Here is a 70615-nt window from a genome sequence, read left to right as displayed (position 1 = left end):
ATCATTTAACAGCTTGTGCTGGTGAATTACCAAAATCTACTTGCTGACTTTGCTCACAATCATAGGAGCCAACTTATCAAAATTGGAGGGGGGGGGTGAAAAAGCTATAGGAAATTACCCCCCTGTAGACCCGGTCAAAGTGTTGCTTAATATTGGGGATATTCAAGCACCCATAGCTCCTAGCCTATGTCCCTAATTGTAGCTTTTACTGTCCAGCTGTCACTGCATCAAAACAGTATTAGTCTTGAAGAGTCTGAATCTTGAAGGATATCTCAGTAGAGCTGTTGTCTTTGACAGCCATCTTGTAACATGTTCTCTAGTGCCCCCCTGCCCCCCCTACCAAGAATGCCTCTTTTAGTTAAAGGAAAGTAGACTGATGGGTCATAGGATGAGGTTGAAAAAGGGAAGACTCAAATAACCGAGGAATTTTTCACAAAGGGTGATTAATGCATCTAATAGCTTCCAACGTGGAGGTATCAGAGATGAGAACAATGTCTGTATTCAAGAAAGCTTGGGAAGAAGCAAGAGGATCTCTAAGGGAGAGAAATTGATTGTAGTTGGTTTGTATGTCCTTTGCACCAGAGGGTGTAATTCCAATCTAACACTTACTAGTGAAGGACTGGCAAGAAGAAGGAAGTGTGGAGTTTTCTTAAGAGCTGGACTGTTTTGTTACCCAAACCTATGTAACTTTTTAAATGTACACCGCTTAGAAACTTTGTTTAAGGCGGTCAATCAAGCCTAATAAACTTGAAACTTGAAACTATGGGCAGACCGATTACACTATGTGGTCTTTCTGCCATCATTCTCTAAGCCTCCGTGGTCTAAAATTAATGATGTGAGATCACGGCCCTGATTTACTGGGGCTGTTTTCCCATTCCATGTCTGTGGGATAAATTCTTCCTGAATCAAGCTCTCTAGATCTGAAGCAGCTCTTAAGAAAACTCAACACTTCCTTCTTCTTGCCAGTCCTTCACTAGTAAGTGTTAGATTGGAATTACACCCTCTGGTGCAAAGGACATCAAAATCCTGTCTCTCTTATGGCTTCTAGAAGGGATTTCCTGACACAATCTTACATTCTTTGGTTCTTCTGACTGCTATGAAAGTACCAGGAACTCAGGAGCTAGGGGTGGAGGGTAATCACTGCACACCGGGCAGGGGGGAGAGTGGTTAAAGCTACAGGCTCAGCACCCTGAAGTTGTGGGATCAAATCCACGCTGCTCCTTGTGACCCTGGGCATGCCACTTAATCCCTCCCCTTGCCCCATTGCCCCCATTAGATAGATTATGAGCCCACCGGGACAGACAGGGGGAAAAATGCTTGAATACCTGAATAAATTAATGTAAACTGTTCTGAACTCCCCAAGGAGAGCAGTATAGAAAATTGAATTACAAAATACAGATTCAGATTGACATAAAAAGGCAGCATGGTGACCCCTCCCTGATACCCAGGGTGGCTGCCCATTTTGCACACTTATTGTGATGGCCCTGGGCATGAAATCCTGGCATCTTCAGCTGTCAGGCTCATCACTGACTTGATGCACTGCTTTTTCCATGAGTGGGTCAATGCGGAGAATTACAATTTTAAAAAATTGAACAAATATGAAGAGAACACCATTAAATCAGATAGGAAAGAGTCCCATTCGTTTGAATCAGACAGGAGAATACAATAAATCGTTGTGGCTCCTGTGTCCCCACAGGTCCAGGTACAATGGAGGTACCTCCGGTGTAGTCTTGAAAAGCTACACGGAAGACACGAGCTTTTAGTAGAGACTTGAATGTCAGAAAAGTCAATTCGAGACGTAGGGAAGGAAGAAGGTCGTTTCAGAGTTTTGGGGCAATGAAGTAGAAAGCTGAAGTTCTGGTGGATTCAACTAACCTCAGATATTAGCAGAACTGACCAGTTAATTCTGATAATGAACCCAATGCCAGTGTGCCAGGAGGGGGAGATAGACGGATCCCTTTAATCATTACAGAAATCTCTCTTCGATACCATAGGCTTAGCTCTTCTCGCAAACCTTTAATGCATGTGGTAACTCCACTTGTCCAACTCCCGCTCTCGCTTGCTGCTCACCCCATAACCCATCTTATTTAACCGTGTCTATAATTTTCCTTCAGCTTAGCCACCCATCTATTTATTCCAATATCTTTCTACCACTCATCTGTATATCTCAGCTTCCTATTAGGATGTTTCTTTATGTTATAGAAACAGCATTGACAATATATCTAAGTTACTTGCTTGATCTGATATGTGCCTATTAAGGTGTTTAATTTGTATTGTGCTGGCATTGATTTATGAATATCATATCTATGTTATTTGAATGTTTTCCCATGCTCTGTTATGGGATCACTAGTATTTCACTGACGTTTATCCATAGTTCTGTTAGTTGTTTGTTCTATTGTGCTGTTAGATGTGTATATTTCTGATACTGTTTATGTTACTAGGTTTCAATTTGCCTTTTTGTAGTTTAGCTCAGTGATTGTACAGAATTTGTGCTGTTATTTGGTCACTGTACTATTGTTACACTGTTTGCAAAATTGTAAGTTTTATGCTAAACTTCATACTGCCTTGGGTGAATCTCTTCATAAGGGTGATTAATAAAACCCAATAAATAAATTAAATATCTAACCCGCTGAATTCACTATGTGATAAGATGTGCTAAATCTGACACTAATAATATAAAAAATAATTTATTTTGATTTTCCATGAAAAGATTTCATAACAATATCGGAACAAAATATTTTTTGACCAGAGGTGAGATCCAAGATGGCCGCTCCCTGCTAATCTCCATCGGTATCTCTCAGGATTTGACTTATTTGGATTATTACAATGCAAAAATGGAAGGGTGGCCAGAAGTACAGCACCTGTTGGTCCTCTGCATTGGAACTCATCAATTTCTTTTTCCAGAGATCCAGAACTTTGACTGTTGGTCTGACGCAGACTCTGTTGGAGGAAGCCCGAGCAACTGGAGGCTTAGACTGCTCCCTGGAGCTTGGAGAGATCACCTTGATCCTGGACAAAAGGCCACCACACCCTCTCCTAGCCATTGGCAACAAGCCTTCTGGTACATTGTGCACTCCTCCTATAATTTGAGCTTTGAGGAGATGTTGAAGAAAGAAGTATCGTTCCCAATCCTGGCCACCTAGTTGAAGTCATTGAGGGAGATCATACTGGTGGGGTAGGGGGAGATTGCGGGGATTCCAGTTTCAGCAGGCCTACCCATGATCAAAGAAAATGTAGGCAATGGAGATGTTACAGACTCTTCATGAAGTGCGATTGTTGCCTAAGTCATTAATTCTTAAACCTCAGGATTTGACACAGGAGTCAAGATAGATTTCTATTTCTGACCTTGCAAAAACTATTACCCTGGTGATACAGAGTTTAATTCCACAATAAATTCCCATTGAGAACAAAATTTCTACATGAGATTCTTTGCTGAGTTGAGATCTGGGAGATAGCTGCAGAGTTTCATGAAGAGCCAAGAACAAAGATTTAGCAAATAAACATGAGGATCCCTTTTCTCAGCCCCCTGCTCTTTGAACCCCACACAGTTCCTCTCCCAGCCCTCAACTCCATTTTTCTTTCTTCAGCTCATCCTAGGATTAAGGACATGTGGCTCCATCCCGTTCTGTCCCTATCCCTGCCTTGTTCTGCCTCTAGCTCCACCCCATTCTGCCCCCAGCTCGCCCCCACAAAGCCTCGCCTCTTCTTCCCTGACCTCCAGGCTGCTTCTGGAGGGCCTTGAGCATGCGTGGATGTGTGTGATGTCATCTATACATTCTCAGAGGCCCTCCAGATGTGGCCGGAGCGAATCAGGGCTTTCCAAAACCTGGAGAAACTGCCAAGTTTAGCTCATCCCTCATGCGCTTATCTTTGTATCATAGCCCATGCTCCCCCCTCCCCACCCCCACCAGCTTGTTATGTTATGGCTTTACAGATTTGATCTTAAGCATCTTGCCATATACCAGAAGAAGCTGTAGCACAGATCTGAGAGATTTTTCCAGGCTATGTCTGAGCCAGGACTGGTGTGAAATGGGGCGCAGCCTGCCAGCAGGTTTTGGGACCCCTCCCAAGGTTCATCCCTGGAGCCCATCAGCCCTAGTCCAAGCACCTATAGAGACATACCATTGACTGCTTTTACACAAATCTTCTGTTATACTGCCCCCTAGTGTAAAGGTCCTCGAGAGCTCCAGTAAAGCTTTATGTTAACACTGTTCTTTAATCTTTCTGCATCCTTGCTTTCCATCTTTCGAAGATTTCCTGCTTCGTTGTCACTGTGTCCTGGGCTGCCGCTAGGCATGGCATATGACTGATCAAGTGAGAGAGTTGGCAGAGCATGTTAGTAACAGCCGCGGAGGCCTGAAAAGCAAACAGAATGCTATGAACAAATGGAACAAAGCTGAGAATATCATTATACCCCTTTACAGGTCCCTGTTGAAGAAACACCTTGAATATTGTATACAGTTTAGGCTGTCCCTTCTCAGAAAGGATTAGCGTAACTAAAAGAGGGACAGAGAAGGGTGACAAAAATGATTAAGAGAATGCAACACCTCCTTTAAAAGAAGCTAAACAGGTTAGAGTTCTTCAGCATGGAAAGGGCAATGGATTTAGCAGAAGCTCATAAAATCAGGAGTGGGGTGGAACGGTTGTTTAACCCAGTGCTTCTCACTCCGCACGGCACACCCAGCCTTCTGGGTTTTCAGGATTAGCACAATGATTATGCATGATAGATTTGGATACAGGAGGCCTCTGTTTCAGGGCCCTGGAATTGGCACAACAAACCTTCCAATCCAACTCTTCTATTTTCCTAATGTGTGACTCTACTGTCTGACTCCTACTAAGAATAGTAAATCTAAGAGAAGTCTGATTAATTGCAAAAACACAGGATATTTAATTATGTACAAAATTAGGACTAATTGACCACAAAATATATATTTTTAAAATAAATCTTTGAAGACTTTGTTTTCATAAATACGAATTGCCTCCGTCAGATCTCCCTACGTGGATGCCCTCTAATCTGATCCAATAATTCTCAGAGCAGAGAACAACCTTTAAACACTAACCTGTGTTGGTAGCAAAGCAGTTACCACCAGGGCTTAGCCGTTAGGCAAGACTAGACAGTTGCCTAGGGTGACTACTTTTGGGAGAAGCTACAGTCAAAGCAAAACAATTCCTCCTGACAGCCACACAAGCAAGAAGATTCATCTTCATGTACTTTTACCCTCAGGGAGAGAGAGCAAATGTCAAACTGGCCATTGACATGGATAAATGGATTTTGTAACTTACCCTTTGTTGTATAAACAGAGTTGCAAAGGATGAATTATCCCAAAAAGTGAGATTTACCACACCAAGGAGTGAGATTGAATGCCAAAGAGTGAGATTTTTAGATAGTACATCCAGGATATATCTAGAATGATTTAAGTGTAGTATTGCTCTGCAATCAAGGCATCATTAAATGACAGTGGCATACCGGGGTGCGGGGGTCCACTCTCAGAGGGGTTGCCCATCTGACACATCAAAACCCCCTTCCCTACTCTGCTGCTGTTGTTTTCCTGTGCCTGCAGCAGCAGCAGTAAACTTTAAACGCAGCTATCATGAGACCTTTGTGCACCGTTTCGCGGCTGCCAGTCCACCCCCCTCTGACATCACTTCCTTGTTCCAGAACAGAGCTGGCAACTGTGGGAAGGTTCACAAAAGTCCTGTAGTGTAGTGATTGCTGCATTTTGTTTTACTGTCACTGCTGCTGGTTCAACAGCAACAGGTGATTGCTGCATTTTGTTTTACTGTCACTGCTGCTGGTTCAACAGCAACAGTGGGAGGTGAAGGCGAGAGAGGGGCAGATGTTGATGGAAGGGGTTGGATGGAGAGAAAGGGCAGACATTGCATGTTAGTGGGGAGGGGAAGAGAAAGGGGGAGCAAATGCTGGATAGAAGTGTGGAGGGGAAAGAGAGAGGGGAGCAGATGCTGAATGGAAGTGAAGAGAGAGGGGGCAGATGCTGGATGGAAATGGGGAGGCAAAAGAGAGAGAGAGGAGCAGATGCTGAATGGAAGTGAAGAGAGAGAGAGGGAGCATTTACTGGATGGAAGTGGAGAGGAGAAAGGGGACACATACTGGATGAAAGGAGGGTATAAAGAAAAAAGGGCACATGCTGGATGGGGAGAGAGGATAGAGTTAGTGAGATACTGGAAGGGGTGAGGGAAAGAGGTGACAAGCTGTAGGTAGATATAGTGAAAAGAGGGAAATTGAGAACTGGATAATAAGAAAGATTTTAATCTAGACAAAAAATGGAAGGGAGAAGAGAGAGAGATGCCAGATCATGGGGGGAAGGGAAGGAGGGGAGGGAAGGAAAGGAGAGAGATGTCAGACCATGAGGGGAGGGGGAAGTAGACAGATGTACCAGATCTGGGGAGAGGAAAGGGGGAAGAAGACAGAGATACATGCTGCAAAACTCGAACCTTCCATCACCAGATTGTTAACCACAACATCAGACCTCAAGACATTCCGTAAAGAAATCAAAACACTGCTGTTCAAAAAGCATATACAATCTACCTAACCTCCCTCACCCCATCCCCCAAGAAACCAAAACACTGCCGTCCAAAACATCTTCCGATGTTATTAAGTCTTTACTATCATTCTGTTATTAAGTCTCTATCCTCAAACTGTATTCTCTATTGTCATGTACCATCCTGGAAATGTCCAGTTCTCTTCTTATGTAATCCGCTTTGAACCGCAAGGTACAAGCGGAATAAAAATCACTAATGTAATGTAATGTAATACAAGATCTGGGGAAGGAAAGGAGAAGAGAAAGATGGGAGGGAGAGAGAGATGGAAGGGAAGGGAAGGAGACAGAGATGCCAGACTATGTGAGGAGCAGAGGGAAGAAGATGAATGCCAGACCAATGGGGGGGGGGGAGGGAGAGATGGAAAGGGGAGGCAAACAGTTTCTGGAAGAGGCATATAAAGAGAGCAGATGTCATATGGAAGTGGCAGACAGTCAATGGGCAGACAGTCAGTGGAAGAGAGTGATGAGAAGATGAGGAAAGCAGAAATGACAAAGGTAGAAAAAAAATGTCTTTATTTCTTTTTTTAGCTTTAGGCTAAAGTAGTATTGTAATTATGTTGATAAATGTTTATAAATAGAAATTGAAATAAGGTGATCCTTTTATTGGACTAATTTTTAATACATTTTTTACTAACTTTCAGAGACCAAAACCCTCCTTCAGATCAGGACAGGATACTGTAACAGAAGTATACTTTATTAATCTGAGGAAATAGTTTTTGGCCTCTGAAAGCTTACTGACAAATATATTAGTCCAATAAAATGGTATTATCTTATTTTCCATTTTTTTGCTGTATTTTTATTTGTTAATTGTAAAATGATTATTTCTCTTTTTTTTTTTTTCAAATTTACATTTGCTATTTTTATATTTTGCACAATATTAGGGGATACACATCACTGTTTAGGGTTCCGTGGTTTTGCATTGTATGCAGAGTCTGGCTTCTTGGTGGTTCCGTTTTTTGTCTACATTTCTATTTTTAGTTTGTGATTACTTATTCCATACTGGGCGAGGGTTTTTCTGTGTTCTGTGTGTATGAAAGACATGTTTTTTGGTTAGAATTGTCTGTGCAGAATCGATCTGTACTAATCTGGTTTTTTAGTTTCACATTAGGTGTATTGATGTTCTAGTGTAGGGTTACCAGGCCCACCCTGTTCCATCCACGTCACCCCCAGCCCCACCACCTCAACCTATTCTAGTGTTCGCTGGAGTATGTAAGATGCTGCCTTTTCCTAGATACACTCTTGTTGTGTGACTTGTGGATTATTACTAAAAATAATGTTTTTCATATAGAGGAAGGGGTGTAAAAAAATAATCACCACTGTTAAATGTTAATGGCTTTTATTTGGATCTTCTGAAAGAATACAAAGTGGGGAACAATTATTTTTTGGGGGGATTAAAATTGTTTTGTTTTCCATTACACAGAAGTTAAAACTATGGGTTCAAGCACATGTATTTGCAGTAAAAGGAAAGGGAACAGGGTAAGGAAAAGCAGCAGGCAGGAAGGTGTGCTGATTTCTTCCTACTGGTTGGTTGTATTTCATGAAAGCAGTGATCAAGAGATCATTGAACTGGTCTGAAGCTCTGATGAGAGAGAAATAGGGCTCAAAGAGCGTGAGAGTGAGAAGGTTTTCAAATGCTGATGAGTGAGACTCGGGTTCCTCTAGGAAGGCTATCATGCTTGTGGAGTTTTATTATCCAAAACTCAGGTAGAGAAGCCATAGATAGGGAAACGCTGAAGGTTTACTTTGGGCTTCTGAAACCCTTGTTAGTCTCGAGTTAATGTTGCCGCCTTGTCTACCTCCCTTCCCCAGACAGCGCCCCCCACTGGCACGATTCACGCCAAGGCAGGCTCTTTGCTCTCGATCCGGGCTTGGCACAGAGTGTCGGTTGAGCAGACCAATGAGAAGACAAACTTCAGTCTGTAGGCGGGTTCGGCTGTGACTCGTTTGGGGTGCGTCAGAGGGCTAGAAGGGGAAGAGTTAAGTTAGGTGGGCCGGAAGCGCTGGAACCTGCCCAGGCTCGAAAACTCGTCTTCTGCCCTGGGTGGCGGAGATCGGAGAGAAGCTTCGGCACGAGCCTGTCGGAGAGGTTTGGGAATTTTCTTTGCAAGGCTGAGGAGTTCCTTAGTGTTTGCATCTGCGATCTGTTGCAATAGTTGTGTGAGTTTCCATGTGGTTTCCTGTGTGATCCTGTGGATGGACTGGAGTTTTGAGGTGACAATCGCCATCTGGATTCTTTGCTACTTTCCAGTGTTGCTTACTAGAAAGAGAGGGAGGTGGGGGAGGGGGAGAGGCAGAGGACCGGTATCATTTGCGCCCCCTCCCCATTCCAAACTCTCTGCCTGGGCGTTGTGTCAACAGTTCACAGCAGTGTGGCTCTGGCTGGGAGGAATCCCGTTTCCTTCAAGGATGATAAAGCTTTGGGGGCCCACAGGAGGAGGTGGAATAATTGAATCTCTGGATTAGGATTGTTTTGGGACTGGCTTTATTGGTTTTGTAGGTTCCTATTTCCAGTCTCTGCCACTTCCCTCCGCTGTTCAGCATCTGTGTAATAGTTAAGCCAGAGGTTGTGGTTAAAGCGGATAGCGTAGCTGGTTTTAAGAAAGGTTTGGACAAGTTCCTGGAGGAAAAGTCCATCGTCTGTTATTGAGAAAGACATGGGGGAAGCCACTGCTTGTCCTGGATCGCTAGCATGGAATGTTGCTTCTCTCTGGGATTCTAGAATCTTGCTACTCTTTTTGGGGATTCTGTATGGAATGTTGCTACTATTTGGGGTTCCGGAATCTTCCTTACTCTGAGATGAGTTGCTATTCCTTGGATTTTTCCCAGGTACTAGTGAGGTGGATTGGCCATCGTGAGAACGGGCTCCTGGGCTTGATGGACCATTGGTCCGACCCAGTAAGACTATTCTGTATATTCTTTACCCTCCCTCTGTCCAAGACCAACAAAAGAAAACCCTTTGTGGAGTGAGGGTCTCAGGATACAGCGGGCTTTAATTGTGCATAGGTAAAGGCCCACCAGCATATATCAACAGCACTATTTAAGTGCCAGCTGCTGTTATCTTGCCAGTCATGCTGCTACTGTACCATCCCCTCCCAATTTTGCCACCCTAGACAGATGGCTAGTCTGCCTAGCAACAGGTCCAGCTTTGCCTGTTTTGTTTTTTTGCCCCACGCTTGAATACATGTTTTCAGGTACTCATGAGTGTAGGCTACTAGAACTCAGAACTGGGCTCTTGAGAGATCTCGACCTACAGAACATGAGGGGTGTAAAGTTTTCACATTTGGCTCTATTTATGAAAGACCCAACTTTCCATTGATCTGAGATCTAGCAAATATGCTGTCTCCATTTGTTCTGGGAGAAAGGAATATGCCACCGAGAAATGTATGTCTTGAGAGGTTTGGTTTCTTAAAATACCTTACGCAAATAAAAGGCAAGGCAAACATTTCTTGATTCGCTTTCAGGAGTTATACATAAACTAGTCTTATAGCCCGTTACATTAACGGGTGCTAGAATATGTGTGTGTCTGTATTTCTTTCTTTCTCTCTCTCTCTCTCTCCTTAGCCTGTTTCTGTATTTCTTTCTTTCTCTCTCTCCTTAGCCTGTTTCTGTATTTCTTTCTCTCTCTCTCTCCTTAGCCTGTTTCTGTATTTCTTTCTTTCTCTCTCTCTCCTTAGCCTGTTTCTGTATTTCTTTCTTTCTTTCTCTCTCTCTCCTTAGCCTGTTTCTGTATTTCTTTCTTTCTCTCTCTCTCTCTCTCCTTAGCCTGTTTCTGTATTTCTTTCTCTCTCTCTCTCCTTAGCCTGTTTCTGTATTTCTTTCTTTCTCTCTCTCTCCTTAGCCTGTTTCTGTATTTCTTTCTTTCTTTCTCTCTCTCTCCTTAGCCTGTTTCTGTATTTCTTTCTTTCTCTCTCTCTCTCTCTCCTTAGCCTGTTTCTGTATTTCTTTCTTTCTCTCTCTCCTTAGCCTGTTTCTGTATTTCTTTCTCTCTCTCTCTCCTTAGCCTGTTTCTGTATTTCTTTCTTTCTCTCTCTCTCCTTAGCCTGTTTCTGTATTTCTTTCTTTCTTTCTCTCTCTCTCCTTAGCCTGTTTCTGTATTTCTTTCTTTCTCTCTCTCTCTCTCTCCTTAGCCTGTTTTTGTATTTCTTTCTTTCTTTCTCTCTCTCTCCTTAGCCTGTTTCTGTATTTCTTTCTTTCTCTCTCTCTCTCTCCTTAGCCTGTTTCTGTATTTCTTTCTTTCTCTCTCTTTCCTTAGCCTGTTTCTGTATTTCTTTCTTTCTTTCTTTCTCTCTCTTTCCTTAGCCTGTTTCTGTATTTCTTTCTTTCTCTCTCTCTCCTTAGCCTGTTTCTGTATTTCTTTCTTTCTCTCTCTCTCTCTCCTTAGCCTGTTTCTGTATTTCTTTCTTTCTTTCTCTCTCTCTCCTTAGCCTGTTTCTGTATTTCTTTCTTTCTTTCTTTCCCTCTCTCCTTAGCCTGTTTCTGTATTTCTTTCTTTCTCTCTCTCTCCTTAGCCTGTTTCTGTATTTCTTTCTTTCTCTCTCTCTCCTTAGCCTGTTTCTGTATTTCTTTCTTTCTCTCTCTCTCCTTAGCCTGTTTCTGTATTTCTTTCTTTCTGTCTTTCTTTTTCCTCCCAAACTTGAAACATCTGTATCCTGCTACCTGTCACCTTTTTTTTTTTCTCTCTCTCTCTCTCTCTATGCATGCAGTTTTTGCCCATTTTTCATTTGTGGGCTTGGCTTTTCCCTGTCCATCATTATACCCCTTTCCCTTCCAAAATCTTATTTTGCAGAGCCAATAGGCAGTCCTACCTTCCAGGGTCACTTCTTTTAACAATGTTCTGCCGGTTAACATTGATTGAAAGATGTTACAAATTGAATGGATTTAACAAAGTTGAAAGCTAGTCTGATTGGGGGGGGGAGGGGCGGAGCAAAGTTGGGAAACCTGAGAATAGCTGGAGTACAAACCACTTCAAAGGGAAGTCACAGGGACCAGGAAGAAAAATCCACCTCTTCACTTCTTTTCCTTTCCTGCTGGGGGGGGGGGGGAAGACATTCTTTCACTGGCTCTGTAGAAGCTTGCGCACCCCCCCCCCTTCTCCGCGTGGCAAGGTGTTAGGTTCCTGCCGGGACAGACTTGGCAGAGGAGCTCCGTCCCCTTCTCCCAAACCGGCTGCGGGCCTCAGCCGCCTGTGAGCGCCGGCACGATTTCCTTCAAGCCGAGAGTGTGGGGCCAAAGTTAAATTTTCCGAGCCACGAGTGTGGGGCCGAAGTTAAATTTTGAATGTGCCCCGGCGGCTCCCCTCACCATCGCCGCCTACCTCGGAATCCTTTCAGCGGCGCGAGGTGGAGAGCAGGGAAGCTTGTCTGGCGCGTATGCGCACTCCTACCAGCCACATCCCGACAGATCAGATCTCAGGGAACACGCGGTGAGAGTGCGCATGCGCGCTTAGCATTTTATTATTATAGATGGTGGTTATTTTTGCCTTTGAATACAATTTATTTTTCTAACCCACAGCACAAGTAGAGTAACGCCAGAAGAAGAGTTCCACCTGTGCGAGATTGGCTGAGCGACCCCTGCTGGGTGCTACCATGGTTGTAGCAACGGAGCCCCCGATGTCGGCCAAAGTCCTGCAGCTGTTGTGTCTTTCCACTTTCTGGGGCATGCAGATGTGGGTCACATTTATTTCAGGTAGGATGCTGGTGTGTCCTGCCGTTCATGTGTACAGCCAACTGCTCTCACATATACTATGCTTAAAATAAAAACCCTCTGGGTCCTTTTATTAAGGCTTGCTAACTGATTTAGCGTGCACTAAGTGCATGCACTAAGCGCTAAGTGCTAAGGCATCCATTATATTAGATGGGAGTCTTAGCACTTAGCGAGCGCTAATCTTTAGGGCACGCTAAATCGGTTAACGTACCTTAATAAAAGGATCCCTTATTCAACAGATGTTTTTCTTGAGTAACTGGGTTGTATTAAATGTCATTTAGGCAATTCAGTTTTTGGATATGATGTAGGCTAATATTTGTAAAGTAACTTTTAGTATGTGGTGTTTCTGATTCAGTCTTTTTTTTATGTTCAATAATTTTTTATTGAGTTTGTTGTTTTTTGTTTTAAATTTTACCTCACACAGAATTGTTGCATATCTGTGAGTAATGCATTTTTAAATAAATATACTATAACACTCTGAGGGCACAACATCATCATAACAATGTACTCAGGCAAGTTTATAAACAGTTTAAAAATTAATTGAAAGTTGTTTTGAATAGAGAATGATAAGGGGACAAATTTGTTCCTGTCCCCGCAGAAACTCAATTTCCGTCCTTGTCCCCGCAGAAACTCAATTTTCCGTCCCGTCCCCATGAATTTTGTCGCTCTCCCTGTGCCTGCCCCATTCCTGTAAGCTCTACCTTAACCACACAAACCTTGAAGTCTTATGATTTGAAAGTACAGTGGTACCTCGGTTTACGAGTGCACCAGTTTGCGAGTGTTTTGCAAGATGAGCAAAACATTCGCAAATTTGGTGCCTCGTAAACCGAGCTTGCCTCGCTGTACGAGCGCCCCCCCCCCCCCTGAGAACCGGCACCCTCCCCCGCCGCGATCCGGCACCCCCCCGCCGCCATCCGTCACCCCCCCGCCACCATCGGGCACCCCCCGCCGCCACCTGAGATCCCCCAACCCACCCGAACCCTCTTCTTACTTCCCTTCGCATCGGCATCGCCGGCATCAGCATGTCCTGTGCCCGAAAATCTGCTTCCTGTGCCGTGAACTCAGGCCTTGAGCATGCGTGCATGCTCAAGGCCCGGCACAGGAAGCAGATTTTCGGGCACAGGACATGCTGATGCCGGCGATGCCGATGCGGAGGGAAGTAAGAAGAGGGTTCGGGTGGGTTGGGGGATCTCAGGTGGCGGCGGGGGGTGCCCGATGGCGGCGGGGGGGGGGGTGCATGATGGGGGCAGGGGTGGGGGTGCCGGATCGCGGGCATAAAGGAACACATAAAGGTTTGTTCAAATCTACCACCATCTTAGTACACTTTCATATATGTACAAAGCCATAATGTCAACGCTCAAACAAACTTTATTAACATTGTGTTGTCAATGAGGAATGACGTCAGCAGATCAGTTGAGCACAGCAAGTTCACGGATGATTTCCTCAATTAAAAAAAAATCAATTAATTTTTAAACCATTTAAAAACTTTCCTGAGTATATTGTTATGGGGACATTGTGCCCTCCGTGGGTTACAGATGTAGTATAAGAGGGAACAGTTTCTTTCTTTATTTTATGTTTGTTGTCAGACTTCGCATATTAACAGATCTACCGGTTCACAGTCGCGCGCGAGACACCAGCGCACCGACAATCGAGCGCTGACAATTCGGCGCAAAAAAGAAGCGCGCTGTGTGAAAACTTAGTTTAAAAGGGCTCCGAAGCCCCCCCCCCCCACTTTACTGTATAGTGTTTGCGCTGCTGTTGGGGGGAGAGGGGGTTGGAACCTCCATTATAGAGAAAACGGATCTTTTTCCGATTTTGGGGGGGGAAAAATTCCATTTTCTCTATAATGTGGGGGGTTACACCCCCAACGGCAGCATGAACACTATGCAGTAAAGTGTGGGGGGGTTCCCCCCACACCCCCTGTCGGAGCTCTATAAAACTAAGTTTTCCCACGGCGCGCTTCTTTCTTGCGCCGAATTGTCGGCGCGCTGGTGTCTGGTGCGCGATTATCCCATCACCAATCTACCCAGGTTGTCTTTTTGAACGTTTTTGCAGCTTCATTGTACGCAGTGAAATACAAATAGGCAATTAACACAGCAAAGCCCAGTGTAAGCTAAAGGTGTGTACAGGGACATAATCTGCTCTCGATCCCCATTCTTTTCCATCCCTATCATATTGGTATTCTTCCCTCTCCATCACCGGTTTTCTTTTTCCATTCGCATAACCAACCTGAATTAAAAAGATCTTGTAAATTCATTTTATTTTAGGCAACCTTTTTAGAAAGCTGCGGTAGAGATTCCCACCACAGGCCGTCAAGGTAAGTTCTCCAACACTCATAGGAATTCTATGAGTGTCGGAGCATTTACCTCGCTGGCCCGTGGTAAAAAAAAAAACAAAAAAAAAACAAACCTCTACTGTGGCTTTATAAAAGTCAGCATTAGTCAGAAGTCCTTTTATTAAGGTGCGCTAAGATGCCCATAGGATATAATGGATGCCTTAGCATTTAGCGTGCATTAAGGGCTCCTTTTACAAAGGATATAGCGCGCGCTAGCCGCTACCGCCTCCGATTGAGCGGGCGGTAGATTTTCGTCTAGCGCGTGCTAATCCGGTGCGTGCGCTAAAACGCTTAGCGTACCTTCGTATAAGGAGCTCTAAATGGGTTAGCGCACCTTAATGAAAGAACCCCTTAGTTCAAATTTATAACCCACCCTTAACCACAGCGCGAGCCGAGGAACAAATTCACCTACAGAATTGTTACTATAGAAACCATGCAATGCAAAATAATAAAAACAAATATAAAAATATGTTTCCATCAACACAGTATTATTATCATTACAGATACACTTTCACAAGAAAGATACAAAAATGTCATATACGGTGGAACCTCGGTTTGCGAGTGTTTTGCAAGATGAGCAAAACACTTAGCAAACTTTTGTCTCACAAACTGAGCATGTTCCGCTACACGAGCACCTCCCCCCCGTTCTAACCGGCATCGCACCCCCCCGAACCGGCATCGCACTCCCCCCCCCCCCCCGAGAATGCCCCCCCTCCCCCCAAGAACCGCATTGTATCCCGGTGCTGAAAGCGGCATCCATCCGCCCTTCCTCCCAAACATGCTCCTTACCCCCATCTGCCGGTTGTGCGACTGAAAGAAATCTCCCGCCTCTTGCCTGGGCTGGGCCTTGAGCATCTGCGCATGCTCAAGGCCTTCTGGCTCTCGTTCTCTCCAAGATCTCGGAGAGAACGAGAGCCAGAAGGCCTTGAGCGTGCAAAAATGCTCAAGGCCCAGCCCAGGCAAGAGGCGGGAGATTTCTTTCAGTCGCACAACCGGCAGATGGGGTAAGGAGCATGTTTGGAAGGAAGGGCGGGCAGATGCCGCTTTCAGCACGGAGGTGCGATGCGGTTCTCGAGGGGGGGGGCATTCGTGGGGGGGGGGTGATGCCGGTTAGAGCGGGATGAACGGGGTGATGGAGCAGCGCCGTTAGCCTCGGGGGGGGAGGAGGTAGAACGAATCAAAGCGAGTTTCCATTCATTCCTATGGGGAAACTCGCTTTGATATACGAGTAACTTGATTTACGAGCATGCTTCTGGAACGAATTATGCTCGTAAACCAAGGTTCCACTGTATAATGTAGACAGTGCTGCTTTAGTTTAAAGGGATGTGTTTCAAAAAAAAATGGAGGAAAAGCCTCAGACAGAAGCCCTCCCACCGCCACAAAGGTGGATTAAGGTGGTTGGGCGATAACCTCACTGGCAAAAAAACCTCCATTTCACTCCCAAGTATAAAAACTTTAGCAGGGCTGTCTATGCAAGGTGATAGAAGAAAAGCTTTCAACTTATGTTCAGTACAACAGAATATTTCACAGTTTGTAACAAATGTGGCTCACTTTATTCTTATCGATGTAGAATCTTTATCCTCTTCTGTTCTGTTCAGAAGTGTAAGATGTAAAAATTTTTTGGAAAAAAAACAAAAACAATATATCCCAGTTGCACATCCTTATAAATAATCATTTAATGAATGGTAATGCCACCCTTCAGGTCACACCTCTGGGTGTTCAGGGCTAGACGGTGGCATCCAGCCACCAGGGAGCAGTGAAACTTGCTGGGACACCCTGAACCGCAGTATGTGTTATTACACTAATTAGATGCATTCACAGACTCCGCCTTCCTTGTTAGGCTTCTTTCCTCAAAACATTGTACTTGACCCTTTTCCAGCTGTCCAGTACGTCTGTTATTGTCCTTTGCTCTTTTTTTTTTTTGACTACCATGTATTCCCCTTAATTTAATTGTACATCGCTTAGAATTCATGATAAACGATTAATCAAATTTTAATAAGCTTGAAGGCTAAGAAGCAAATAATTTTCCTTTATCGTGATGTGTGTTGCTTTTTCTCCTTTTTGCATTTTGAATCTCCTTCCCTCTTAACCTGTTTGCACTGCTAGATGAGCGGCTGTACGGTCACAAGAACATAAGAATAGCCTTACTGGGTCAGACCAATAGTCCATCAAGCCCTGTAGCCCGTTCTCACGGTGGCCAATCCAGGTCACTAGTACCGGGCCAAAACCCAAAGAGTAGCAACATTCCATTTTCTCAAGAGTAAGTAAGATTCCGGAACCCCCAAATAGTAGCAAGGTTCTAGAAACCCAGAGAGTAGCAGCATTCCGTGCTACCGATCCAGGGCAAGCAGTGGCTTCCCCCATGTCTGTCTCGATAACAGACTGTGGACTTTTCCTCCAGGAAATTGTCCAAACCCTTCTTCAAACTAGCTAGGCTATCCGCTCGTGATGTTGCCTTCTAGCCAAGACAATTTAAATTTAAATTTCTCCAGAATTCTACTGTTCAATGGCTCCCCCTTCTGCTTCTATTCCTTTCTCTCCTCTCTTCTACCTTCCAAAGTATTTAGATCAATGCTGTCTTGTTAAAATGTTTATTTTATTTTTATTTTTCCTCTAACTCTACTTTTCATTTCTCTATTACCCTCCAGGTACTTTAGTTAGATTGTGAGCCTTCGGGACAGTAAGGGAATTTTTCAAGTACCTTTCTTATTTCTAATCTTAATGTATATTTTCTGTAAACCGCTTAGAACCTAACGGATGTAGCGGTATATAAGAAATAAATTACATTACATTACATTACAATGCCAGGGACAGGAAAGTATCTACTTTATCCGAATGTATCTCGCCTTGAGCTGCAACTGAAGAAAAAAAAAAAAAAAAGCATGAGCAAAATCCCTTCCCTTCCCTGACGGTAGTGATGCTCTTGCGTATGGAAGCTGTAGTTCATTGCAATATAATCATGACGGAGAAAATGGAATTTATGGGCTCAAATGAGAAGGAAACTTTGGAGCCTCAAACCAGAGGAAGCAAATTCAAGGACACAGACATCTAATTTTGTATTTGGAGACCTTCAGATCAAGTCATTTAAGGAGGCTAATATGGCATGACCCCCTAATAAAGGTCGAAACACGAATCATATCGAATCCTTGAATAAACTGTTTCCTCTGGCTTGAGGCCTTTTCATTTTCATCCGAGCCCACTAGACTCCATTTCCCCCCTGTCATTTAGCTTGTGTTAACTGTTTTCCCTCTGGTTTTGTTGACTCCACAATGCAAAGGTCATCTTTTGTGTGTCAGGTCTTGTGATGGGCAGCAACCTCACACGGCACACGTACGGATTCATCCAGAGCCGCCTTTTCCCCTACTATTTCCACCTGGGTTCAGCATGTGCCTTCTTTAACCTGGTCGTATTTGCAATGTATCATCCCCGTGATGAGCTGACCGAGGATGAAACCACACAGGTAAATTTTTTTTTTCTTTGATTTTAGAGCTATCGGGACTCCCATTATCTCCTGTAAATGCCAACATCACTGGTCAATGATTGCCCAATTCCATTTCACAGGAGGGCATCATGTTTTTTTGGGAAAATAATCCCAACTTCTCATGTTCTTTGTTAGGGGCATAAGTCCTGCAGTACAGTTAATGGTGAAGTACCTTATTCTTTAGTGCTGAGAGGTTTTAAACGGCCTCTTCTAATAAATAAAGGTTTACCTATTTTTTGTAGGTAGCAATAAGGATCCACAAACCAGCTGTAGTTGATACCTTTTTATTAGACTGACTTAATGTATCTTTGATAAGCATTTAGGAGTTATCCTGTTTTCCTCAGGTTTAAAAAGTACAAACTCTTTCTAGGTCTTAGGCTGTCTGCATAAGTTATTACAGCTCAGGGAGAGGGGAGGGGATAGACAGAAGTGATAAGACCTAGCCCCAGATGTACTAAAAATGGTCGCTCATGTAGAGTGGGTCGCTGTGGGCCAATTCATTGTCCAATTTTAAAACAGCATGCAAATTAGTTTCACTGATGTTTGCCATAATCCCACCTCATCAGTCATTGGAACCAACTTTGACACACGTGCAGGGCTGGTAGGGGAAGCCCTGAAGTGGCCTTCTGCTGCTCAGCCGTCCCCATTAAATTAAAAAAAATTGTGCCCTCCCCCCCCCCCCCCCGATGGCACTTCCAAACAAAAAAAAAGAGGCAGGAGGGATGCCTGCTCTCTCCTGCGTCAGCCACCTGGACCGCCCCACACTCCCAACCCTCCCCAACTGACAAAAGTGCCCCCACCCCAGCCTCCCTGCAACCCCTTACCCCAGAAATAATTTCAAGTTGTTTCTACTCCACTGTATCACCAGTCAGAGAAGATACAAAGTAGAGAATGACACGGAGACAAATGTGTCCCCATCCTCGCGGGAACTCATTTTCCCGTCCCATCCTGGCGAGTTTTTTTTCCTGTTCCTACCCCATTCCTGCAAGCTCTGTCATCATTTGCACAATCCTCAAACACTTTAAAATCATAAGTGTTTGAGGCTTACAGGAATGGGACAGTGACAAAACTCGTGTGGACAGGGAAAAATTGTGCCTGTGTCATTCTCTAATACAGGGGGGGGGGGGGGGAGGGCATCAGCAGCAGTGATAAGTGATTTTTGCTTTGCACGTGCTCAGATGTTGGCAGAGAGGGGTTTCCAAGGCCAGATAGAAAAGCCACCCAGGCATGAGGGTGGATAACAAGTGGCCAAAGAAATTGTCAGGCCTACAGCTTAGTTGTATTTGTCCAGTTCTGAAACAGCGTCTTTTACTCAGCATTTTATTTTATGCGGCTTCTGGAAGGATACAGACTTTCTCAGAACAAGCTGTGTAGGCTAAACCTGCAAGCAGGAAGCAAGGCATTGATGCTCTGTCTTTAACTGTAGCCCGGTGGGGTAAATATCCCATAATACTGTATGTGGAAAGTTTTGCTTGTGTGATTTAATCTTTTTCTCGCTGGAATGGTTTTGCTTTTCTTTTATACTATTTAGCCCAGGGCTGGGCAATTCCGGTCCTCGAGAGCCACAACCCAGTTGGGTTTTCAAGATTCCCACCATGAATATTGCACGAGATGAATTTGCATGGACTGTTTCCATTGTACGCAATTCAATCTCGTGCATATTCATGGTGGGAATCTTGAAAACCCGACTGGGTTGAGGCTCTCGAGGACCGGAATTGCCTACCCCTGATTTAGCCTATCTTTAGAAACCAAGTTTTCAGCCACACTGTTCCCTCTCCTTTTCATGTTTTCCCATCTCTTCTTTCCAGCTTCTGGTTCTTTTCATCTGCGTCACGGTAGCAGCTTTAAATGCTCAGTGGTTTGGGCAGCTGACCTCCGAGATCATGGCCGAAATGCACTTAATGGAGCAGAGCTACGGCCTGGGCCAGGACATTGGCCTGTGTTCTCGAAAGGTCTACGTGCGTCTACGAGACTCTGATCCCAAGTATAAGAAGCTGACGAGCCAGCTGCGGTTCTATAGCACCTTGTCCTCCCTTTGCAACCTGTGCTGCATCGCCTGCAACAGCCTCAGTCTGTACTACACTGCCGGCAACCTCGTTGCCCTATAACTCAACCGCGGTGGCTCACCACCTTCTGTACATTATAGATGCTGAAGACCAAAGCTGTAGCCGGGGTAGCATGTAAATCTATTTTTAAGGCAACGGTTGTGGAAATGCTGCCCATGGCCTTTTTTGTAAAGCCTAGAACGTGTTTCTGTAGAGGTGAAACATTTCTATAAATTATGTATACTTTGCTTTTTACTGTTTGGATGGCGTGGCCTCTTCTGTGATTGATTCCACATCAGTGGAGCAAAGGTTGTGCACGGGTGTGGTATGTGTAAGTCAGGGGTCTCAAAGTCCCTCCTCGAGGGCCGCAATCCAGTCGGGTTTTCAGGATTTCCCCAATGACTATGCATGAGATCTATGTGCATGCGCTGCTTTCAATGCATATTCATTGGGGAAATCCTGAAAACCCAATTGGATTGCGGCCCTCAAGGAGGGACTTTGGAGATAGGTTATAGAGCTAGTCAGGGACCACTGCTCAGGCAATGGGCCTGATGGGCCGCCGCAGGAGCGGACCGCTGGGCGAGATGGACCTCTGGTCTGCCTCAGTGGAGACAACTTCTTATGTTCTTATCCCTGGTGTAAGTGTATTTTGTTGCAAAGGGACACGGAAGTCCTAATTAGTCTAGATAGAGAACTGTTTTTCCCTTTAGTCGTTTTCTGCCCCAGCAGGTCTAACAGCATATTCTCAATCCTGCACTTGTAGGATTTAAGATGCAGGAATAAGCAGCCCCCAGAACTGTTCACCTGTGGAGATAAGAGTCAATATGCTCAGCTTTGTACACAAGCTACTAGGGTGTCAGGTCAAAAGCGCGCCGGGACAAAGGCGCGTGCAGACAACTGAGCGCAACACAGCCGCGCACCGAAGAAAATGACTGTTTTAAAGGGCTCCAACGGGGGGTGTGGGGGGAACCCCCCACTTTACTTTATACAGATCGCGCCGTGTTGTGGGGGCGTTGTGGGGGGTTTGTAACCCCCCACATTTTACTGAAAACTTCACTTTCTCCTAAAAACAGGGAAACAGTTAAGTTTCCAGTATAATGAGGGGGGTTATAAGCCCCCCACAACGCCGCCGCGATCTGTATTAAGTAAAGTGTGGGGGGGGGTCCCCAACAAAACCCCCCGTCGGAGCCCCTAAAAACACCCTTTTTCTTCGGCGCACGCTTCCGTCTTGCACTCAGTTGTCGGCGCGCGCCTTTGTCTTCGGCGGTTTTGTCTATGAACCAGCTACTAGGGACAAATTGGATCAGAAATCTGCTGCGAGTATTCTTGACTGCTGAAACTCAAGTGGGGCCGGAGGAGGAAGGGTTTAGGATTAGAGGGATGTCAAACTGCAGTCCTGGAGGTTTAGTTAGATTCTCAGGCTATTCCTAATGAATATTGAGTAAAATTTTGCAATCAATATCTCCATTGTGTGCAAATGTCCATGCATAGGAGTTAGGGTGAGCCTGAAAACCTGACCCCCAGTTTAACCCCCTACCCCCATCCCCTGGATTAGATCCTCTGTACTTAGGCTTCAAGCTATGGTTGCCAGAAAGAGCAGGCTCAACCAGCCTTAGATTTTCCATGCAGGACGCATGGACTTATAAATGTCCATGGTCCTGCATGCAAGGAAGTCAAAGCAGGATAGAACAGATCTGTCTCTCATAACCCAAAACTCCTGGTTGCCCTAGAGAAATAACTTATTGCCAAGGTTTTGGGTGTGTATCGCCTACATAATAATCCTGTTCACACCAAAAGATAAGCCGCACACAGCTGCAGTTCTGAGCTTTCCTTCCATCTGAACCTTCACCACCCTTTCACAGCAGAAAGCAAGGATTTTTTTTTTTCCCCCAAAAAAACTGGCTCTTATCTCTCAAAGAGTAAAATGGGGCTGAATTAAGGCCTAAGTATAAGAAGTCAGGGCTGCTGCCTCCTGACCAGTTCTGCCAACTGTCGTGCAGAATTCTTGCATTTTCCAACGATTCTAACCCTCCTGAGTTCTGAGCACAACTTTCTAAATTGCCTGCCTTGACGTCGGAAGGATGACTAAAGTATGGACATGTTCCGCAGTTTTGCCCTCTACCTGTCCAATGCTCCCTCCCTCTAGTCCAGAGACGGTGGTAGGATCGAGGCAGTAGGAAGACAGGGCTGAGCTGGAGAGAGTTCTGTGGCCGCCACTATAAAACCAAAGTTAAAATCTAAGCGGTTTACAATAAAAGAAAACGGGGGTGAGGGGGCATTAAAAGAATCAGACATAGTAACATAATAGATGACGGCAGATAACGACCCGAATGGTCCATCCAGCCTGCCCAACCTGATTCAATTTTAATTTTTTCTTCTTAGCTATTTCTGGGCAAGAATCCAAAGCTCTACCCGGTACTGTGCTTGGGTTCCTACTGCCGAAATCTCCGTTAAAACCTACTCCAGCCCATCTACACCCTCCCAGCCATTGAAGCCCTCCCCAGCCCATCCTCCACCAAATGGCCATATACAGACACAGACCATGCAAGTCTGCCCAGTACTGGCCTTAGTTCAATATTTAATCTTATTTTCCAATTCTAGATCCTGTGTTCATCCCACGCTGTAACAAATATGACAAAATTGCAATAAAGTCTTAAGGCAAAGAAGGGAAAGACAAGGAAATATAAATTTTAAAAATTCCTAAAAATGTATGAGGAAAATGCCTGAGAGGAGTAGTGAGCCTTTTGCTGGGCTTTAAATGTCAGAAATGATCTTTCTGTACAAAGACAGAATGAATGCAAATTCCAAAGCGTAAGAATTGCTGTGGAAATCCGGAAATAGCTGCCTGAAAGGAACAGACAGCAAATGTGTGTATGTATATATAAGAATGAGAGTGGATGTGTGTGGCTGAGCAAGCCAGGGCTTGCATGTGGATATCTTTCTGTCACTGGAGGAACAGTTCAGAGACGGCTCATAACGAAGAAATGCTTTTAGCCTGAAGGACTTGCGCAACCACTTGCTGAGTTACATCTGAAAGGAATTGGCCCAGATATCAAAGTTAAATATCATTGTGTTTTGCTTCCGTCTGTGACACGTCAATGTATACTTTAGATCAGTGGTCTCAAACTCGTGGCCCGGGGGCCACATGCGGCCCGCCAGGTACTATTTTGAGGCCCTCGGTATGTTTATCAAAATCACTAAAGTAAAATAAAACAGTTTTTTGATCATATGTCTCTTTAGCTATAAATGACAATATTATTATTAAGACTTAGCCAAAAGGAAAGATTTAGAAACTACAAAGAGTTTTACCTCATGCAAAACTGTCATTTCTTTAATAAGACGTTAACTATTTTTTTTTTCTAAGGCCCTCTAAGTACCTACAAATCCCAAATGTGGCCCTGCAAAGGGTTTGAGTTTGAGACCACTGCTTTAGATAAATCTCGCTCCTTTTGGGCAGTCTACCCTTGGCATTTCGGGTTTACCCCAGAAGTAATGGATGGTGAAAATGACTTCTCAACTTTCCTGGTTCTCAGCCCTCTGCTCCAAAGCTGCCAAATTATTCAGTTCCAGAAGGGAGACCTTTTGCTTAGTCGTGTTTTTAAACTTATATCCTAATTGGTAAGCTAGTTGTACTTCCCAATTCTACCCATTGAAATCAGAACATTAGGTCCCATAGTGCAATAGGCTAGGGTTGTCAGAAATCCAGAACTGGCCCAAATGGGGTAACTTGGTTGGCAGCTTGTCAGCTCTAACTTGTCAAACCTTGGATAGCGAGTAACGTGGTTTGTCTTGCAGTACAAGCACATATCACGCGTCACGTCATCAGAACCCACAGTTGAAGTGCGCACATCTTACGCTGAGCGCGGCTTAACGTAATAGAAGTGTCACGCCCAATTTACCCACAGTTCAAGCACTGTATACACGCGGCTGACCGTAATGGAAGTGTCATATCCAATTTAGAGAGTTGCGTGGGGACAGAAATCCCACCAATCCCCGCCCATACCCACCAGGATCCTCTCTGTCCCCACCCGTCCCTGTCAGGATCCTCTCTGTCCACGCCAGGATCTTCTCCGTCCCCACCCATCCCCGCCAGGATCCTCTCCGTCCACGCCAGGATCCTCTCCGTCCCCACCCATCCCCGTCAGGATCCTCTCCGTCCCCACCCGTCCCCGCCACGATTCTCTCCATACCCACCCATCCCCGCCAGGATCCTCTCCGTCCCCACCCATCCCCGTCAGGATCCTCTCTGTCCACGCCAGGATCTTCTCCGTCCCCACCCATCCCCGCCAGGATCCTCTCCGTCCCCGCCAGGATCCTCTCTGTCCCCACCCGTCCCTGTCAGGATCCTCTCCGTTCCCACCCATCCCCGCAAGGAATTACCTCCATCCCCGCCCGTCCCCATAAAAAGCAGCAATTACTTCTGACAGGATCATCAATTCCACAGTTTCTTTTGTGTTTGTGCTGCTGTTTTCCTTGTGGAATCTCTTTGGTGGAACCCTTTTTTTGTTTTCTGTTCAGGTAATTAACTTATAAAGCCCCTCTTTTACTAAGACTGACGTGTCCATTATATTATATGGACGAACCCTGCTTCCAAAGCCTTCCATCGCCGTGGGAGTCCCGTGGGCCAGAGGGGGGTCCCCGTGGGAGTCCCGTGGGTTAGGCGGGATTCCCACGATCCCCATTCCCGTGCAGACCTCTAATCCAATTTACCCATAGCTCAAGTGCTCACAGCATACAGTATTTTCTATTGAAGTTTTTGGGTTGTGGAACGAATCGTCTTTTGAGTTTCCATTATTTCCTATGGGGAAATTCGCTTTGATATACAAGTGCTCTGGATTACGAGCATGCTTCCGGAACGAATTATGCTCGCAAACCAAGGTTTTACTGTACTCTGTTGCATGTGATTCCCTGGTTTTCATCCTCACTTACAAACCATTAGCTACCACCACACCCACAACTGCTGCTGCATTTTCCCCTACCACTGCTGTAGAGAACATGAATGAAGACGAGACAGAAAAGTAGCAAATGAGATCCCACAAATGTATGTTGGCCCAAGAATCTGGTAATCTGTCCCTGGGTACAACATCCCCTCCCCTGTATTAGCAGAGGGCTGCCTAGCCAATCTCCAGCAGCAGTAAGTAAACTTTTCTTGGGGGTCATGTACCAAAGCGATTAAAAAAAAAATAAAAAGAAAGTAAGCTTCAAAGCCTGTTTTTCTGCTTTTGGGGCCCTTCTCAAGCCTGAAAAGGGCAGTACCGCTTCAGATTACTGACACACTGGGAATATGCTCTGCCCCTCTCCTTCTGGGGAGTGACAGAAACAAGTTCATCTGAGGATGAACCTGTTACTCGTGTCATGGTTGCTTTCTTACCACGTAAGAAATACTTAAAACTGCTGTACTGAGGCCATACGCTCGACTTTAATATATAATGCGTAAATAAAACAAGTAGACAAAAGATTTTTAATTCTTACAGTACCACTTGTTAGCGTTGTAAAAGGTGGCTGCAGTTGAATGGTTTCTGCTAAGAAGGAGTCAGACTTGTGATGGAATTGGGCAAAAGCAAAATGCATACTTTGAATTGTTTATTACAATCCAAGCAATAACCCTACAAGTTAAAACAAACAAGGCCGGCCCGCTGGCTTGCAGGGAGATCTACGCTGAGCCTGCCTTCCTTTCCTCGAATAGTCCCAGAGAGTGGAGGTGATGCCCACTGCTCCCCACTCCTGTTGCCACTCGTCAATCTTCCTGTGGCCACAAGCCCCTGCTCACAGTCAAAGTTGTACGACAGGGCTGCCTAAGTCCAGTCCTCGAGATCTACTAGTAGGCCAGGTTTTCTGGATATCCACAATGAACATGCATGAGAGAGATTTGCATACCAAGAAGACAGTGCAGACAAATCTCTCTCAAGCATATTCATTGTGGATATCCAGAAAACCTGGCCTGCCAGTAGATCTCGAGGACTGAACTTGGGCAGCCCTGTTGTATGACACTCCAGTGGTGCAGAATAATGATGCATCTATGGAGAGTCCATCCCAGTCATGACCCCATTTGAGAAACTCTGTTTTGGAGGGAGCAAGGCTTAGTACCTTGCCACTTAAGGCCTATTGCTTGATGGCTGATCTAGACAAGTCACCTTAGGATGCTGCCGCCCCAGTGACAACTGTTACCTCATCAGAAAAGGAAGAAAAACTGATAACTAGAAAAGGGAAAGACAGGTACATTATTGTCCCTTTAAGTAATTCATCAGACCGTGGATGTTTATAATTAGCAGAACTTCATACCAACATGTGGAACAGGATGATACCAAATGGGAGACCTGAAGAGCAGAGCCAGTGATGAGGTTTAACCCTTTATTTGGTATTGTTGCTCAGCTCTTATGGGAGATTTGTGTCTCCAAATGCCTGCTCTCTTTCAACATCAAGTTACGTAAAAGCAGCCATTTTCACCATCTGCCAATTAAAGAGTTAAACAAGCAGAATCTGATCAGAATGAAAAGGTGCTTGCATTTTACAAAAAATAAAAACCCCAAACCAACAATTTGAGAAATAAAATCCTTTATAGCAGCAAAGCAGCTAGGGGACCTAAAAATAACTGTAGATGGGGAGCAACCAGAGGCACGATGCAGGCCTCCTGCTGCTGTGAAGACTTCCACCAGTGCGGTCGCAAGTGTATGTGAGTTCATGTACGCCTTGGTCTCAGCCTGTCCGATGCACTTTTTTGTCAGCCAAATATTGTACGCAGAAGGGCGAGTTCTTTACAAGAACTAAAAATGCAGGGATCCCAGCTTTCACAAAATACCTGTGGAGGACAAAAATATACTCGGTAGATCCAGTGGACAACAAGTAACATGGCACAGCACTGAAGTAGTATTTAAACAGCACTGTGGCTGTTCTGACTCTACCGTGGAGGGCCATTTTTGAAAAGGACGTCTAAGTTCGACTCCAAGACATCCAAATATATTTGGGGGGTAAATTACCTAGCTGGCCGACAGGATGTCCAACCCTTACGATGCCTAACTTTATATCCCATTTTCGACCACAGAAATGTCCAAGTTGAAAATGTCCAAATCCAGACCATTTGGACGTGGAAGTGGCTATCACTCAAGTTTATTGATTTTTAATATATCGACCATCAACGGGTATCTAGCCGGTTTACATTATGCTTATAGATAATGATGGACTGGCCACAGAGACATGCCAACAGAGCAGTAGGGCAACCCTTTAAATCAGGGGTGTCCAATGTCGGTCCTCGAGGGCCGCAATCCAGTCGGGTTTTCAGGATTTCCCTAATGAATATGCATTGAAAGCAGTGCATGCAAATAGATCTCATGCATATTCATTGGGGAAATCCTGAAAACCCGACTGGATTGCGGCCCTCGAGGACCGACATTGGACACCCCTGCTTTAAATTTAAGGTGAAACACCTCAATAGCCCTCATGGCTACAGGTGGCACCTATAGAGTAGGGTTTTGATGACCTTACACTTTCCACCATAAATGTGGGTAAAGTGGCTTATGGGTCTGCTTCTCCTCTCTATGGTTCACTAGCCCACCCACCCGGTTACTTAAAACACCACTGTGATGCTCTACTAGTGTTGCTGTTCTAGAGACAGGCAAGTACTGTTTCGTTGAGATCTTTGAGGAGTGGAAGAGGCTTAGTGACCACTGGGGGATTGTGGGAGGTCATTACTTAATCCCTCCAGTGGTCATCTGGCACTTATGACACATCTAGCCCCAAACTCCTAAGCTCCATCTAGAACATCCTGCTAAAGGTTTGATTATCACTGCAAGACATCCAAGTCTAACCCACCCAAAGCCTGCCCATAACATGCCCCCTGGAATTCTGGACACACAGCGGGCAAAATGCCTCACAAGATGACCAGAAAGTTGGCTTTAAAAATTTATTGGACATCCGAGTGCTGACTTATGACGGTTTTTGGACATCTTTAGTTTTTGGTTAAACGTTTAGGCATGGCAGCTGTATGCTACCCTGTTTCCCCGATGGTAAGACACTGTCTTATTTTTTTTGGAAGGCCAAAATATGCTCTAGGGCTTATTTTCGGGGGGATGCCTTATTTACATTTTTTTCTAAAAAGGGGGGGCTGTCTTATTTGACGGCTGAAGAATCGGTCGGCCGAAAAATCGTACCGTGTATGGCCAGCTTTATCCATCATACCATATATTGTACCATTTAATGTCCCCAATGTTCTCCATCAGGGAAACACAGTAAAGAGATTATTCTGTAGTGCAGCATCAGAGGGGACTTGACAATGTGAAACTATTGTTTATATACCGTATGCATTTTAAAACAGGCTTTATATACAGTAAGTGGTATTGCTCACAGCAAAAGAAACCTGTCTGCGTGTCTCACTTTTGGATGTTCTGGCCATGAACAAACTCCTGCAGTCTCCGTTAGGGAGGGATGAGGGAAGCTGCCTGTGTTTCCTTGCGCGCGCTGCAGTCCTGTCACTTCCTCCTCTTCACTTCATGACGAGGCGCGGCACGCAGCCATGGAGGCAAATACGGTAGACGGAGGGACCACACGGAGTCAACCACCGTACCACCCGATTCGGGTAAGCGCAGGTATCGGTGGGTGGCTTATTTGCGGGGGGGTGCCTTATTTTACATTTTTTTCTAAAAAGGGGGGGCTGTCTTATTTGATGGCCCTGCCTTATCATCGGGGAAACAGGGTATATAGAGATTTAGTAAACTTCAAACTTCACTTTTCTTTCTTCAAACATTCTGGCCACAACCCCCCACAATAATTAATTTTGGTTTCATCTGTCTAAGAAACCAAAGAAGTTTCAGGTATATCAAAGTTTTCTTTTCATACTGTAACCAACCTTTCAAAATGATTGGGAGTGCTAAATCTAATAATCACCCCTCTCTGGCCACACAGAATTTGCTCAAGCACCCGCAGCACTGACTCCTATAGGTCAGTGGTCTTCAGACCCAACTTTGATGGCCACAAACAGGTCAGAGAGATTTTCATACAATGGAGGGTAGGTATGCAAATCCCTCTCCTGCATATGCATTAGGGATATCCTGAAAATGTGACCTGTTGTTAGCTCTTGAGGACTGGACTTGGGCCGAGGTCACAGAGCAGGTTTTCTGCCAACTCTGGCGTGAAGATCACTGTACTGTGAACAACTAATCCAATTAGCTACATTTTTCAGCAAGTTAGTTGTAATACACTGTAACTCCTGCTTTGCAGATCCAGCCAGTTCTATCACTCCCCTGACTGCTGTAATTCCATGAAACTTCTTAATGTTGGACAGTTGATTAGGGTGGCCAAAGTTGTGCAAATTTTACTCCTGGGGGAATTCCATGCAAAAAAATTTAAAATTTTATGCACAAATTAGCAAATTCTGCAAGTCTGTCAAAATTTAAACAACATTTTTGCTAATTATTATCCCTACTAGTTTTTTAGCCCGTTACATTAACGGGTGCTAGAATTGATGTGTAGACTTAGGCATTTCTGTGTCTTTCTTTCTTTCTTTCTCTCTCCCTCCCTGCCCCGTCTTTCTTTCTCTCTCTCCCCCCTGTCTGTCTTTCTTTCTCTCTCCCTGCCCCCTGTCTGTCTTTCTTTCTGTCTCTCCCCCCTGTCCAGCTGCACCCCTTCCTTGCTCACCCTGTCCAGCATTAGCCCTTCTCCCTTCCTTTTACCTCCCCCCATCCAGGTTTTAGTTCATCTGAAGTCTCCCGGTTTTCTTGGTGGTCTGCAATGGTTCCAGGCTCGCAGCATCGCAGACTCTGAGAAGTGTTGCGGAGGGAAACCAATGTTTATACCGCCGCAGGCTCCTTCTCGAGATGAGGAAACTACAGGCTCGTTCTCGAGATGAGGAAACCACTGCTCAAAACCGCCGAACTCTCCTTCTTCTGCACATGCGGTGGCACAAAACACGGAAGCATGGAGTTTGAAGTGCATAAGCACACCAAGGGTTTTATTATAGCAGATTCCATTTCAAATAAAATGTGTTTCTTCTACCTTTGCTGTCTGGATGTTTTATTTTTCCATCATGTTGATTCCAGTTTCTTTTTTCTGCTTTCCTGTCATCTGCTAATTCTCCTTTAAGCACGTGTTATCCATTTGTCTTTTCTCCTATCTACTATCTTATTCCCTCACTACACCTGCCTCAGACATATTGATTATTCCTTTTTAGCTCTTTTCTGCCTCTTACCCTTCTCTTTTTCACCTTTTAGCTACCTATCAAATTTCCTTCTTCTTTCCCATTCCCCATTTCATTCCTTCCATTCCCTTTCATCTTCAATGTACCCCACATTACCCTATTCTACCTTCTTATATCTATCCTCTCATCCATTTCCTTGCCACCTTCTCCTCTTCAGGGTTCTACCATTCTCAGCATCTTTCTTCCTCCACTGTTACAGTCCTGCATCTGCTCACTCTTCTTTCCCCACCTTCATAGTCTGACATCTCCCTCTCTCTTCTCTATTCCCTCCTGCACTCTCCCCCATGGTCCAGCATTTCTCCCACTCTCTTCCCTTACTCCCATTGCCAGGCATCGCTCCATTCTGCTTCTGGATCCAACATCTCTCCCCCCTCCCTTTCATCCACCCCCATGTCTAACACTCTCTCTTTCGTGTGTCCTGGGTTAAACCAATCTATCCCCCTCCATGCACTCTCTCTCCTTGCCTCTCCTCCATTTCATGTGCAATTTCACCCTCCCCCTGTGCCGGCAACTTACCTTCCTCTCCTCCCGTACAGTCTAAGGCTTGCTTCTGCAGGTCACGGTATCGGCAGCGATTCCCACACACTGCCTGCCGCTAACCCGGCCGCCTCCCCGCTGCTGCAGAGAGACTTCTGGGTTAGCGGCAGGCAGCGTGTGGGAATCGCTGCCAATACTGTGACCTGAAGAAGCTAACATCATTGAGATTCGCATGGGAAAAATGAATTCAGCAATACCACCAGGAGTAAATTTTGTTAGTCCTCAGTTTATTTTTTTAAAGTCTTTATATCTTTATTGAGATAAATTTTTCAAGTTAGTTTAAAGTTACAATTAAGAAGAGCATAAATAGTAACATTATTGTTTCAATAATCAATAGAAGCTCTCACATAAATAATACTAAGCCTAAGACAATGTGGAAGATATGTGATCTGCATTAATATCATTAATATAAGATAACAAAATAGACCATTTTTCTATATTTTTAGAACTCAAAAGTAATTTTTTTAAGCTATATATGTTCCATAGTGATATGTTGTACAAACCAAATTCCACCATTGTGTGTAATGAGATTTGGATAAATCTTTCCAAGAATTTAAAATAATTTTTAAAGCAATAGATAAAAGAGAATCTAACAATAAACATGGTGGCTGAGTATATTAGAAACATATAGAATGTAGAATAATATGTTTGGTGCAGTGGTTCAAGCTACAGCCTCAGCACCCTGAGGTTGTGGCTTCAAATCTGTGCTGGTCCTTGTGACCCTGGGCAAGTCACTCAATCCACCCCCCCCATTGCTCCAGGTACGTTAAATAAATTGTGAGCCCACCAGGACAGACAGGGAAAAATGCTTGAGTAGCTGAATAAATTCATGTAAACAATTCTGAGCGCCCCTGGGAGAATGGTATGGAAAATTGAAAAACTAAATAATTTAAATATTGAACTAATAGTAAACCATACTTCTTGCCAATGTGATGAAACACATTTACACTCAAATAGCCTAGTTAGTCCTTAGTTTAAATAGTTTGTGGCAACTTTCATGTATTTCTTCCATATAAGAGGGGGTTGCCTACGCATATTGATTGTACATACATTAATACATTAATTGGTAAGTATTTAAGCGCACAAGTACTTAGGGCTCCTTTTACAAAGGTGCGTTAGGGCTTTAATGCGCAGAATAACGCACGCAGAATTGCCCCGCACGCTAGACCTTAACGCCAGCATTGAGCTGGCGTTAGTTCTAGAAGCATAGCGTACAGTGTAGCCGCACGGTAAATTCCTGCGTGCGCTATAAACGCTAGCACACCTCAGTAAAAGGAGCCCTTAGTGTGCTTAAAAGATTTAGGGCTGCAATAACCAGAATACATGCTGAAGAATGCATACCTCTAAGTAACGTTGCGAGCTGGAGGCGCGTCAATTGTTTTAGAGCAGTATATCGCAAACCATGGGCCTCCTGAGATTTCTGGTGTGCCGCAGTACACTGGGGAAGAGGAGAGGTGCTGGCACTGGCTGACCATCTACAGGACGTGCCTCTTGCGCAAAGAGGCACATCCTGTAAACAATCTCCCGCCGCCGGCACCTCTTCTCTCTGTTGGCCCTTCTCTCGGCGCAAGGCTCGTTTGAAGGGCCTTTGTATACATACGCCAACGTCCCAACCGTTCAGCATATGAAAAGTTCTCCATGCCCTTTATCATCCTCGTTGCTCTCCTCTGGACCCTCTCGAGTACTGCCATATTCTTTTTGAGGTATGGCAACCAGTATTGGACGCAGTATTCCAGATGCGGGCGCACCATTGCTCGATACAGTGGCAGGATAACTTCCTTTGTTCTGGTAGTGATACCTTTTTTTGATAATGCCCAACATTCTACTCGCTTTCTTTGAGGCCACTGCACATTGCGCCACCGGCTTCATTGTGTTATCCACCAATACCCCCAGGTCTTTTTCTAGGTTGCCTTCCCCCTGTACCCTCCCTCCCATCGTATAGCTGTACATGGGGTTCCCCTTCCCTTTGTGCAAGACCTTACATTTCTCCACATTGAAGCTCATCTGCCATCTTTTTGCCCACTCACTAAGTTTGTTCAGGTCGCTCTGCAGTTCTTTGCATTCCTCAACAGTTCTGACCCTGCTGTTTAGAAAGGTCCTTGCTTGTTAAAAGTAGGTAGAATAGTAAAGCACCAATTAAGACTAGAAGGGTTAGCAGATTCGGCCACTAAACCTTTAGGGCCTTGCTGCCAAAAAAAAAAAAAAAAAGTGGTACTGAAGCAACAGAACGGATGGCCAAACACTTGCATCTTCCAAGTTTGGAGTGGCCTAGAGCAGTGGTCTACCAGGAACTATTTTGAGGCCCTCAGTATGTTACCATTGTTCCGAAACGTTGCCCGTCTCACTGCTGTAACCTCATGCAAGTAATTTCCTGCGTCTGTACGCAATTGTGAGGTGGAGAGGACAATCGCATACATACATCTAACCATGAGAAATCTCCGTAAAATCAGAAAATTCTTTGACCAAGCACAATTTAGACTAATCGTCCAATCCCTAGTCTTAGGTCTGCTGGATTATTGCAACTCCCTATATCTTCCTTGTCCAGCCACTATGATAAAACAACTCCAGACCATACAAAACACCGCCCTCAGATTGATCTACTCACTCAAAAAATATGATCACATAACAACTGCCTTCTTAGACTCTCACTGGCTACCCATACAAGCACGAATCCAATTCAAATTCCACTGCCTGATATTCAAAGCATTACACGGCTCTTCCCCCTCCTATCTAAACAACCGCTTAAACCAAATCTCCACCTCAAGACACAGAAGAACCTCGAACCCTTTCGCCTTCCCCCCACTCAAAGGCACACAACGCAAGAAAATGTTTGACAACCTTCTGGCAACACAAGCAGCAAAAATCAACCATTCCATCTCCAATCTTATGACAATATCAGACAACTTCAAAACATTCAGAAAAGAAATCAAAACCCTGCTTTTCAAAAAATTCATCCAAATATCTTAACCCCTCCTCTTTTACCTCCAGAAGATTCACCTACCTTCAGATAACCTTCCCCCAAATTACCCACCTTAACACCTTCCAATTAAACAAATACCATAAATAGATTGTAACCTACCCTCTCTAACTGCATTCCATATGTATTTTTCATACAGTTCTTCACTGTCAGTTTAATTCCCATCCTATAAATTCACATAGAATTTTTCTTTTTTCAACCATCTTTATTTTCTCTTCTTTATTAATTTCCAGGTACTTTAGTTAGATTGTGAGCCTTCGGGACAGTAAGGGAATTTTTTAAGTACCTTCTTACTTCTCATTTATAATCTTAATGTATACTTTCTTCAAACCGCTTAGAACCTAACGGATGTAGCGGTATATAAGAAATAAATTACATTACATTACATACGCAGGAAAGCGCTTGCGTGAGGTTACAGCAGTGAGGCAGGCAACGTTCCAGAACGTAAGGTAACCATTGGAGGCAGAGCTTGTGCGTGTGTACATACTCTCGCGACTGCTTGATGTAAGATGGCGGTTGTGTCCGGTGCTGGAGGAGGTGAGAGCTGAAGGCGGTTGCGGATGCGACCTCCGGACACTTAAGGTACAAGTTGAATATTGATTCTCCCCTCTACAAAAAAAGTTTAGAGGACTACACCAAAATATTGTCCCTTGCAGTTCATACTGTAGAACAGGGGTGGGCAACGAGGGCCAGAATCCAGTCGGGTTTTTAGGATTTCCCCAATGAATATGCATGAGATCCATTTGCATACAATGGGAGGCAGTGCATGCAAATAGATCTTATGCATATTCATTGGGGAAATCCTGAAAACTCGACTGGATTCTGGCCCTCGTTGCCCATCCCTGCTTTAGAATCTAAATCACAATTTTGCATGAGGTAAAACTCTTTATAGTTTATAAATCTTTCCTTAATTGCTTCTGATTATTTCAGCTATACACAGCTGAAAGCGGTGCAACATGCAGAAGTGAAAAACTATCTAAACTTCACTTTCTGCATGGGTGGGATTTCTGTCCCCATGCAACTCTCTACCCCAGGTACCTTAGTTAAATTGTGAGTCTGCTGTGACAGATAGGAAAGAGTACTTGTTACTGTTCAATGTATTGTAAACCATTTTCATATCCATGGAGGAAAGACTGTATATCAAATAAAGATAACCATTCGCTATTTTAGTACTTTGAATCTTGAAGGGAAAAAAAACAACCTATGATTCTACATTAAATTTGACAGAAGATGTCACGCTTTTTAACTCTGTATCATTAAGAAATTGTGTTAGTTTTTAATCGCCCAGTGTGGGAGTTCAAAGGCAATGATGCTTAGAACACACCCAGCCATTTGGGTTTTTAGGAGCAAACCACAAGAAGTATGCTGTGAGCAGATCTATTTCATTCGTATTCATTATGCAGATCCTGAAAGCCTGATTGGGTAGGTGTATTCCAAAGACTAAGTCAAGAACCACAAAAGGAATTTTTAGCAGATATAACTAAACTTCTGCAAACAGTTATGTATAAGTTTTATGGCTGAATCCTGATTCCTGTACATAGCTTAGTAGTGATTAGAGAATGACATGACAAATTTCCCCCGTCCCCGCAGGAACTCTTTCCCGTCCTGGCGAGTTCTTTTCCTGTCCCTGCCCCATTCCTGCAAACTCTGTCCTCATCTGCACAAGCCTCAAACACTTTAAAATCTTAAGTAGCAACATTCTAGAGCTCAGATTGTGATGTCACAATGCCTCATTCCACCAATGCCTAAGCTCCGTCCTCATCTGCACAAGCCTCAAACACTTTGAAATCCTAAGTAGCAACGTTCTAGAGCTCAGATTGTGATGTCATAATGCCTCATTCCACCAATGCCTAAGCTCCGTCCTCATCTGCACAAGCCTCAAACACTTTAAAATCTTAAGTAGCAACATTCTAGAGCTCAGATTGTGATGTCACAATGCCTCATTCCACCAATGCCTAAGCTCCGTCCTCATCTGCACAAGCCTCAAACACTTTGAAATCCTAAGTAGCAACGTTCTAGAGCTCAGATTGTGATGTCACAATGCCTCATTCCACCAATGCCTAAGCTCCGTCCTCATCTGCACAAGCCTCAAACACTTTGAAATCCTAAGTAGCAACGTTCTAGAGCTCAGATTGTGATGTCATAATGCCTCATTCCACCAATGCCTAAGCGCCGTCCTCATCTGCACAAGCCTCAAACACTTTGAAATCCTAAGTAGCAACGTTCTAGAGCTCAGATTGTGATGTCATAATGCCTCATTCCACCAATGCCTAAGCGCCGTCCTCATCTGCACAAGCCTCAAACACTTGAAAATCCTAAGTGTTTGAGGCTTGTGTGGTTAAGGCAGAGCTTACAGGAATGGGACAGGGACAGAGACAAAACTCACAGGGACAGGACAAATTTGTCCCGGTGTCATCCTCTAGTTGTGATCCACATTTTTGGTACATGAAAATGTGCTACTTACAGAATATATGTAATATGATTACTGGGAGATGAACTGATATAGACTCTTCTGGTACCTAGGATTCATCTTTTTAGCAAAATTCATTAAAAGCCAGAGGGCATATCAGAAACTGCTGTAAAGCTATCTCTTCTTCTCATACTGCAGCCACTAAAGTCTCTACTTCCAGAGGGTTGCAGCTAAGTGTAGTCATATTTTTATCAGCTTCTCCCCCCCCCATCATTACACCTAACAAATTCCCAATTCTTCTTAAAATGTACTTCTCAATCAATGTTAGGTAACACACTCCATGTCTCAGGCAAATCTAACCAAAACTGAACAGGAGGGAGGTTCTGCTACTTTACACAGGACAGGTGGGAGCTAAAGGGTTAATGGTGAACCCTAGGTTCCCATTCTTATGTAAATTCTGCATTAAAAAAATGGGCAAAAGTTTTGCATAGAATTCTCCCATCCTGAACTATCTTACTCTACCTGGAGATCTTTCTCCCTCCCCCCCAAATTTCTTCTCCCTCTAACACTCAGATAGACCTCCAATACACATACCCCTACCTCTACATCTTTCTTCCCCCCCCCCCCACTCACCCCAACCTTCACTCCACTTACTCACATACAACTCTTGTTCTTCCTACCCCCCCCCCCAATACGTATCTAGCTTGCCTCAGGAGTGACCAGCTTGCTCCAGTTACTTCCCCACCCCCATGACACCCTACCACCTCATTAGCACGTACACCCTACGCCTGTGGCACACTTCCCCTGCTTGCTTCAGCTAATCCTCACTCCCCTTGGCCTTCATCCTCCACTGCTGTCCTAGGCCTGTGAGTTTGAAACCCGAGACGAGATGAAGGCCTGCACGGTTCAAATGAAACAGGACAGTGTGAGGAGGAGTAGGACACGGTCCAATAAGCAAGCACTTACCACCATCACCTCTGATCACCGGGAGGAGGGATAGAGGCAAACGGAGCTACCAATGCCTGCGCAAAACCACAGGGGTTGTGTCAAGAAAAAGAGAGGAGCTTCTTGGAGGGGAAAAGAGTGCAGAGCCGCTCACAGCCAGCAGAGGAGGCACGCATGGAGAGCTGCTCAGGGAACGGGCAAGAATGGGTGGTTGCCTTGTGGAAAGGTGCTGGTTCAAGTTCGGTCAGGGCTTCATGTATTTAAATTTTACCGTTGAAACAATTTACAGACCCCCAGTCAAAACCCAAAACTACCTTCACCCAACCACAACACATCCAAAAAAAACCCTAATAACAACAGCAAAGTTGGCTGAAGCTTTTGCAGACACAGCGTCCACACTAGAGAGTTGCGCGGGGACAGAAATCTCACCCGCGAGGAATCCCCTCCGTCCCCACCCGTCCCCGTGAGGAATCCCCTCCGTCCCCGCCCGTCCATATAAACTTCAGAAATAGTTATTTCATTTAATTATGCTACTGAATTAAAGGCTCTGGTAGAAACCCATTTACAAATAAGCAAAAAGACTTTATTAATTTGAAAATATTAATTGGGAAGAATACATACTTTGCAAATGGGTTTCTACCAGAACCTCTAATGTTTATAAATTTTTATCAACACAACTAATATACTACTTTATCCTGAAGCAAAATAAAAAAAAAGAAATATAATTCTTTTCCTACCTTTGTTGCCTGGTTTCTGCTTTCCTCATGTTCTCATTCAATTCCTTCCATCCACTGTCTCTCTTCCTTCTGCATCTTCCATTTGCTCTGTTACTGTGCCTCTCCCTTTCTTTCCCCTTCCAAATTGGTCTGGCACCCATCTTCTTCTCTCCGCTCCCCCCCATAGTCTGGCATCTGTCTTCTTCCCTGCCAGCGTCTTCTCCCTACTCTCTCTTCCCCATTTCCTTTCAGCGTCCTTCTCCCCCCATCTTCCCCATGTCCTGTCAGCGTCCTTCTCCCCCCTCTGTCTTCCACATGTGCTTTCAGTGTCCTTCTCCCCCCTCTGCTTCCCCATGTCCTTTCAGCGTCCTTCTCCCTCTCTGTCTTCCCCATGGCCTTTCAGCGTCCTTCTCCACCCCCCCCCCGTCTTCCCCATGTCCTTTCAGCATCCTTCTCCACCCCTTTGTCTTCCCCATGTGCTTTCAGCATCCTTCTCCCCCCTCTGTCTTCCACAAGTGCTTTCAGAGTCCTTCCCCCCCCGCCCTTCCCATGGCCTTTCAGCGTCCTTCTCCACCCCTTTGTCTTCCCCATGTCCTTTTAGCGTCCTTCTCCACCCCTTTGTCTTCCCCATGTGCTTTCAGCATCCTTCTCCCCCTCTGTCTTCCACAAGTGCTTTCAGAGCCCTTCCCATGGCCTTTCAGCGTCCTTCTCCACCCCTTTGTATTCCCCATGTGCTTTCAGCGTCCTTCTCCCTCCTCTGTCTTCAAGTGCTTTCAGAGTCCTTCCCCCCCTCCTCCCGTCTTCCCCATGGCCTTTCAGCGTCCTTCTCCCCACTCCTTCTCTACCGCCCCGGGTGCAGCACAGCCGGCCAGGTCCCCTTACTTTTGTGGCACTTCCCCAACCGACTGACAACAGCCCCGGTCCGACAAACCTCCCTGCCCTTAACTGCGAATCTAAATTACCTTATTACAGCTGCTGTAAGAAGATAATTTAGATTCGCGGCTACAGGGCAGGGAGGATTGTCGGACCGGGGAAGTGCCACAAAAGTAAGGGGACCTGGCCGGCTGTGCTGCAACCGGGGCGGGGTGTGGCGGGGCGGACCGCCCCCTCCCTTGGTAGCCACTCGAACCGCGAGGCTACTCTCCTCCTTACCTGCACTGCCTGCAGCACAGAGCCAAACGGAAGTCTTCCCGACGTCAGCGCTGACGTCGGAGGGAGGGAGGGCTTTGTTTAAGCCTTCCCTCCCCTCCGACATCAGCGCTGACGTCGGGAAGACTTCCGTTCGGCTCTGTGCTGCAAGCAGAGAAGGTAGGGAGAAGAGCCGCGCGACTGAGTACATCCAGCCCCGCAGGAACCCCGCGACCCTCGGAGGCATCCCCATGGGATCCCCGCGACCCTAGGGGGCGTCCCCACGGGATCCCCGCGACCCTAGGGGCGTCCCCACGGGATCCCCGTGACCCAAAGGGGGAACCCGCGGGATGCCCGTGGGTCCCGTGTGATTCCCGTCGTCCCTGTTCCCGTGCAGCTCTCTAGTCCACACTGCTGGGGAGGGGAGGCAGTCGTGGGCACTGGTGGCCAGATTCATAAGGCTCCAGAAAGTGCCCTGGCACATGGTCACTTTGATGATCAGACTGTGTACACTGGAAGGGAGGAGGCCCTGGCTAGTTATGAAGGAAGATGCAGAGCATCCTACCTATCCACTGGAAGTGCAAAAAGGAGCAGCAGGAAACCTGGGAATTTTTTTTTTCTTTTGACCCAGAAATTAACCACTCCCCCCCCCCTTGGGAGGTCCAAGGGTCTAGTTCAGGGGTAGGCAATTCCGGTCCTCGAGAGCCGGAGCCAGGTCAGATTTTCAGGATATCCACAATGAATATATATGAGATGGATTTGCATGCACTACCTCCTTGAGATGCAAATCTATCTCATGCATATTTATTGTGGATATCCTGAAAACCTAACCTGGCTCCGGCTCTCCAGGACTGGAATTGCCTATCCCTGGTCTAGGACAATGCATCGTAGTTGATGCAGCATGGCTATTTCATTGCAACTGTTTCATAACTGAATTGACCACGATGAATCATCTGACCTCTTATGGGGTGGGGGGGTGGTATGTCTCCCCCAAAGTAGAAGTGCTCCCCCAACATTCCTCCGCATCTCTCCATGTACCTGACCTCTTGTGGGTGGGTGGCTATGCCCTCCACATCTCCCCCAAATGAAAGAGTATGCCCCACACTCCAGTCATTCCCCCTGCCACCCCAAAGTAGAAGTGCAAGGGGAGGTCCACCGATGGATCAAAAACTGGCTGGCAGAAAGGAAACAGAGGGTTGGAGTAAAGGGCCATTACTCAGACTGGCATTGGGTCACGAGCGGAGTTCCGCAGGGGTCGGTGCTGGGACCGCTCCTGTTCAATATATTTATTAATGACCTGGAGGCGGGAACAAATTGCGAAGTTATTAAATTTGCGGATGACACCAAACTCTACCGCAGGGTTGAAACCATGGAAGACTGCGAAGATCTGCAAAGGGACCTAACGACGCTAGAAGAATGGGCCAAAAAATGGCAAATGAACCTTAATGTAGGGAAATGCAAGGTCATGCATGTAGGGAAAAAGAACCCGATATTCAGCTACAAAATGGGGGGATCACTGCTAGGGGTAAGTAACCTTGAAAGAGACCTGGGAGTGATGGTAGACACATCTTTGAAGGCATCGGCACAGTGCGCCACAGCCTCAAGAAAAGCAAACAGAATGTTGGGTATCATTAAGAAAGGTATCACGACCAGGACAAAGGAGGTCATCCTGCCACTGTATCGTGCAATGGTGCGACCGCATCTGGATTACTGTGTCCAGTACTGGTCGCCGTACCTCAAGAAGGACATGGCGGTACTTGAGAGAGTCCAGAGAAGAGCAACTAAACTGATAAGGGGTATGGAAAACCTCTCATATACTGACAGACTGAAAAAGCTGGGGCTGTTCTCCCTGGAAAAGCAGAGACTTAGAGGAGACATGATAGAAACCTTCAAGATCCTGAAGGGTATAGAAAAGGTAGACAGGGACAGATTTTTCAGATTATGGGGAACCACAAGTACAAGAGGGCACTCAGAAAAATTAAAAGGGGACAGGTTTAAAACAAATGCCAGAAAGTTATTTTTCACCCAGAGGGTGGTGGATACATGGAACGCGCTTCCGGAGGCTGTGATAGGCCGGAGCACGTTACAAGGCTTCAAAGAAGGTTTGGATAGGTTCCTAGAGGATAAAGGAATTGAGGGGTACAGATAAGAGTAGCGGTAGGTTAAAGGGATAGTCTGGGACCATTGCTCAGACAATGGGCCTGATGGGCCACCGCGGGAGCAGACCGCTGGGCGAGATGGACCTCTGGTCTGCCTCAGCGGAGGTAACTTCTTATGTTCTTACCCCCCACACATCTCTCCAAGGTAGGAGTCCCCCCCCCCCCGCATCCCTCCAAAGTAGGAGTCTCCCCCAGCCTGCATATCTGTGGAAAGTTCACCAGCTCAAGCAGCATCCAACCCCCTGCCCCCCCTCTGATGTCACGGCCTGGTCCTGTAACTAGGAAGTGATATGAGAAGGAAGCAAAGGCCAACTGAGCAGGAAGATGTGTCAGTGAACATTTCAAGAGGTATGTGGGGTGGGGGCACAATTCATTGTGGCCATTTTCATCGCAGCCGTGCTGAAACGTCTGTGATGATCCGTCCCGTTCCGCCCCCCTCAACACTGCTATCATAAGCTTCGGTCAAATTTGTAACAGCTTTGGGTGAGATTTATTGGAGCAACTGGGAAGAATCAAAGCCCCTCTTTGGTGTGGGGGGGTGAAGAAAGGACAAGCTGGAAAGGAACTGCATAAACAAGAGAACAAATCAACATCAAGTTTAATTGAATCACCAGACCTCAAATACCCGAGACCCTACTTAAATGAATTTTCGTGTAGGAAGGCACTTATCTCTCATGCCCGATGGCTGCGCGGGTGCTGGTTATTTTCGCTTTCCTTTAAGCTATTTTTGGTGCATGTATAGAAGGAGGCCTAGCCCCTGATGAAACCACGTGTGAAACAGTTGGGCAGCCGTCGGGCATAAGAGATAAGTGCCTTCCTACACGAAAATTCATTTAAGTAGGGTCTCGGGTATTTGAGGTCTGGTGATTCAATTAAACTTGGTGTTGATTCGTTCTCTTGTTTGAACAAATTTTTTTGTTTTCTTCAATTTAAGTGGATGATCCAATAAATGCCACATGGTACCATGTTTCCCTGAAAATAAGACAGTGTCTTATATTAATTTGGGGGTCCAAAAAAAGCACTAGGGCTTATTTTTTTTCATGTACAACAAACATCTCTCCCTTCCTCTCCTCCACCCCAATTCTTCCTCTTTCCTTCCCCCCCCCATGTGCAGCAAATTTCCTCCCATCTGTGCTCCAGGGATTTACTACTGTGTTTCCCCGAAAATAAGCCCTATCCTGAAAATAAGCCCTAGCATGATTTTTAAAGGTGCTCCGAAAATAAGCCCTACTGCCAAAATAAGCCCAATGGCCCATCAAGCCCAGTAACCCATTCTCACCGTGACCAATCCATATCACTAGTACTTGGCCAAAACTCAAGGACTAAGAACATTCCATGTTACCGATCCAGGGCAAGCAGTGGCTTCCCTCATGTCTTTCCTCCAGGAATTTGTCCAAACCTTTCTTAAAACCAACTACGCTATCCGCTTTTACCACAACCTCTGGCAACGCGTTCCAGAGCTTAACTATTCTGAGTGAAAAAATATTTCCTCCTATTGGTTTAAAAGTATTTCCTGTAACTTAATCGAGTGTCCCCTAGTCTTTGTAATCTTTGACGGAGTGAAAAATCGATCCACTTGTACCCATTTTACTCCACTCAGATTTTGTAGACTTCAATCCTATCTCCCCTCAGCCGTCTCTTTTCCAAGTTGAAGAGCCCTAACCATTTTAGTCTTTCCTCACACGAGAGGAGTTCCATCTCCTTTACCATCTTGGTCGCTCTTCTTTGAACCTTTTCTAGCGCCACTATATCTTTCATGAGATAAGGAGACCAGAATTGAACGCAATACTCCAGATGAGGTCGCACCATGGAGCGCTACAGGGGCATTATGACATTCTTAGTCTTGTTAGCCATCCCTTTTTTAATAATTCCTAGGAACTTGTTTGCTTTTTTGGCCTACACCGCACATTGGGCAGGAGTCCCAGTCATCACATAGGGGACATATCAAACAACTGAGCAGGAAGGTGAGCGAGTGACCTAAAGGATCAGGAGGAAAAATTACTGGGCCACAAATAAATAAAAAAAATTTCCAGGAGAAATTTTGAATACATAGCCCTGCCCTCTCCCATTACCCACACACTCCAGTCTGTTCTCACCTTTTGTGCTGTAACACCTCCAATAGCGTCTTCTCCGCATTAACCAGGTATAGCTCAGCTCTTTCTTCATCTTCAAAATACAGCTGTGAGACATTAAAAAAAAATAACCCCAGAGTAAAAATGACAAAAACGCTGCTCTGCCAGGAGTGCACTCAGCGTCTACCAGCAGGGCCAGCATGTGACATCCAGCTCTGCTATGTTCCTCATGGTCACTCTGAAGGATGCAGGACCAGTGGCGTAGCGAGGGCTAGAGGTGCCCCACCCCTGCCCTCTTCTCCGCCCCCCCCCTCCACACGCTCCTTCCCCGCCCCCTCCTGTCACGCACGTGACACTTCCCTTCCACCTTACCTCTGTAACATTCCCGGCGCAAGCAGAAACCCACAAGCTGCTGCCGTGCTGGCTCTTGCACCGACATCACTTCCTAGGATGTGATGTCAGAGGAAGAGCCGACTCTGGCGCAACAGCAGCTTAGGGGTTGCTGCTCGGGCCAGGATCGTTACAGAGGAACAGTGGAAGGGAAGTGGCGTGCATGCGTGGCAGGGGGACGGAGAGGAGGATGAGTACCTGTGCCCTTGCCGAGATGACGCCTGGGGTGGATCGACCCCCCCCCCCCCGCACTATGCGTACTGCGGTCTTCTCACATGCTGCACACTGAAGCCAGTTTTCTGTATTGCTAAAACTACACTTAAGTGCAAACCACTCAAATCAAACCCTTTTCCTAGGGCAGGGGTGGGCAACGAGGGCCAGAATCCAGTCGGGTTTTTAGGATTTCCCCAACGAATATGCACGCGATCCATTTGCATACAATGGGAGGTAGTGCATGCAAATAGATCTCAGGAGACAGTACAGCAAATTGCCATGGATGAAGAAGTCTTGGAACACATGGGAGGAAATCTTGAAGCATCAGTCACTTCTAATGAAGCAGCATAGCCCAATATACTAGAAATGTATTTTTTAATGTTTTGCAAAGAGAAGTTTCTGTCTGCTGATTGTGTGAAGCCACCGATTTCAAGATCTTTCTACTGCATTGAAGCTCCAGGTCTGCTATCGCACAATAATTTCTCCAGCCACAGCAGCACGCCATCTTGCACTCAGGATTTTGTGTCCTCAACTTCAATACTGAAGAAATATTTAGGTTTTCCACTTTTGATCAGAAAATAGTTATGTTTAAGGGGGGGGGGGGAAGAGGATGGCCAATTCACTGCAGTTTTAGAGTGCTATGAAATCATCCAAACTCTACTGATCAAGAATGGATTTCAATCTAATATAATAAAATGATAGGCCACGCATGAGCACTAAAAAAACGTGTTCCCTGGTCCGTCGCGGAAACACGAGTGCGCATGCGCGCCTACAACGTCACCACAGCCTGCCCTCCACCTTGCGCCGCTGCAGGCCCCACACTCGCAACTCACACATCCACTGCAGCCTAGCAACTCCGACCATAACCTTCCCCCCTCAACCGCCTATGCCGGCTCAGGCTCCCGCCGCAGTGGAGGGACGAAAAAGCCTATGACCCCCCATCTTCAAAATTTGTCTCCAGCGCCTCTTATTTGCTCTCCGCTCACCTCTCTTCCGTTGACTCCGAGAGGGCCACAGTGGGGGGAGCGAATGGTACGGTCGGATGGGAAGGGAAGCAATGGTAACGGCTCCTCTCTCGAACTGCACCAGGATCGAGAGAGGAGCTGCAGCGCCGGCTTTCAACTTAAAACTCCTGGGCCTGCTTCAATCTTGACAATGATACAGGAAGTGCTACCATTTTTATTAGGCCTCTTCCACTCTCCTCAAGCATTCTTTTCACTGTGCTCAAGTTCTTCCAGTGGGCCCATGTTGCCATAGTAACATCAGTGCAAGATCTGTGGGTGGAGACGGGTCAAGAACTGGCCACTTCCCTCCGTGGCTTTGGCCTGCCAGTCAGTGTGGTGGTTGCTATGGAGAAAAATCCCAGAGGGGCTCAGGAAGCTCTAAAACACATCCAGAGGGCCTACAAAGTAAGAGGTAGGATGGGAAGAGAGTAACCATATGGGGTTGCCTCACCAGTCACTATATCACCTCTATACTTAGGGCCAATCTATACGGAACATACCATGGGGTGGGGGTGGGGGGGGTCATTTCACCAGTCACTGTACTGTTTTGCTTTTATACATAGACCTGAGATTCATATTCATAGGGCTCCAAGAAAAGGAGGATGGATTGAAACATCTGGGTTTTACATTTATTGGAAGTAAAAACCTGGATGTCTCAATCTATTCTCTTTTTTCTGGAGCCATATAGTAACCTTTATAGAGAATGGATGGATTATGCCACTGAGTCATGACACCACAAACTGTAAGGAATCCACCCTGTGATGTTTCGTGACAAGGTACAGGAGTGGTTTGCCATTGCCTTCTCCTGTGCAGTGTGTGGCTCCACTATATCACTGCTTCCCAATTTGAGGTCTCTCAGCCTATAGCACCTGGTATTCCCAGGTGGTCTCCCATCCAGGTGCAACAGTCTTCACACGCTGATTCGGGCCCTTCTCCTGCCCTGATGATGTCTTCAGAGACGCGACAGATCAAATAAGGGCAGTAGAAGGACCCGAAGCAGCGTGTGGGGACTGCTGCACACACGCTGCTGGAATCACCAGGTTTGTAGTTGGGCCCGCGGGAAGGGAAAGTGGGGTAGAGGAAACGCTAATACTGCTGCACAGGGAAATGGTGTGGGGGGAGGGAAATGGAGGGGGAGGGAATGCTGCTTTGGACAGACAGACAGACAGAGGGAGGAAGGGAGACAGAAAGAAAAGAAGAAAGACACAGGGCCAGGGAGATACATAGAAAGACAGACAGACAAAGGGGGCCAGGGACAGAGACAGAAATAAAGACAGCGGGAGTTGCGTCGGGGGGGGGGGGGGTGTGGGATGTGGCAGAGGGAACTTTTCCAATGGGTGCAACTGGGCGGCTGTCGGGAACCTATGATCAGGGGCAGAGCAAGGTAAGTGTATCATAGGGATAAGAAGGAGGAGGGGGGAGAAAAAGGAAGGGATGCCTACTGCTGGATAGGGGGAGAAGGAAAGAGGTGCTGATGGACAGGGGGTGACGAAAAAGGAACAGAGGCCTAATGTTGGACAGGGGGAGAAGGAAAGAGGTGCTGCTGGACAGGAGGGAGGTAAAACAAAGGGAGAAGGGCTGCTGCTGCATAAGGAGAGCTGTGAAGGGGTAGTGGTGCACACAGGGGAGGTAAAAGGAAGGGAGAATGGACAGGGGAAGCAGGCAAGGGGTGATGATGGGCAGCCAAGGAAAAAGAAAGACATAAAGAAAGAAAGCGGCTAAGGAGAGAGAGAGAGAAAGAAATAAAGACAGACACACACACATATATTCTAGCACCCGTTAATGTAACGGGCTATATAAAGAAACACAGACAGACAGACACACATTTATTCTAGCACCCGTTAATGTAACGGGCTTAACGACTAGTTAACAATATTTGAAATAAAACTGAACAAATTAAAAAAAAAAACCTAACAAAACAGTTTGTGGTTGCTGACAGTGTGCCAGTGGCATCCTTGTTCAGGATGGGCTGTAAATCTTTGATATGTTTTATGGTTTCAGCTGGGAGCTGTAGTTGACAACTAGGGGTGTAGAAGATTGCTCCTGGCCATTTCTCTGGCCCTGCTAATCTGTTTTCTCACTTCATCAGGTGGGTAGTGTCATCTCAGATATGTCCTTTCTCCAGATGGGAATCTCAGAGGAGTCAGAACAAATGTGGTGTATCGTAGGTCTTGGCAGCAGACAGTGGGCCTAGTGGTAGGCGATGAGTGGAAGCGTCTAGATGTGTGGCAGTCAGCATGTTATTGGTACAATGCATTTCTTACGTGTCCCTCATGGAATCTACACAGAGGACTCTGTCCTGGAAAGCTCAGGCCTCCATAAACTGACCCTGACTCATAAGCTGCCCCTGGACTTACTCAACCACCCCCCTTAAAGTTTAATATACAAAAAGTTCTGAGCAAGGGGCAGTGGAAATTAAATCAGTTCCACCTACCTCCAGCTCATTGGGGTGGTACTTTCGCTCCACGTCCCAGGGTGGCTGGTCTTCAGCAAACATCATAACGAGATGATCAATAAATCTGCAACCAAGAGACACCTTTTAGCCTACTCTGTAAATCCTACACAATGCTCTGCATTGGGGTTTACACACATGTCCAAACAGACCCCTCTGCCCTTGTCCAGTGTCGCTACCTTAAGTTCATTCGCTATGTGGCCTAGAAAAACAGTAAACCCGTCATAAAATACCAACATTATAAACTCGACATAATCCTATATTAGCACAAAAAAAGTGCAGAAGATGGAGCTGATTTTACATGTTTGGAAAAAAAAAACAAAAACCCAAGCTCCAGCCTTAAGAGGTCATCTAGTTTTATTTATTTATTTATTTAATTTGATTTCTATCCCATTGTTGCCAAAGAGCTCAGAATGGATTACAGGATTAACATACAGAAATTCTGTACAAGTTAAGGATACATGTTTTTATCCTAACTTGATACATACTAGGGTCTAATATTAATATACATAATGTACTGTTTACTGGTGACAATTTGCTTTGGCTGTCTTTACGATGCAAGGTTTCCAGTACCAGTTATACCTAATTTGACACACAGAAAGTTACACGTTATTTTGGCTCCTACACTGTTCCCCGCCCCCCCCCCCCCCAACCATATGAAGGGGATTGTGGGTAATAGGTCATGGCACAGAACCTCTCTCTCCCAATCTGAATGAATCTATGGGTACTCCATGGCCTCTCTGCCCAAGCTCCCTTCTATTATTCTAAGCCCTGACACTTGCTCGACAGCCACTGAGCCGGCTGTGTGTCATACGGGCATATTATACAAAGCCGCTTCAAAATGCCTGGGCTGCACCGGTTCCAACCATACACACATGCGGCAAACTTCTGTAGGCCCAACAGCTCCTAATACTTTCATTCAAACAAGCTTGGAGAAATCCGATGGACCCAAAATACCGTCCTATGCAGGTCACAGACTTGAGGAATTTACCTGGAGCTCTCGTGAAATGCCGAGATGAAGTCTGTCAGTCTGTATTCCGGGTACAGAAACAGCACGGGCCAGTGCAGATTATTGTTCTCATCCAAATACACCTTTGCGCCTGTGGCGTTCCCGGAGCTCAGCCCGTCTAATGAGAGCTCAGCAATCCCATCCAAGGCATCCTCTTCACCCCCACTGCAGGCCTGCTGGAACAGCTTAATATTCCGATCCTAAGCCGAAAAGAAAACTGAACTGACAAAGGAGCAAATCAGTGGCGGAGAGGAGCTTCCGAATATCTAAACCCTTCAACCCCCACCCGAGCGCGAAAAGTCCTTTCTATGTGAGAGATCCTGGATAGCCCAGCACACAAAAGAGCCCAAGCAGAAACATATGCAATAGAGCAGGCTCAGCTCACTGGTTCTGCAGCACAAATAAAGAAAAATAAATTTTTCTTTGGTATGCAATAAAGAATGAACATGCAAATTACTAGCATGTTAAAAACACGCGTGTAATCTGCAGCTCACTGCAAAATGCCATCCTTCCTGCCAGTGAATAGTAATTGGCTCAGCCACCGACAGGAAAGGTGAGGTTCTTTCCCAATCTCCTCCCCACAGAGTCACAAACCCCAAGTTCTCCTCCCCTTTCCTCTACTTAAACACCTTCCTGGTGTCTAGCAGCAAACCCCACCCCCCCTCCAATTAAACAGTTGATATCTAATAGCACATCCCCCTGCTTTCCCCCGCCAGACAACTTTAAAAAGCTCTAGTACAGGGCTACTCAATTCCGGTCCTCGAGATCTACAGACAGGCCAGGTTTTCAGGATATCCACAATGAATATGCACGAGAGAGATTTGCCTGACTTGCCTTCTTGGTAAGCAAATCTCTCTCATGCATGTTCATTGTGGATGTCCTGAAAATCTGGCCTGCCTGTGGATCTCGAGGACCGGAACTGAGCAGCCCTGCTCTAGTGTCTAGCGACAGGGTGGGGTCAGTCAGCCATATAAGAGAATTTTCAACTTAAGAACATAACATAAGAACTGCCATACTGAGACAGCCTGAAAGTCCATCAAGCTCAGTATCCTGTTTCCAAAAGTGGCCTCCCCAGGTCCCAAATACCTGGCAGAAAAACAAAAAGCAGCAACATTCCAGAGCTCAGATTGTGATGTCATAATGCCTCATTCCACCAGTGCCTAAAAGCCAACCTCATCAGTGATGTCACAATGGCTTGGATTGTCCTATACTTGGCTCACATAAGAATTGCCAAACTGGGACAGACTAAAGGTCCATCAAATCCAGTATCCTGTTTCCAGCAGTGGCCAAAAACAAAGAACTTGTGGAGAGTTGATGTCCAAGATGAAGGCTTTATTAAAACAAATAAATAATCCACATAAAAGTGTCTAGGGCCTGAACCACTGGAAACATGGACCCAACATGGTACGTGTTGCAACAATATTGTCTTCCTCAGGGGTCCGTCTAGGTCCTATAAGCAGGCTTTTGGATTAAGTAAAAGCGGTACCTAGCTAGATCTCAAGGAGTAAAACAGATTTTATGCCGTTTATCCTAGGATTTCCCCAAGCCATCTCAATAATGGCCTATGGACTTCTCTTTTAGGAAATTATCCAAACCTTTTAAACCCCACTATGCAAACTGATTTCACCACATTCTCCAGCAATGAATTCCAGAGTTTAATTACACGTTCTATGCAGAAATACTTTCTCTGGTTTGTTTTAAATCTACTACTTAGTAGCTTCATCGCATGCTCCCTGGTCCTAGTATTTTTGGAAAGAGTGAACAAACGATTCACATCTACCCTTTCCACTCTATACTTATTTGGTAACTGCCTGACTACCAAATAAGGAAAAAGAAATTCTTTATATATATGTCAGGCTGATCTTGCTTAGTGCATCCCATTTTCAAAGATGACAGCACCATGGCAGGAGCATGTAGGCATGACCTCTGCCTCTTTACAAAACCCCTATATCTGAAAGAGGTTGCGAAGTGCCACTAGACACCAGAGATTTTTCGGGGGGGGGGGGGGAGTTGGGGCTATTAGTCTTTTCAGCCTGATGCAGAGGGCAAGCCAACCCTTCACATGGTGCCTAATGTAAGGTTTTGCTCTAGTACAAAGCCTTTCTTTGCATTGGCAGCTCTTAAATTGACTGTTAATCTCTCTCTAACCACACAATCTCAGCTGCAGTAGCTTTCTGCATGGGTACCAAAGAATGAGACATCTGGTTCTTGCTCCCACACCCTACAGCACAGCACAGCGCATCAGGAAGGGGTAAGAATTCAGCAGACACAAGCCAATCGTGGATTTACACCATACAAAAAGAAAGAAAAAAACACATGTAAAATGTACAATCACCACAAGATGTCACTGTTGTGCTACACTTAACAAAAACCACTTTTTTTTTCTCTCTCCTCCTCCAATACATGTCCCCAGTTAAAATGATAGAGGTTCTATCACCCAATGCCACTGAAGTGCAAATTCTTTAAAATGGCACCAGCAGGCAGGGACAGAAATCTGTGCAAGGAGAGCTTTACATATTACGCAGCGTTATATTTTTCTGTAAACTGTCCTGAGCGCATTTGGGAGGATGCACTAAATACAAGATGAAATTGAAAAAGAACAAAAAAAAAAAAAAAAGCCCTGTGCAGGCCAAGAGATAAGAGAAGCTGCAGTATCAATGTTTCCATTTTGTTTTATAAGAGTATAACACTTGTAGCCAAAACTATACATCGCAAGGCTACAGAAAAGAATCACACCTTCAAGGTTTCTGGGACAAGATTTCCCCAGAAAGCCAGGAAAAGCTATGAAGTTCTGCAATCTTAGGAAGATGACAAAATCAGGACACGGCTAAAAGGTCCTCACCTTTATTGCTTGCAACAGGGCTTCCCTCTGTGTCTGTTCTTGCTTTGCTTTCACTCTGGCTTTCCTCACGTCTCGCTGTTCCGTTCGCTGTGGAGGGGAAAAAACCCCCATATTGTAATCAGTGCTGGGGAACTACCTTCTCTTCAGTAGAAAGACTACCAGTTACCCTCCCCCCATGCACATACACTTAGAAGCTCGCTAGACTGTAGTACCAATAGATACAAATAATTGTGAAGGCAGCACTATACTAAATCAAGTAAGATTTACAGTCCATTCTCGTTATTCGCTTGCGCGTATCCGCAATTTGCATCCATCGTGACCAATATTCCCCCATTTGAGCTGCTGTGTTTGCGTATTCGTATTTTTAAAAATAGCTTTCTTTGCTTTCATTTTCACTTCCTGGTCTGGCGTTTGCTTTCAGATATGGCTCCCAAGCATCCAAAGAGTGAATTATAAGCATCTACAGGTACTCCAAGTGTTGTCCTATGCAGGAACCTAGGATGGATCCATTGTTTACTTTTGGTGGTTTTCAGGCGCAATGTGTGCTCCTGGAACCTAACCTCTCTTTTTCCACAGACTCGGTGTTTCGTTATTCACGATTTCGCAGTTGGCGAATATTTTTGAGAACTGTACTACCAAAAATAACAAGAATGGACTATATAAACGCCTCCATCCTTTCATTAACATATGAATCTGGAATGGCCAAGTTGTCGCCCCCTCATACCCCGACAGACCACCCCCAACCCCCCCAAATTACAACACCCCTCATTGTGCCCCACTTACTCCCTTATATCCTCAGCAATAATATCAATGATAAATAAAACACAGATACTTTATTGATGGTAACAATCAGGTCGCAGTTTTATTTATTGGGACAACCAAGAAGCAATGAACAATTGCTTCACCCCAAGCTACAAGACATTGCAATTACAAAAACTCACAATTGTATTCCCCTGACCCTGCCATCTCAGCAAGAGCCTAGGGGGTGGCATGGATCTCCATGCCCCTATTCTGTGCCATGGACCTCAAAAGGGGTCACTCAATGTTTCACTTTTTCTTTCCTTTGTTGTCCTGAGGGAAAATGAGGAAATGACTGGTTGGTCTTCAGTCCCCTTTTCCTCCACTGGTGGGTTTGAACAGGAAAAGAAGCCAAAGGCGTGTGCATGCGGGGGCGGGAATTGGAGTCTTAACCCTTTCAGGACCAAGGGACATATTTGTCCCATAACTTTAAAATCCTATCAATTTTGATTGGGATAGTCTACAGTTCTAAATTTGATATGTACGGATTCCATATGATACTGCCTTTATGTAAACAAACTGGTTCCGACATTCATTCATTAGCGTCGTTGCCAGATTGACGAGAAGATTCACTTGCCACACTGTCCATAAGCCAGAAGTGTGATTTTTTTTTTTTTAAATAATGATATTTCACAAAAAAAATAAATTTTTTGGCATCTGCAAGCCCTTTTTACCACAAAAATGTCGTCAAAACCACAAAAATTGGCCTACGATCCTTATGGTCCTGAAAGGGTTAATGGCCATAGTCTTGCTTCCCAGTTAATTAAATTCAACTTCCCTTGATTGGGTATGGTTTCTCCCCTCTCTTTGTGGACTATGTTCATGGTATAATTAATAGGTGTCAATGTTTTCACCCTTTTTTTTCCTTATTGGTAATATTTCCTTTATCAAAGTTTTTGTTCTTTGATGTGAAAATGAATAAATAATTAAAAAAAAAAAAAAATTTTTAAGAAGAAACCAGAGCTTAATTTACCAAAATTAGGATGCTCTGAAAACACCTCCCTTATACACTCTAGGATTTGTTCCTTCTTGTATCAAATCTGGATTTAGACCTTAAATAAGAAGTGTTTAATGTAGATGTAATATACCCTGAGTCTGTCAGCTTTGGTCCTCGTTTCCAGAAGTTTCTTCTCTTTAGAATCAATTCGCAGCCCTTCATCACACCACATTATTGCCTCTGTGAAGTTCTTTAACTCCAAGTGACACAAAGCACCTGCAGACACGAGCGTGAAAAGCACAGAGCAGCAAGATTTTTAGTGATACCATACGTTCACATACAGTCCACTCATCCCGTCCCTGTAGGGTACATAGTCACCCCAGGCAATTAGGGAAGAAAACCAGAAAGGTTAACCACAAATCCAAATTAAATAAATTATTTTTTAATATAGAATAAAAGTTTTCTTCATTTAGAGTTCAAACATTTTACTGATGACAAACATTAGCAAACAACCATAATACAAAAGAATATAGGGTGATGTACTGTATAGTCAGTATAGCTCACATTCTAGCAAAATATAGTCATCAGAAATTTTTAGAACTAAAGTCTTCCCTCCCCTCTCCCACCCCAGGTCCACTCTCATTACAAGGCAAAGAAGAAAAAATGCATCTTCTAAGTCTTTCACACTCCAATTCCGGAAATCTTGATTCTTATGATCCCTGAAGCAAAGTACAATTGTAATGACAGCCAATCAACTCTTTAACAAAAGATCTCGCAATCAACCCTCCTCCCTACGGAATCCACCATAATCAGAAGGAACAAGTACATCACAGATTCAGAGGTATCCCTCTCCTACCCCCCATCATAGGGTCCATGAACTATTTAACATCAAACAGGTCCCTCTTGCTCATTTCAATTATCCAGTAGGCCAGGGGTAGGCAATTCCAGTCCTCGAGAGCCAGAGCCAGGTCAGGTTTTCAGGATCTCCACAATACATATGCATCTCAAGGAGGCAGTGCATGCAAATCCATCTCGTACATATTCATGGTGGCTATCCTGAAAACCTGACCTGGCTCTGGCTCTTGAGGACCGGAAATGCCTACCCTGCAGTAGGTTAACCTCCTACCCACCAGCCATAACTAATTTTCCATCCGGCTCCCCCATCCTGCTCCATATCAGAACTCCCAATCATATACATAAAGAGCATTGAAAATGAAACCACGCCCCTTCTGGTGCACACTGTTAATACAGGGATCCCATATCTTCCTGAATTGCGTAGTGCATTTGAGATCCTTTTGCATCCCTCACTTCCCAACACACCAATTGGTGTATATCCACACACTAGCACCAGAAGGAGGGGGTTCTGGGGACGTCCAGCTTTTTAATATACCTTTTTGGGCCAACAAATTCAATTTACGACAATTGTTTCCACCCCCCATCATACGTCCATAGACCCCAGGGAGATCCAAGACAAACTGTTCCCTCGTCCCCTCAATATCCAGACCTAAACTATTTCACATTGTGACCAAACAGACACAAGGCCTGTCAAGGTCCCGGCTAAGGTAAAAGATAAAGTAACAATAAAACCCCGGAAGAAAAATTCCAGGATCTCTCAGGAATTTATTGTGAGAAATAGGGTCAGTGACCACCAGGTGGAGCCTGACTTATCTGGGGATGAGATAGGTGAATTATGTACAACTCACCACCAGGGGAGCTCTAGAGGACCCTGGGCTACTGCTGACCCACCTAGAGCAGGGCACGCCCCTAAGGTAGATAAGCCAGCAGTAGCATTCAGACCAGCAAGCCGGTTAGGGAGGAAGTTTGGGCCTTGCCTCCCTAGGAACCCTGCCGAGCCAAACAGGGACAACAAGCCCCAACCTATGGAACCAATGGAGGTTGAACAGCTAGAGGATTTGTCTTACCTGTTTGAAGAACCTATGGACTTCCAAGAGTCTTGTGCTGGCTGTGAGAGTAATTTGCCTGAACCTATGCAGCTGAACCTGACTTTGAGCCACAAACAGTGAGTGTGTTTTGGAACTGTTTGTGTGCTGTGTATTTCGTTTTTTTTTTGAATGCTGATTATTGTGAGAAAGCTTTGAGAGAGAGTGGGGAGAGGTTTTGCTTCCATTCTGGGAGGGAATTTGAAAGCCTTTTTCTGAAGGCCTTTCTTTTTGGCAAAACCTATTACTCTCTCCTTTTCCTGGCAACCATATTCTGATTGCCAGAGGCTTTCCTTCATTTGCTGCAAGGACTATAAATTAAGGAAAACTTGAATGCTGAACTGTATTTTGAAGAAGTGAAATACCTGCTTTTCAGCAGGCAGAGTAAGCTCTGTATTGAGCTGAGGTCTCAAGGATAAGTGGGACTTAAGAAACACAGAAAGAAAGTTGCACTGTATTGTGAACAGCTTTATTTTCCTGCCTTTTTCTCTTTTGGCAGTTTGTTTATTTTGTTTTGATTATTAAGGCTGTGTGGAATTCTGACTGAGGTTATAAAGTCTGAGAAAGTACTTACCTGCCTTAAAGAATTAAGTAAAAAGAACTTTATACTGACAAGACACAATTGTTGAAACTTTATTTGTGTTTGATTGAATTTTTCATTGCTGCTTTAAACTCCAGTCCTGCAAGGTGACTCCAGGCCGGGTCACATGCGATTGCAGTATTGTTTGTAGCCATCAAGTTTCTACAGAGCCCTGCTCTGGGTAATACCGATGGCCACAACATATACAATGTTCCCCCAACAAATTCGTGGTTCATGGACTCACTAATTTGCGGTATGCTCCGACCATGTCAAAGCAGCTCCTGATTGCTGTAGCCTGACTTTAGTAACAGGAAAAGGCAGTCGGAGCATACCAGGAATGATTTTCTGCACCTGCCGGCCCACCTGCCTTTTGACAGACGCAAAACCGCATTTGCATTTATTTTTTTAATTCGTGGGAGTTCCTGGAATGGAACCCCCGTGAATTTTGGGGAGTACTGTACTGTAAAATTTCCTTCCAATACCCCTGCAGACTAGAACACCACCAGAACATGTGTGCCAACGTGCCCTCTGTCTGCCCAGTTTTCTTCATTTAAAACTGTACATGCTTGGTAACGTTAGATCCACCAGCACGGTTCAGAGGTCTCTGGTATTCCTCAGATCATTTCTTACAACTTTTCTCTCATTACAGATGTCAGTCTCCCACATTCCTCACCCCCCAAAACGACTGGTAGAATTTGTGAAGCCTTCGGACTGTTTTTTGGGTTGGGAAATGAGCATGCTTATTTATTTATTTCAAAGATTTGATCAACCGCCCAGAATAAACAATCAGAGGCAGCACTTTGAGCCACTGATGATTGTCCCATAAGGATGCATGGGTTTTGCACATGCTCAGTTCTTGCAGTGAGAACTGAGCATGCTCATTGTGCCCACATCAGTGTTTCAAAGTGCAGTCACTGAAAACAATTTAACCAGGCAAGAGAAGCTTCTGCCCATTAAATCATCCTGCCTGGACAAAACCTGGATAACGAAGCTGAATATCTGGGCAGACCACCACAGCACTACTGACTATTATTTCAGTTACTGATTTGGAACCCTTTTTAATATATTTTAGAATTTTGTCTTTGATGCAGCCCTGTTTTGGGTGAAACGTGGCCAACGTCGGGTACTGTAAAGATTGTTTGACATAATGAACTACTTTCATTACACCTGGGATCCATTCTTCATTACGACTTCTATCCTGCTGTGGATTTTTTTTTTTTTTTTTTACACCTCTCTTTTGGATTCCAGAGTAAACAAAATACCTAAAAATGAAATAATAATCCTAAGTGATGACATAAAATCAGTTTAATCAAACTGACACCTGCCTCTGTTGTCAATCACAATTAAACCTGAGCTTCAACCTCCCTCCCCCATGTCATCAAAACAAAACAAGAAGTGTAACAGCTTTTTACCGTGTCTTTAAAGAGGTCTGAAACAAATATAAGGAAAGCGCATTCCAAAGGAGAGAAGAATGCAAATAGAAGCAAATGTGTACCGTCCCATCAGGTAAGAAATGGAGGAGCTGCAATAGGAAAAGGACTAGACTCTCTAAATACAACTGAAAACCTTCTCTGCAAACTTGCCAGACCCAGCACTTAGAAACATCATCAGTCTTGGAATTTAGGGATTTTGAGCCATAAGGAAAACTATCATCTGAAATGACACTATTTCAGTAGGCCCTGCGTTGCCTCACCTCGCACAATCGCTTTGAGGTGCTCCTGCTTCTGCTTTCTTGCCGCTATTGCATCATTCAGAGCAGAGTGATAGTTACCTGGCAAGACACAAAGCAACACACTCAGGCATTTAAGGCAGGCGGTAAGAGCAGGATTCTGTGATCTCCCGGGCACGGTGCAGAGTGCACAAACCCCTCCCAGAATGGTCAGGTGACCAAGCTTGATTTCCGACACCTTCTCTAATCCCTAATGACATTTGCAATGCTGATCCACTCTGAAATAGCTTTATAGAAACAGTACTCTCCTAAAGATATCCTAATCCCACCCACCCTCAAATTGAAATCACTCCATTATGCACTTCATCATTCACAGAGAAGATGTCTACATCGGAAGTAGGGTGACCCATCAAAAGTGCACGGGACATTGGCGCGCCGACAATCCCGCCCCGACATGTGCACGCAGGACTTATGTGCACCGTCCTCTTTCTTTCCTTTTTACCTTCCCAATTGTGCTCTGAGGGGAGGCTTGGGGGGAAACGCTCTCCTTGAGGGTTATGTGGGGGAGAACCCTCCCCCCCACACTACACATACAACTACCGCTCTTCTTGTGTGAACTCCAAATTTTCTATTTTCTGCTCTGAGGGGAACCCCCCCCACTACAATGAGGGAGGAAGCCGACACGCCCCATTGCCACAAGCACCTCCCCCCCCACTCCACTTACAATTTTGCCCCTAACGGAAAGAAACAGGGCAGCACGCATTGGTCCTGCGCACAAATGTCGGGGCGGGATTGTCATTGCGCCAATGTCCTGCGCGCTATTGACGGTGTACCCTGAAGTAGTGATGGATGGGTAGAGTTTTAAAGCATCACTTCCAGGCTCATGACACTGCTACGCATGCTTTGTACCTAAGTAGAACTCAGCTGCTGCTCGGTTAGTGTGGAGGATGGCGTTTAGGTCTCGGTCGCTGCACTGCTTCCGTAAACCCTCGGTATAGATAACTACAGCCTTCTTGTATTCCTTTTCCTTGAAGTAGTCATTCCCCTCATCCTTGTAGATCTTGGCTTGTTCTGCAAATAGGACAAAAAGAGTGACAGCCACTGGCAATTACACAAACATGTATGACAGTAACCACACACAGGTAGCAAGGCTGTTTCCTTTAAGATAGCAAAACGGCTCGATCAGCTAGAGCAGTGGTTCCCAACCCTGTCCTGGAGGAACACCAGGCCAATCGGGTTTTCAGGCTAGCCCTAATGAATATGCATGAAGCAAATTTGCATGCCTATCACTGCCATCATATGCAAATCTCTCTCATGCATATTCATTAGGGCTAGCCTGAAAACCCGATGGGCCTGGTGTTCCTCCAGGACAGGGTTGGGAATCACTGAGCTAGAGCAATGGTTCCCAACCCTGGCCTGGAGGACCACTAGCCAGTCAGGTTTTCGGGATAGCCCTAATGAATACGCATGAAAGAGATTTGCATGTAATGAAGATTACAGGAATGCAGATCTGCTTCATGCATATTCATTAGGGCTATCCCAAAAACCCGACTGGCTAGTGGTCCTCCAGGACAGGGTTGGGAGCTAGAGGACCCCAGGTCTTGCTGCATGTTAAGGCATCTACAGAGTGTACAAGAACATCAAAGCATGCTTCGGTCCAGCTGACAAAATGCTGACCAGCTCAAAGTGTTAGAACAGGTGTATGATGGGGAGGGGGGGAGAATACATTCTATGCTGATACAAGGCTAAGTGACTGCCAGAATATCCCTTCCCCTTCTGCTGAGGCTCCTAAGGTCTGCCATACAGTTGTATGCTTCTGCTGGGCTCCTCAGGGGTCAGAGGCAGTCAGGATGTTTCGGTTTTAGTTTGTGCAGAAGGATTTTGGTGCTTTTGAAGTAATTGATGCTTCTCTGAAACATCCTTGTCAGAGTTTGACAAGGAATTACTCCCTAAATGTAGGCCTGGGTCTTGCATTTATACATTCCCTTCAAGAGGGGGCAAGGTTCATGAAAATACTAATATTTATGTAGTGTCATGACTGTACAAATTCCTAGATAAGGTAATACACAAGGCCACTACACCCCTAACAAAGAGCTTATAAGCTTACAGAGGGATCCAATGACTAGGGTTACCAGATGTCCAGACATGTCCTCTTTTTAGAGGACTGTCCAGGCGTCCGGATGGATTTGCAAAACCCGGCACTTTGTCCAGGTTTTGAAAATCATTGAGCATGCCGGATGCCCTCTACATGCAGCCCCAAAGAGATGGGGTTTGTGTGGGGCGGGATTGGGGGTGAACAGGGCAGGGCCACATGTCCTCTCTTTTGAAGGACCAAATCTGGTAACCCTACCAATGACAGTACATGAAGTCCCATAGTCACTGGGAAACAAGATGGCTGCCCAGGTCGTCAGCCTAATGCTCCAACATGTTATTTATAACCCTACAAAAACACCAGGTACCTTCAGGAGACTTCCCCTCGAAGAGCAGAGACTGAAGGCAAGCTAGATCAGGATTCTTCTCTGGATCAATTTCTGAAGGTGCTTTCTTCATAAACATCGGAATCTTATCAAATTCCTGCACATGAATGAAAAAGTTAGGGTGCATCTGAGAAACCTGTTGCCCTTATCCAACCAAATGGAAGAAAAGGGGACAGATCAAAGGTATGGAAAAATTGAGCTACAAAGAACGCCTCGGAAAACTAGGACTGTTCACCCTTGAAAAGAGGAGACTGCGAGGGGATATGCTAGAGATTTGACAAAATAGACCAAGAAACATCATTGTTCACTTTTTCAGATGTGACACGGACAAGAGGTCATAGACTGAAACTGAGGGGCAGCAGGTCCAGGACAAATGTCAGGAAGTTCTGTTTCGCACAGAGAGTGGTGGACGCTTGGAATGTTCTCCCGGAGGAGGTTGTGGCGGAGACTACCATTCTGGAATTCAAGCGCAAGTTGGACGTACACTTTCTTGCAAATCACATCGAGGGATACGAGGAAATCAGGGTCTCCAACAGGGAGCACCTGGCTTGGCCTCCGCATGTGCGGGTCGCCGGACTAGATGGACCAAGGGTCTGATCCGGTGAAGGCGTTTCTTATGTTCTTATGATCCACGCGGTTTTGGCGATAAGAGCTAGCAGCATATTAAAAATTGTCAGAGCAGAGATCCGCAACTGGAGAGCTCAATTCATTGTCCCCTCAATGCAGCTCTTTAGCTAACTGTGCCCAAATGGCCTTTGTATCAGTGATTTTGGACAAATCTGAAATATGTCTAAGCACCTTTGTTTTCAGGTCTTTTTTTTTCTCTCCCGTTTCTGATCAGCTGGATGCCATTATTGTAGCAAATGTTCTGGACAAAGTGGTACTTTCTAGCCAACAGAGCAGTGATGAGGTCAATGATGATCCACATATCAGTAATTGAAAAGAATAAAAGTAAGATAAATATCAATTTTTTTTAATGGTTTATTTGATCTTTATTTTTAAAAAATGTAATGTATTCTGTGGGTTAGAAGTGTGTGATGTCAGTAAGTTGCAATTTTGAAACAATGCAGACTCTGGATTAAATCTTTGGACCCAGCTGTCCACATTACATTAGATCTACAGTGTATAAATTCCTCTCCCTAATCCTTCCAAACTCAAACTAGAGAATAACACGGGGACAATTTTTTCCCTGTCCCTGCAGTAACTCAATTTCCCCCATCTGCAAGCTCTGCCTTAATCACACAAGCCTTGAAAACTTGCGATTTTAAAATGGTCGAGGCTTGTGCAGATGAGGATAGAGCTTGCAGGAATAGGGCAGGGATAGGAAAAGAACATGCCGGGATGGGAAAATGAGTTCCCATGGGGACGGGGAAAAATTTGGCTCCATGTCATTCTCTACTTCAAACCTTACTCTTCATACCCAAGTAGAGAATAATGTTTGCTATAGATTAGAATCATTAATTGGCCAATGATGGTCAGATCAATCAAATATTCATTTTCTCAACTAGTTATAAGGTAACCTTACAGAGCAAAGTTTCCTTACATTATATGAAATGTATATTCTGCCTGTGCCCAAAAAGAGCTCATGGCAGATTACAATAACATAATGAACTACTGGTAACGAACCCAGTTAAACAAGAGTAAAAATAGCAGATTACATATGGTTATTACAAAGTTCTTAAAAAATATGCTTTCAATAACTTCCTAAATTTTATATAATTTATTTATTTAAAAATGTATACACCACATACAACTAAGCAGATTACATATCACATACATAAAATCTTATGTTCCCTGCGATTTCCACATATAACATAGACATAACTAGACAAGGTCATTATCATCCCCTAATATAAAATATCAATATACCAAGTCAAATCAGATTTCAACAATTAGGGAAGCAAAAAGCATTAGATCAAACGATCCATCCCATGGTAAATGACAAAACCAATCAGCATATACAGGCAAAACAAATCAAATTCAAACAATTCAGAAATGCAAATAAGCTTTAAGTCATACATTACTGAATAGTAACATAGTAGATGATGGCAGATAAAGAACCGAATGGTCCATCCAGTCTGCCCAACCTAATTCAATTTAAATTTTTTTTAATTTTTTCTTCTTAGCTATTTCTGGGCAAGAATCCAAAGCTCTACCCGGTACTGTGCTTGGGTTCCTACTGCCGAAATCTCCGTTAAAACCTACTCCATCCCATCTAAACCCTCCCGGCCATTGAAGCCCTCCCCAGCCCATCCTCCACCAAATGGCCATATACATTCGCAGACCGTGCAAGTCTGCCCAGTTCTGGCCTTAGTTCAATTTTTAATATTATTTTCTGATTTTAGATCCTCTGTGTTCATCCCACGCTTCTTTGAACCCAGTCACATTTTTACTCTCCACCACCTCTCTCGGGAGCGCATTCCAGACATCCACCACCCTCTCCGTAAAGTAGAATTTCCTAACATTGCCTTTGAATCTACCACCCCTCAACCTCAAATTATGTCCTCTGGTTTTACCATTTTCCTTTCTCTGGAAAAGAATATGTTCTATGTTAATACCCTTTAAGTATTTGAACGTCTGAATCATATCTCCCCTGTTTCTCCTTTCCTCTAGTCTAGGGTAAACATATTCAGGGCTTCCAGTCTCTCCTCGTGAGATATTTTCAAATGGAATTATGGTATGTTTCGCTCTTATTCATTTAGTTCATATATTTCTTGAGATAGTTCTTGTACAAAATATGCAGATCACACAGGAATGATGTTTAGAAAGAGTCTTTTTTTTATTATGAAGCTGGATCAGTGGGATTTGAAACCTTGCTATTCTGATTTCAGTTTGCAGACTGCTTGCCTTACCGTTTCCTAGGATCTACTCCTTGTTTTTATTAGGTAATCAAAATTACAAGGCTGTATAATGCAACAAATCAGGAATCAGCTGGCAATCTTAGTTTCTCCATAGCCCCTGCATGGCACAGAATGCACTACTAACCTCTTCCCACGTGGCCTCACTGAATCCTCCCTTATATTTCTGGTCTTTAAATTTATCCAAGAAGCTGTCCATAGAGTCCTCCTCGTGCGCTGGAGGCTGGGAAGCCATGACGGTGCTGAAGAGAGACTCCTCCGCTAGGTGCCGTAGTCCCTCAACTGTACAATTTAAAGACCACCTTAAGAGAGAAGCCTTCACGCCAGACCTGCTCGGAGCGCCCGCCTTCTGTCTTCCGGCTCAGCACGCTAGCCAATCACCAGCCGAGCCGACTGCGTGGGTTGTTTTATCATTCCTAACAGCGACATCTGGATTGGCTGGCGACTTCGATCTATAGTGTTTTGTTATTGGTCATTCTTTGACGCCATCAGAGGGGAGACGTCCTCCTCTCACGGGCCGCTTTCTATTTCCGCTTCCTGGTTTGCTTGTAGCCAATGAGTGAGCCGCGTTCCGTGTGCATGTCCTCCTGAGACCCACGTGACTGAGAGAACTATATTGGATTCGAGCTTGAATACATGTGTGTAAGCTAAGTAAGGAGACTTTTGTTTAAGGTTGGAGGGATTGAAAATATATATATACATTTTTTTTTTTGGGGGGGAATAGCTTATTGGATAAATTTAAACATAAGGGAGGATTCACATGCATGAGCTATGGAGAAACTAAGATTACCAGCTGATTCCTGATTTGTCTGACAGATTGATCAAGTCCCGGCTTGTGCCCTATTACATTTTAAGGACTTGTAATTTTAAATTTTTTTATTTTATTTTAAACTTAGTTTTATTTAGTTAGTTAGTTTTCTATCCCGTTGTCCCCAACGAGCTCAGAGGTTGCAGGCTAACACATAATTCGAAGGGCGTTCAGTAATTTATCTACCTGAGTATGAAAAAGTAGCCAGTGTGTTGAAACAAATCTGTGCATGTTGTGATATGTCTCAAAGTTAGGCACAGTTGTGGCTCAGTGAAAGTCTAACATTCAAAGAGACAGGATATCAGGAGAGTCCTCTTGTGAATCAAGTAAGAAACTGTTAGTTTTGAAGCACCGGTCAGTGATAAAAATGTCTCACAAACGAAGGGAAAAAGCCAAAGGAGATCCATGAATGCATGAGTTTATGGTGAGTCTGCCCCATCGTACTACAAAGTAAAATTTTGGAGCAAGAAGTTTTAAGTGTGGTAGAGAGTCCATTGAAGATGACCCGCTTCCACAGAAATGTGCAAGAAAGTTGAGGATTTAATTTTGTTAGATGAATAATATTTCCTGAATAGCTGAAGAAATGGGCATCTCAGCAGGTACAGTTTGGAAAATAATTCATGAAAAGTTGGGTTTGTCTAAGGTTAGGGCAGGATGGGTTCCAAGAATGCTGATGTCATTCTCCAGTTCTATCAGGAGATCTTGAAGATGCTCTGTGAAGATTAAGTGAATTTTTTTCCATCATTTGGTGACTGGAGTTGAGACTTGGATCTATCACAGAGATCCTGAGTCCAAAATAGAGTCAATGCAGTGGAAGCACAAGTCATCCCCCACTCCAAAAAAGTTAGAGAGAAAAATCTGCAAGCAAAGTTATGGCAACTGTCTTCTGGGATGATGAAGGACTTTTGCATCTGGAATTCATGCCACACAAGATGGCCATAACCAGGGAGAGTTCTGCCAACACAATGATCACTTTGTGGGAGTCAATTGAGGAGGAAAACTCACAGCAGGCATGCTACTTCTTCATGACAATGCACCTGTGCACATGTCACGACAATCACAGCTTGCCATCAAAGAATGTGAGTTTCAGCAGCTAAACCATCCACCCTACAGTCCTGACCTGGCTCTGTCGGATTATTTCCTGTTCCGAGTTTTGAGGAAATCTCTCTGGACAGCGGTTTTCATAAGGGTGCGTCTTATGGAGCGAACCCCAACCCCTCTCCCCCCCCATTATCTTATTTAGTTCCTCTGGCGTTCCTGCCCTTTCCTACAGCTGATTCTCCACAGAGTAGTGCAAAAGCGGCACTTATTCCCTCCAGCTGACTCCTGTCAGCGGTGCAAAAGGCAGGCGCGTGCTTTTCATGTGCCTGCCTTGTCCCGCGCCAAGAACTGATGCCATTCATGGAACAGCATGGGACAAGGCAGACACACGTAAAGCACGGGCCTGCCTTTTGTGCTGCTCTGTCGGGAGTCAGCTGGAGGGAACGGCAGGACCACCGTAGGAACTAAAGGTACGGGGGGAGTTCGGGGTGAGTATGCTGCCTGCCTGCTTGCCTCGGTGGGGGGCCCTGCCTGCCTGTCACTAGGCTGGCCGGCCTGCCTGCCTATTACTAGGCCTGCCTGTCCTATCCCGGCCTACCACTAGACCACCAGAGGGGGGACAGGGTGCAGAGCCTGGCACGGAGTGTGGGATTGGATGCAGAACCTGGCAGGGAGAATTTGGTTCAGAATGTTGTTGTTTTTTCTCCTCTAAATCTAGTGTGCATCTTATGGTCAGGTGCGTCTTATGGGGTGAAAAAATACGATACTTTCCAAACCTTGGAAAATAGAAAACAAACAGCTAAGGAAGACTCTGGTGTTCAGTATCTTTTATTGATATATCATGACTCAACACAAATCGTGTTTTGGCCCAACCGGGCCTGCCTCTGGAGTCTATTGGTAGAGTAATATGATGTATGATGTCTAATGTCTTCTCAAGAATTACACAAATATCACTCTGTTGAAAACACCGTTGCAACTGGCTCCCTGTACTTGAAAAGCACAATGTCCTGCAGAGGAACAAAGTTTTGAAAACAAAGGAACCGATGTGTTGGGTTTAAATAACCACACATTGCAAAAAGGCGCGAATCAGAGCATTTAACGTGCACTAATCTTTAGCGTGCCTTAATAAAAGGAACCCCAAATGAGAAACTTTTATTTTGAAAAAGAAATTCATGATTGGTACCCAGAATTTCATAGCTTTTGAGGATCCTGGTCTCCCATCCTGTGTCTCAATCAGCAGCACTGCAGAAGGCAAGCACGCAGTACTGTTTCCCTAGCTTGCATGAAGGAATTCATCTTATGAAAAAACTTCTTATCATTTCTGGTGAATAATGTGCTGATAAAAGAACATAGGAACATAACAGAGTCGGACAATGGCCCATCTAGCCCAGTATCCTGGTTCCAGCAGTGGCCAATCCAGGTCACAAGTACCTGCCAGAAATCCAAATAGTAGCAACATTCCATTACCGATCCCATGGCAAGCAGTAGTGTCCCTTCCTGTCTACCTCTAATAAAAAGGTTGAAGTAACAAATTAACGTTTAATACATTTAATTTTTTTTTTCACAGAGGCAGAAGCTGCAAAACTTGGAAGAAGAGATGTTGCAAAAAGGATGGAAGGACTCGCTGCTCAGTCTGTATGCTCAGAGCCGACGGAATTCCAGGTTCCATCACTGTCCATCTGATAAAACAAAGCGTCTTCTGCAGTCCCAGATTTTTCAGCCCACGAATCTCCTGGAAGATAACAGGCCAAGTTGGCTGACCTACAAAAGCCAGCAGCTGATGCTACAAGCAGGGTTAATCCATCCTTCAAGCCCTGGATGTTATTCCTATCTGCCTGTCATGGTTCGAGCCATGGAGAAACTCATTAGGTTGATAGACAAAGAAATGCAAGGCCTAGGAGGGCAGAAAATTAACATGCCCAGTTTATGCAGCGCAACACTCTGGAAAAAAAGTGAACGGTGGGATTTGGTGGGCAAAGAGCTCTTCCGACTGAGAGACAGACTCAGTAAGGAGTACTGCTTAGGGCCTACTCATGAAGAGGTTATAACAGATCTGATTGCCTCCCAGCACAACTTTTCCTATAAAAAGTTGCCTCTCTTGCTTTACCAGATAACCCGAAAATTTCGGGATGAGCCCAGCCCTCGTTATGGCTTATTGCGTAGCAGAGAGTTTTACATGAAGGACATGTACACCTTTGATGTTTCAGAGGAAGCCGCACGTCACACCTACCGCACCGTGTGCGATGCCTACTGTCGCGTGTTGAGTAGGTTGGGATTGCAGTTTTTAAAGGTGCAGGCCAGCGCTGGCAACATTGGCGGGCAGATGTCGCATGAATTTCAGCTCCCTGCAGAAATTGGTGAAGATGAGCTCTTGGTCTGCTCGAGCTGTGAGTTTTCAGCCAACGTGGAAACAGTACAGCCTGACCAGAATCGATGCCCAGCCTGCCAAGGAGAACTGACTAAGTCAAAAGGGATAGAAATTGGGCACACATTTTACCTGGGCACCAAGTATTCCTCTACTTTTAATGCTGTTTATTTTAATGCCCAGCTTGAGCCTGTTGTGGTAGAAATGGGGTGCTACGGCTTGGGTGTTACTCGCATGTTGGCTGCTGCTATTGAAATCCTCTCGACGGCGGACGGCATTCGGTGGCCAGAGCTTATTGCCCCTTACCAGGTCTTGCTCATTCCTCCAAAGCAAGGCAGCAAGGAGGAAGGTGCCACTGCTCTTATAGAAGCTCTCTATGATGACATTAGCAAGGCCATCCCTCAGCTGAAGGATGATATGGTGCTGGATGACAGGAGTTACTTCACTATTGGGAAAAGACTGAATTATGCAAACCAGCTGGGGTATCCTTATGTGATAATAGCGGGGAAGAGAGCATTAGATACCCCGTCCCAGTTTGAAGTTCAGTGTCAGAACACTGGGGAGACTCTGTTTCTCTCCAAAGAGGGTGTTATGGGATTGCTGAATGAAGTGCCAGCTGTATAGAGCACGTCTCCGACACCGATTCACACTGCTTCCATCTGTAAAATATGTCTCAGACCTGCTGGAAGAAATTGTTTGGTTTTGGGTGGCACACCACTTGTCTTACAGACCTCAATCTTGTGGAGATCAACACAGCTTAACAGGCATATAGGAGGACTGCACACGGCTGAATCACAGTCTTCACTCTATTTTAAAGTGCTTCGACAAAATATGAATAGAATTTTGAAACCAATAAAACTGTTTCCTCTGCAAAACAGCTTTAGTTTTTCTATTTTTAGCCGTAGACCTGTGGCGAAGATTCTCAAATTAGGTTACCTGTCCTGGAAGTGGACATTAAATCAGGGAAAGTTATTTACCTGGAACCTGTTTTAAAGGTGCTGGGTATCTTCTTAGATCTTGCAAGCTAATGCTAGAAAACAAATATGTGCCCTAGGGGGAAGTAGGATGTTTTATAAAATGAAACGGCTAAGGTGCAATACAATATTCCGCTGTTGCCCAACAATTTTGATTAAGGTTACAAAAAAGAGACCAGGGCATACTGGGAATTATAATTAGTAGATCCTAACATGGAAATCTGATATCAAAACCGTTAAATGAGCCCATTATCGTAAAACAAAAGTAACCCTGGTCCTGCTTACCAAAGTCTCTGGGTACTGGCTGGCTCCTTGGGATGGGTGCCTGGATTACTCTTTCTTTAGTCAGTCTCTTGAAACAGTTTGCAAATAGGGGGGAAAAAACCGACTGACTCCAAAGTAAAATTCAAACTGGAACTCTTTTCTATTGATCTTTGCAGTAAACTCAAATGACAGTGTCCAAACAGATGTACAACTTGGTCTATTTTCTGGTTGGGGATGGGGATACAATTGGTTTTACAAATCCTAATCAGTTGTTAAAAATCAGATGACTGTTTACAGCCATTCAGTTCTTTCTTTCCCTCCTATCCTCATCCCAGTCAGCAACTCCAGTGAAGGCTGCATTCTCTCCGGATCTCCTCCAGACAGGAATCCAAAAATCCAAAATTGCCCCAAAAGAAATCCAAAGTCACACAATTTATTTATTTAAGGTATCAAGGTTTTCTAAGCTGCTTACAATCAGGTATTCAAGCATTTTCCCTATCTGTCCCAGTGGATTCACAGTCTATCTAACGTAGCTTGGGCAATGGAGGATTGAGTGACTTGCCCAAGGTCACAAGGAGCAGCATATGATTTGAACCCACAACCTCATGGTGCTGAGGCTGTATCTCTAACCATTAGGCCACTCCTTCCTCTGGTCCCACTGGGTGCTTTCCTCAGCTGCCAGATCCAACGCTGAGGTCCGGACCTCTCTGTTTGTCCTCTGGTCCAGAGCTCGTGGTTTCCTTCGCCTGCCTCCGGTATCAATTGCAGGCACTCTTCTGTACAGTTCATAGGGTCTTCTCTGCTTTACCCCTAAGCATTCTCACTCGCCCTTGTTAACAGAAGTAACTTTCACACACTTAAAATTTGCTACAACCTTTTTTGGTGATGCCTCATAGGATGCTTTCTTTCTTTCTTCTCCTGATCAATGATAGGCAGCAGGGGAAACAAAGACTCTCTCCCAAGCAATACAGGTACATTTATCCCCCTTGATTGTCTCCCCCCCCCCCACTCCAGTGACACCTACTGTCACTCATCTATAATAGCTATAAAATCCATACACCATACTGTAAACCAGGGCTGCCCAATTCCAGTCCTCGAGATATACTGGCAGGCCAGGTTTTCAGGATATCCACAATGAACATGCATGAGAGTGATTTGCATGCCAAGAAAGCATTGCAGGCAAATCTCTCTCATGCATATTCATTGTGAGTTGTAGGGACGCCATTCTGCCATTCCGAAACAGGGCGAGATCGGCACACTGATTTCACCGCCCCTGTGAAAGAATTATGAATTATTCCCATTCCCTGTCCCCTCATTAAGCAAGGAAAGTGTTAGCACTTTGTGACAGAATGCTGAGGCATTCCCCCCTCCTTTTTTGTCACAAGACCCCTGTCACATATTAACCCTTATCAAGCAGTCCTTATTTGGAAAGGGCATCAGCTGACAGGCATTGAGGACGTGCAAAGACTCAGGTTCTGTCCACATGTTAATCAGGCCCTTGTCTAAGTGCTGAGTTGGAGGCTGATCATGAGGTAAAGCACGAGGCAAAGGGCAGGTGATCAAGATGTAAAAGCATGTACCTTTGTATCCACCAATCATTAGGTGTGTAAACGAGGGAGTTACTATGATGTCATTAGCTTAGAAGCATAATAAAAAGGGACTCGGAGCTAGCCCCTGGCAGCGCCTCCATCCCGACTCTAAGACTGCGTGTGTGTGTGTTTCCTGTGTGACATCCCTACAGTGGGTATCCTGAAAACCTGGCCTGCCAGTAGATCTCGAGGACCGGAATTGGGCAGCCCTGCTGTAAACTGTAATTTCTAACAGTGCTGCAGTGAGACTTCCAAACAGTCTTTGCATTTACGTTAAGTCACAGAACTACTTTAGCACTTATTTGAAAATCATTTTTGCATTTTCTTAATTGAATACTTACCTTAACAGCACGATGAAAAATTTATTTTACTGGCAAAAGATGGTGCAATGATAGACTTTAAAAAGCGCATTTAGGGGCTAGTCCCCGTATGTGATTTTTGTTACCACCTTTGGTTCTGAGCACCATAGTCAGTTTAAAGTATTTAATTTTTTAGTGTCTTTTTTTTGCTTTGATTAATATTGCCTCTTTAGGACACTATTTGTTTAAATATACACCCAGTAGTGTGGTTGGGAGTTCAGTGGCTATGCCATTCCCTTGTATTCTATATGGTTCTCAACTAGTTCAGCACAGGGCAACTTGGTTCGTATATGTTCCTACCATTTACCCTCCGATTCTGATCTGTCTCTTCGCAACCATTTTCCTTCCACAGTAATTTTTAAAAACGCACTATAATATATTTGGCCAGACACCAGCATTCACATTTACATTCACTAGTAAACTTTCCTCCAGTTTTTTTTCACATACACCATTTCGGTTCTCATCCCTTCATCACCTTGGCATTTAATATCCTTTTCACTATCCCTCACACCATTGGGGATTCTCACTGTTTCATCAATACTGTGGATCTCTATGTAATACTCTCCATAATCCGCAAATGCATCTCCCACTAACTGCAGTTTCTCCCTCCGACTAGTCATACCTTATTTCATTTTTATTTTGCTGGGTTTCTCTTATTTTATTTTTTCCATTTCTTTTCTCCTGCCTGATATAGTAATTTATATTTATTTTGTTAGATTTACTATTCTATCTTTTTCTCTGCAATGTAACCGCTCTGCTTCACTTTCCCTAGCTCTCTACATCTCTCCG

The 70615-nt window shown here is 44.9% G+C and overlaps 3 protein-coding genes across 13 annotated transcripts; 2 read left to right on the top strand and 1 right to left on the bottom strand.

Moving 5' to 3' along the window:
- The first annotated feature begins 8490 nt into the window (after positions 1-8490).
- TMEM205 (transmembrane protein 205) lies at positions 8491-20384 on the top strand. 6 transcript variants are annotated; one of them, XM_033915496.1, is made up of 4 exons: positions 8491-8509; positions 12072-12245; positions 17895-18058; positions 19888-20384. In XM_033915496.1, the coding sequence occupies exons 2-4, from the start codon at positions 12146-12148 to the stop codon at positions 20185-20187; spliced, it is 564 nt and encodes a 187-aa protein (XP_033771387.1). In that variant the 5' UTR covers positions 8491-8509; positions 12072-12145; the 3' UTR covers positions 20188-20384. The 6 variants fall into 6 exon arrangements, with proteins under 6 accessions (XP_033771387.1, XP_033771382.1, XP_033771388.1 ...); XM_033915491.1 differs by lacking the exon at positions 8491-8509 and adding an exon at positions 8513-8646; XM_033915497.1 differs by lacking the exon at positions 8491-8509 and adding an exon at positions 8533-8771 and having other exon boundaries at positions 17876-18058.
- A 6278-nt stretch (positions 20385-26662) lies between these two features.
- Positions 26663-62843, bottom strand: TTC4 (tetratricopeptide repeat domain 4). 3 transcript variants are annotated; one of them, XM_033915487.1, is made up of 10 exons: positions 62554-62843; positions 59551-59665; positions 58001-58162; positions 57116-57193; positions 53054-53178; positions 51168-51254; positions 48308-48525; positions 47299-47383; positions 43282-43364; positions 26663-26923 (listed from the first exon to the last, which is right to left on the bottom strand). In XM_033915487.1, the coding sequence occupies exons 1-10, from the start codon at positions 62659-62661 to the stop codon at positions 26821-26823; spliced, it is 1164 nt and encodes a 387-aa protein (XP_033771378.1). In that variant the 5' UTR covers positions 62662-62843; the 3' UTR covers positions 26663-26820. The 3 variants fall into 3 exon arrangements, with proteins under 3 accessions (XP_033771378.1, XP_033771379.1, XP_033771380.1); XM_033915488.1 differs by lacking the exon at positions 43282-43364; XM_033915489.1 differs by lacking the exons at positions 26663-26923; positions 43282-43364 and adding an exon at positions 44259-45262.
- A 33-nt stretch (positions 62844-62876) lies between these two features.
- PARS2 (prolyl-tRNA synthetase 2, mitochondrial) lies at positions 62877-68373 on the top strand. Of its 4 annotated transcripts, none has more exons than XM_033915484.1 (2): positions 62877-63068; positions 65843-68373. In XM_033915484.1, the coding sequence occupies exons 1-2, from the start codon at positions 63063-63065 to the stop codon at positions 67262-67264; spliced, it is 1428 nt and encodes a 475-aa protein (XP_033771375.1). In that variant the 5' UTR covers positions 62877-63062; the 3' UTR covers positions 67265-68373. The 4 variants fall into 4 exon arrangements, with proteins under 4 accessions (XP_033771375.1, XP_033771377.1, XP_033771376.1 ...); XM_033915486.1 differs by having other exon boundaries at positions 62878-63064; positions 65843-68372; XM_033915485.1 differs by having other exon boundaries at positions 62879-63077; positions 65843-68371.
- Positions 68374-70615: the final 2242 nt, after the last annotated feature.

The sequence above is a fragment of the Geotrypetes seraphini genome, chromosome 12, assembly GCF_902459505.1.
Source record: "Geotrypetes seraphini chromosome 12, aGeoSer1.1, whole genome shotgun sequence".
NCBI lineage: Eukaryota > Metazoa > Chordata > Amphibia > Gymnophiona > Dermophiidae > Geotrypetes > Geotrypetes seraphini.
Note: the sequence above shows the minus strand (reverse complement) of the source record. Positions and strands in the feature narration are given on the sequence as shown.

Coding starts and splice junctions, on each gene's coding strand:
- TMEM205 (XM_033915496.1), top strand. CDS start 12,146: ATGGTTGTAGCAACGGAGCCCCCGATGTCGGCCAAAGTCCTGCAGCTG. Junction 12,246..17,894: donor GTGGGTCACATTTATTTCAG/GTAGGATGCTGG, acceptor TTTGTGTGTCAG/GTCTTGTGATGGGCAGCAAC. Junction 18,059..19,887: donor CCGAGGATGAAACCACACAG/GTAAATTTTTTT, acceptor TCTTCTTTCCAG/CTTCTGGTTCTTTTCATCTG.
- TTC4 (XM_033915487.1), bottom strand. CDS start 62,661: ATGGCTTCCCAGCCTCCAGCGCACGAGGAGGACTCTATGGACAGCTTC. Junction 58,163..59,550: donor CGAGGGGAAGTCTCCTGAAG/GTACCTGGTGTT, acceptor TCCTATTTGCAG/AACAAGCCAAGATCTACAAG. Junction 51,255..53,053: donor CCAAAGCTGACAGACTCAGG/GTATATTACATC, acceptor TCCCCTCCACAG/CGAACGGAACAGCGAGACGT.